The sequence below is a fragment of the Amia ocellicauda genome, chromosome 12 (assembly GCF_036373705.1).
Source record: "Amia ocellicauda isolate fAmiCal2 chromosome 12, fAmiCal2.hap1, whole genome shotgun sequence".
Taxonomy (NCBI): Eukaryota; Metazoa; Chordata; class Actinopteri; order Amiiformes; family Amiidae; genus Amia; species Amia ocellicauda.
Genome location: NC_089861.1, coordinates 22,559,018 through 22,631,106, shown reverse-complemented (window position 1 = coordinate 22,631,106; position 72,089 = coordinate 22,559,018). Strand labels below are relative to the sequence as shown.

At 43.1% G+C, this 72,089-nt stretch overlaps 2 protein-coding genes and 1 non-coding gene across 3 annotated transcripts in view; 2 read left to right on the top strand and 1 right to left on the bottom strand.

The window, feature by feature from the left end:
• LOC136764570 (glycogen phosphorylase, muscle form) overlaps positions 1-10,081 on the top strand; it is a 23,311-nt gene extending 13,230 nt beyond the window's left edge. Inside the window, exons 11-20 of the mRNA XM_066718738.1 lie at positions 1-89; positions 282-396; positions 498-599; positions 745-892; positions 2,172-2,230; positions 2,485-2,626; positions 4,805-5,012; positions 6,257-6,391; positions 7,536-7,602; positions 7,856-10,081. The exon at positions 1-89 is cut by the window's left edge and continues 75 nt beyond it. Of these exons, the coding sequence (XP_066574835.1) occupies positions 1-89; positions 282-396; positions 498-599; positions 745-892; positions 2,172-2,230; positions 2,485-2,626; positions 4,805-5,012; positions 6,257-6,391; positions 7,536-7,602; positions 7,856-8,005 (1,215 nt within the window). The 3' untranslated portion in view covers positions 8,006-10,081. The remainder of the gene's footprint in view (positions 90-281; positions 397-497; positions 600-744; positions 893-2,171; positions 2,231-2,484; positions 2,627-4,804; positions 5,013-6,256; positions 6,392-7,535; positions 7,603-7,855) is intronic.
• Positions 10,082-19,475: 9,394 nt separating this feature from the next.
• On the top strand, positions 19,476-62,969 carry LOC136764569 (RAS guanyl-releasing protein 2). The gene is made up of 17 exons (XM_066718737.1): positions 19,476-19,998; positions 36,469-36,607; positions 38,327-38,429; positions 39,144-39,200; positions 40,878-41,009; positions 41,814-41,964; positions 42,099-42,272; positions 45,385-45,501; positions 46,004-46,285; positions 47,579-47,659; positions 48,113-48,232; positions 48,700-48,815; positions 49,023-49,164; positions 54,917-54,953; positions 55,822-55,980; positions 57,042-57,104; positions 57,640-62,969. Exons 2-16 carry the CDS (start codon positions 36,538-36,540, stop codon positions 57,098-57,100), a joined length of 1,800 nt encoding a protein of 599 aa, XP_066574834.1. The 5' UTR covers positions 19,476-19,998; positions 36,469-36,537; the 3' UTR covers positions 57,101-57,104; positions 57,640-62,969.
• Positions 29,605-29,677, bottom strand: trnak-uuu (transfer RNA lysine (anticodon UUU)). Its single transcript has one exon. It is a non-coding gene; the product is annotated as a tRNA-Lys (tRNA).
• Positions 62,970-72,089: the final 9,120 nt, after the last annotated feature.

Sequence of the window (72,089 nt, the reverse complement as noted above, 5' to 3'; positions counted from 1 at the left end):
AGGATCAACATGGCGCATCTGTGCATCGTGGGTGCCCACGCAGTCAATGGGGTGGCGCGCATCCACTCCGACATCCTCAAAGCCTCTGTGTACGTGTGCCAACAGCCAGCCTCCCCCCCCACCAACAAGCAGCCAACACCTGCACCACCAACACCTGCTCCACCAACACCTTCCACTACCACCCACCCATCACTCCACCCACCATTTATCATTCATGATAGCTTACAGAGTCTTGCTGCGACTGTTGTATATAATTGTGTGTTATGTTTTGTCGTAAACAGCTTTAAGGACTTCTATGAAATGGACCCCGGCAAGTTCCAGAACAAGACGAATGGCATCACCCCCCGGCGCTGGCTAGTGCTGTGCAACCCTGGTCTGGCCGAGGTCATCGCAGAGGTCAGTCGCTGCCTAACACTGCCCCCTGCCACCTCCCTCCCACGGGTTATCACCCATGGTGTCGTTTGCTCTTTGTAATCAACTCGGCCGTGCTGTTTCAGAGAATCGGAGAGGAGTATATCCGGGACCTGTCCCAGCTGAAGAAGCTGCTGAAGTTTGTGGACGACGAGGGGTTCATCAGAGACGTGGCCAAAGTCAAACAGGTGACGCCTCCCGGACGCCCTCGCTCCCTCGCAAACGCCAGCACAGTCGCACGTTCGCAGTCAACCACATGCACACATGCACACACACACACACACACACACACACACAAACTCACATGCTCTCTCTCTCTCTCTCTCTCTGCAGGAGAACAAGCTGAAGTTCTCAGTGTACCTGGAGAAGGAGTACAAGGTGAAGATCAACCCCAACTCCATGTTTGACCTCCAGGTCAAGAGGATCCACGAATACAAGAGACAGCTGCTCAACTGCTTGCACATCATTACACTGTACAACCGTGAGTGTGTATTTTATGTCGAGCTGAAATTAAACACAAACTCAGTTATACTGCATTATTATTCATTAATTCACATAGTTATTATGTATTGATCATTTTTTATAAACTGAAGAGACCTTATAGAGCCCCCAGCTGTTTGCCATGCCTTGTTTGGATACTTTTTGCATTTGCCTGATTGGCTGTGTACTTGTAGGAAGTAGAACCGAACCAATTTTTATTTCTAACCCCTTGTATTTTGCAATAGTGCACAATTATATTGTAGGTTTTGCCGACAGATTACTGAATGAACATTCCCGCTTCAATCTTCTCACCGAATGAGAAAATACACAAAAGTATATAAGAGTTCCCTGTTGCGCTGTGCACGCAAGTATGATTTTATTTTTTTCCCCCGTCAACCCCGGTTTAATATCCATGCCAAACTCGGGCTTGTGGGGTTGAGAAATCGTCCGGGTTGCCCGGGTTTTCGGTGGAAACACTAGTTATATGGCCCGGCCCAGGAGCCTTGCTCTGTTTCTGTTGATGTAGATTTGTTTGATTTTTGCGCTGGGCATATTTTGGCTATTCCTTATGTAGTTTTATCACTTAAATTGTATAACGTCATTTTAGTCCGGAGTCTATAAGTTTGCGTTGGCACCACTTCATATGGTTGAGTACTGTATTGCAATGCCACAGCATTATTTGGTTAGCTGGGACAGCACTTGATCTTTTGACTGTGAAAAACAATCAATCTCTCTTAATGTGACCCAGTGGCTTCAGAGTTACAGAAAACTGGGTCTGTGCCCAAACCATGATAGTAAAAATAATTAAACAGTAAGACATGTCAGAATAAGCCCTTGCTGCAGCAGTGGTATTGTAAGGCAGAACTCACTCACACAAAAACAAAAATCATAATTAAAAATGTAGGTCTGGATCAAAACAAAACTTTGGCCTACACACGAAACGCGAATTACAACCTTGGACTCTAATGCGGTGTAATTTATAGTCTGAAGACACTGTCTGCTACTACTAAATAGAAATGCGGTAGAGTACCGGTATGTATTTGGTCACAGCCTTAGGTCTCTACACACTTTTTATTTTAATTTTGCCTGTCTTCATGACCAGTACAGAAAGAGATTGATCATCACCTCATTAATTACACCAGTCGTTTGCTTTGAGGTATTTGTAGGCGGGTTGATACCATCCAGTGACCGAATTTCGATATGAAAACACAACCAATGACTTAGATTTAAGAAGACAAAAATCAGAGGGTTGTTTAAGGTCCTTTGCTCCTGTTTTTCAGGCATCAAGAAGGAGCCCAACAAACAGTTTACTCCCAGAACCATCATGATCGGAGGAAAGGTAAATGTTTTTCACATTTTTTTGTGTATGTTGTTAGTCGTCAGCGTCTGTGTCACAACTGCACTGACTATAGTCGGTTTAAGTCAGTGTGTTTGTGTTTGTGAGTAAGTGTGTGTGTCTCTGCACTAGTGTGTGTCTCGTCATGACTGTAGTAAGTATGCACCAATGTGTTTGTGTGGGAGTATGTATCAGTGTGTGTGTGTGACTTTGCATCAGTGTGTATCTCTGAAACTGATGCCCCCCCCCCCCCCCAGGCTGCCCCAGGCTATCACATGGCCAAGATGATCATCAAGCTGATCACCGCCATTGGAGACGTGGTCAACAACGACCCTGTGGTGGGAGACCGTCTCAAGGTCATCTTCCTGGAGAACTACAAGGTGTCCCTGGCTGAGAAAGGTACCGTGCCCCCTAACTGTGCTTTAAGGCACTACACGGTCTATATAAACTACTGTATTTATCTGGGTCCATATGCATAAAACATCCTGAGTTACTCCTAGGAATCACGCTAAAAGTTATTTTAGGAGTAAGATTACAAGCAGAAGTGAAAAAACAACTATATGAATATGCTAAGCTAACTGAGCCTTTCATTTGTTTATAATTTGACACAAAATAATAAGTTTCCCTGTTATTCTTTAATTACCAGGACGTTAAGATGCTACATAGAATTAAAATGCTAGAATAATTTCACATTCATAATCACAATCATAAAATATTCATAACGCATCTTAAAATGTACCCTTCCATTGTACATAGGAAATTGTTCACAGGTGGAAACACTGGGGTACATTCATGAAGGGGTTTACACCAATTCGCTATTTCAGACACTTTAAAAATACAATTTTTTTTAGACAAATTAAAGTTAACATCACATGCGTCACCGCACATACGGTTTATTGTGAATATGCTTTGTGCAGCTTTTTTTTTTTTGCTTTTGCTTTTTTTTAACTTTTATTCGTGTTAAAAATTGTCGGAGATAGAATCGGTGTAATGTAAAACCCTTGATGAATATAGTAACAGTACAAACAGTATTCAATTTCTGTCCAATCTATGTGGTTGCAATAACTCTTCATCATCATAGCGTTGTAATGCGTCTTTCCTTTCATGGAAGCTGCGCTCAGTTGTCTTCTTATTGAGAAGGAATACTTTTAATTCTAATGAGTCTTTATGAATGTTTTACTCCTAAGAGTAGGAGTAAATTGTATGATCAAATTGACATCATATTTCAGGCACTTAGGATTGATCACTCTCAGACGCTTTATGAATACGGGCCCTGATCTTTTATCTGTGGAGCCCTTCTGTTATCCTGCCCCAAACTCTGCATCTCCATTGCTCAAGAAATCAGGGATTCTGCTTCCTGTGAGCTCCTAAACCACTCTTAACCCTGTCTTGCGTGCCTGGGAAACACGCTGGGATGCCATGTTCTCTTCCATTTGTTTATTTAAGCAGGTATTTAAACACATTTTTTCCCACAAATGTATTTTGGGATCTCAGTTCTAGATAAGTGTCTTGGAAGTAACATGGTGCAGTTGGACCGATTATAAACAATATATATTTTTAGTTTTTTTTTGCGATTGATTGTATCACCAGTTTTTCCTTGTTGTACACATGCTGTGTATGTCTTATCACTTGTGTTTTCTTGTTCTTGTAATGTGCTTTGAGACGTCTACTTTCAAAGGCACTATATCAGATAAAATAGTTCATTATTATTATTATTATTATTATTATTATTATTATTATTATTATTACAACAACAACCCCTTTCCCCTCAGTGCATTTGTGCAACAGCCTTAAACTCAAGGTTGCGAGGCCTGTGTTAACATGCTGGTAAAAAAGTAATTGTAGTAGAGTCGTGACTTTTTAATGACCATTTCAGTGTGTTTTGGTTAATACTGAATGCGCATAGCATGTCCTGCTTTGGACCATTCCTTTTTGTCGTGTAGATCTTGTGCTGAATTTTGATTCCAACCTGTTTTAAAACTACATTAAACTTGGGAACCAGCTAAGTTAGTGTTTGGGCAGTGAGGTCATCTTTGGGTTGAGATCTGCCCCTTATGATGGGAGGCACATGTTGTGGAAACCTATTACCCTGACCACACGGTATCGTTAACGTTCTCTGGCTGTTTCTTTGTTTTGTTTTTACCTTTAACTGAAATCAGTTTTTCATACTCTGGATTTTGCAGTTGCTCAGTATATGATCTATAGAATGTAGATGTAACTTTCTGATGCTTATCTTACAATGTTCCCACAATATCCCCTGGAGTCTGCACTTCAGTACCGCTGTCACGCAAGATTAGTCGATCTGAAAAATTGGCCTATCTGGCTGCTGGAATTAAGGGGAGGTTCCTACGCTGTACAGCACAGGACTTGCCTAAACTCGACTTTAAAAGCTTTTGAGCCTTTAATTTACCTAAAGGCAAACACTGCAAATTTACCACTAATCTTTTGGCCAGTAAAACGATACCTTACAATACCAACGGTGAAACTTTTCCAACATAGTGTCACAACATTTTACAACACCCGTGTCTCAAATCCTTTGGCTATAGTGTTGCCACAACATCGCGTCTGTCTCCGCAGTGATTCCTGCCGCAGACCTGTCTGAGCAGATCTCCACCGCTGGCACGGAGGCCTCTGGCACCGGGAACATGAAATTCATGGTGAACGGCGCCCTCACCATCGGCACCATGGACGGCGCTAACGTGGAGATGGCAGAGGAGGCGGGTGAGGACAACCTGTTCATCTTCGGCATGAGGGTGGAAGACGTGGAGGCTATGGACCGCACAGGGTGAGATGGGCATCTGAGGTCTCTTCGGAAATGTATCTATTCATTCATTTTAAAGGGGTATTTGTTTATTCTGGGAAGCTGCACTTGAAGACAGTACAGGAGAGGGAGCTGGCACTTTTAAACAGGGTGGTAGTCTTCTCTAATTCAGACAGTATTCCCCTTCTTCATGGGCTCAGCCTTGTGCAAGTCGACCCTGGTAAATTCACCGTAGGATCTGTGCACTTTTTATTGGTATTGTTACAGTGCTTTCCTGTGGTTGGACTACGCTTGGATCATGGGCATACCAAGGTATACTAGGATCAGTATTTCCTAGCTGGTCTTACTATGGATCACCATGGTTTATATCCGGTAAATGGCATTGGAAAGCACTGCAAAGCTAGAGGACAGCCATAGGAAAAGCACATTAAAAGTGCCAAACATAGCAGGGTAAACTTGCGTAAGGGTGATGGGATTTAATGCAACTTAAATTTTTTCCCTCCAAGGTGACTGGAAAAATAGTGGGGGAACCAATGGTTTTGGAAGTTCAGAAGGAAAAGGAAAATAAAAATGCCATGCTAAATATTGTGCATCTCCTAGGCTGTGTTCACAGGCAAGGGTCAGTCATGCCAAATGTTTTGCTTTGGGGGACGCAGTTACATGGGTAGGACTGAATTACAGCAGTGGGGTCACATGGGCAAGTCCTTGGCATTTTGTCCCAGCTTGACGCATCCACATTTTAGGGACCCTGTTTGTTACCAAAGCTCTGCTGACATCACATAGGTTGCTTTTGGCTCTTCAGGGGATTCCAAATGTCTTTACAGAATCACATAACAAAGCAGCGCTGAACACGTGTGAACGGACACCCGAGGAACACGATTCTCACCGGATATGGCAGCACTGTGGAGTAGTGGTTAGGGCTCTGGACTTATAACCAGAAGGTTGTGGGTTTAAATCCCAGGTGGGACACTGCTGTTGTACTCTTGAGCAAGGTACTTCACCTAGATTGCTCCAGTAAAATGTCCAGCTGTCTAAATGGGTTCAAATGTAAGTCACCCCCTGACAAATAATGTAATGTATATTGCTACGGTTTCAGTGCGTGTTCTCAAGTAGAAGAAATGCAGAAGTCAGCGCTGTTCAAAACAGGTGTCACCCCAGTTTGGGCCTGAGTATGGCCAGCCTGTCTGTGACACCTCACCTTGTCATTTAAAGCACACACTTATGGAGGGAAGTGCTCTGTGATCCCTGACTTTCTCCCCCACCAACAGGTATAACGCCAAGGAATACTATGACCGCCTGCCCGAGCTGAAACAGGTGATCGATCAGGTGAACAGCGGCTTCTTCAGCCCCAACCAACCAGATCTCTTCAAGGACATTGTCAACATGATCATGCACAACGACAGGTGGGAGCCGGACGCACACGCAAACAGAAACACAAATGACACCAGACCGCCCAGCAAACCACATATATAGTTAAAGTGTGTTGAGTTCTGCTGTGTCTACCTGCTTTTAAAGCGATTATTTTTAATTAAATCACAATCTTGATCCCATGATTACTCATGCCTTGCCATTCAAAGGGATTATCTTCAAACTGAAATCAGGAGATACAGAGCAATGCATCAGTTAGTCATTAACTGGTCAGTTGGTCATTTAGTGAGTGTGTCAGTGTATCCAGTATTTGAGCAGTTTTGTTAAAAAAATTATATCCCAGGAAACCAACTGACATTGTGGCAGCGCTGTAATAAAATAACCACAGAGCAGTGTAACTATGTGGCAACACACATTTGTCTGCTCCAGGGGAAGTAGTCATTGTAAAGTAGCGTTTTAAACCCACTTTGACAGAACCGCAGTCCACGGATACAATTTGCTCCAAAACTAAAATGCATCGAAGGAAAAGTCCATGAAAAAACATGTAAGCAAAACAGTGTGTATATACACTGGACACAAATAGAATTGCGCTTTAACCATCCAGAGAGGGATCGCAGACAAGGGCAGACATGTTTTCTCATGTCTTATTGGTCAAAACCATAATTCAAACAAACCACGACCTCACACAGAACGTGTGGTGACTGGGTTATTGTTTTTATAATTAATAAGCGGACATCTTTACATCATCATCTTGACATCAGGGAGAATTCCACTTGTCACAAAAGAGACACATTTCACAACAGCCGTGTGTGTGTGGGAGTCTGGTCTATGTGCGCTGTGGGACGGCCGTCTGTCCTGCAGCAGTAACAATTTGGATTGAAAAGCTTGGCTCACCAGGCTGCAGTTTGATGAGTGTCCATAAGAGGGAGCCAGTACGCCATTGTTTGACCTTGAATGGAAGAATGGAAAATCTTGCTGTTTTGCGCAGCGATCATGTGCGTCTTGAGTGTGATGGTCTATCTGTTTGTGTAGTTTACTTTGTGTCTGTGCATTTGACAGTCTCCGTACTGGTGTGTGTGTGTCACTGTCTGTCTTACTGTGTGTCTGTCCGTCTCTGTGCTTATGTGCGTGCGTGCGCATGTGTGCGTGTCTGACTCTCTCTCTCTCTTGTTGCTACAGATTCAAGGTGTTTGCTGATTACGAGTCCTACATCAAGTGCCAGGATGCAGTCAGCGCCCTCTACAAGGTCAGTGCGACAGAGGTCATGCCGAGGTCAGGGGTCAAGGGGCGCAGTTCCCATGAAACCGGGTTAGGTGTTGCTCTTACATATCACATATTAGTCAAGATGATGTACCCACAAATCATCTTGTCTGGAGAGAAGCGTTAAACAGAAGTGGCCTCGGATAAAGACATGTAGTGAATTACTTTGTTATAAAATAATAGCAATACTTATTATCATAATGATGATGCAAATCTTTTCATTTTCTTCATTCCTGCAGAACACCAAAGAATGGACCAAGAAGGTGATCCGGAACATCGCCACCTCTGGCAAATTCTCCAGCGACCGCACAATCTCCGAGTACGCCAGGGAGATCTGGGGGGTGGAGCCCAGTCTGGCCAAGCTGGCTGCCCCTGACGATCCCCGCTAATCTGCCAGGGCCCACCTTCCCCTCTGTGCCTGCCCCCCCCGAACCTCCCTCACCCACCCCTTAACCCAAGAGGGGGCAAGGAAACCACTAATAGCAAAAAACAAAGCTTAGAGTACAATATTTTGATTTCCTTTTTCCTCTTTCACTTGTGTCGAGTGTGTTCCTCAATCTGCGTGAGGCTTCCTTAGTCATGGTTGTAAAACAGTAAAAATAAAACAAATGACAAAACCAACCACTAATTATAAAAAGGATTATGCAGTTCGTTTGCCCCTGGCTGGCTCGGTGACTCAGGCAGTATATATTAAAATAAATATGCACTTCACAGATATTCAGTTTAGGCTGGTTAAAAGTAATACTGAAAACAAAATAGCTTCTACTCTCGTCTCTCATCTCTCCTCCGGGATGTGACTGTTTAAAGATTATGGGCACCAGCTGTGTTTCATTAGCACATCTAAGGCTGTTTGTATCCACCCCCCCCCCCCTTAACCTAACAAAGGGATTTTTTTTTCCACCGCTCTTCATATTGCAGACACGGCATCACTGCAAATCAGTGCTCTACAGGCCTGTACACACACACGTTTAATATCTAGCAAAAACAAGACGGCTCTAATCTCTGATTTTGCGTTATTCATCAACCATTGTGACATCACCACCAGGCGTACTGTAGTGTCACCAGATGGAGACGTTTGATTGGTGGATGAAAGTTCTGGTGACCCCACTTCTGTCTTCTCATTGGACGTAAAAAGCATCTCTCGTGGCAGAGGCCACCCCCAAATATTTTCAAACTTCAGTTCAGACAGCTGCAGTGGGCTACAGGGGGTACTCAGGCAAAGCAACTAGGAAATGCTTTAATGAGGTTAATAAATGACTAAATATACAGCAATACAGAAGCCAGTTGCTGTTCACTGTGTTTGTATATTGATTGTTGCCCTTGATGCTGAATTCTTAAAACATTTTATATATATATATATATATATATATATATATATATATAGTACAAATAAATACAAAGTCAGTCACTTGGAATATTCTGGATTTTAATCTATACATTGACAACAGCAGTCTCGTTTATCAACACATCCCTGAGTTAAGGATCATTTCTGTCTTCCAGCCAGCAGGGGGCAGTGTGAACAAATACTACCCTTGACATGTAATGTTTTTTTTGTTATTGCTTTTTTAATCCTACAGTGTATGCACAGTAACAGTGTTTCTTGCTTGTGTGTGAATCCCTGTGTGTTTAGTTATCATTATTACGATTATGCCGGTTATCTAGAAGAGATTTGATTTGAGTCGTGCTTTGCTTTTGGTAACTGTCTCGTCTCAGTACTGTATATTTATGTCCTACCTCCGGACCCCTCCCCTTGCCCCCCCCACCCTTTATATATTAAGTAACATTTAAGAAAACTTAATAGTTTGCCTTAACAATTTCACTGAATCCAGTTATTTATTTTTGTAGCTCAGTGGCACCCCCTTGTGTTGGTATTTTTATTTTGCACACACACAGACAAATGTTTAACTTTTGATGGATATTTTGATCAGGTAATCACTATTTGATTTCATTTATCAAGGCTCCAAATTGATCAGTCACGTGTTTTGGATTTTCTCACTCCTCATCCTACAAACACGTGTTGTTTACCATCCACACTCGCCCAGTTGCCTCCTAGCTCCTCAAAGTCAAGTTAAGTGCTCATCCTTATCTTTCCCTGTCTGTCTTCATGTATTGTGATACTGTGACCCTGTGTAGTTGCAAACAAAATCAGGGTGATCGTGTGTGCGTATGTGCGTCTAAACTTACGTGAGAGTTAGACCGCTAGTCCTGTATTTGTCCTACTGAAGCATGTGTGTTTAAAAAATAAATATATATATATATAAATGTATACAGTATATTTTAAACCAGATGACATATGAACAATCTGTCTAATGGTCCTAGCTTCCAAAGAATGTAAAGTGTGGTTCCTTTAGAGGCAGCCTCACAGTCCAAAACAAAATGTGTGAGTTCTGATCTGAAAACAGTTCTGCGGAATAAAATACAAATTTAAAAACTCAGACAGGTTTAGACTGTCCACCCCCTCAATATATTTGTGTCCTGTCTTTTGTTTTAGATTGGATATAGACATGTTTTATTCACAGCTGGGCTAACATGGAAATCCTGACGTTCTGTGCCTGTGATACACAGGTAAAAAGTCTGACTTTGCCCTGACATGGCTGCTAGTCGATACAAAGCCAGGGGAATGCAACGTCTTTTCATCTGCCCTTGTGTTGCATTGCTGTGTTATTGACCTGCGAGACAATAAGAGGTCTGAATGGAGGCAACTCCCTGTGCAATTCAAGTCAGACCCACTTTGTCTCTAAAGTTATTAAAAGAAGCAGAAAAGGGTGGATCTCTGTATGCAAATGTACCCCGGTAAATCCACAGTTTGTTTTCCTGTGGTTTTCTACACTCCACCAAGAATAAACCATGGTCTGCCACCATAAACACGCCTTGGAAATGTTCATCACAGTATATCTTGGCCCCCCTTGTGGTCCAGCGTAGCAAAGCACAGTGAAGACATGCTCAATCCAATGGGAAACGACTGCGAAACTATGGTAAAACCACAGTATAAACATGTTAACAGGACACAACCCCATGTCCTATTTCACAGGGTAAACTTCCACCCCCGCATCCACATTGTTCATCCGCCACCTTGGAACGATCAGACAGACAGATCCGCACAGCCAGTGAGGGCCCGTCCAAAAGCCAGCTGACCTCGACGGCAACTAATCAGATGGGGGGGGAATATAAAACAAACACAGAAAACTGCTGGCTGATAGCGGTCAGATTCACTGGACGACGGGCCAGGAATTTCAATGGAATGTGATCTTGGTCTACGAGAAAGAAGCCAGTTGATAGTCTGACACATCTCCCCTTCCTCCCCCACTCTTCTGCAGCTAGAGAACTGACATCTGTTCTGTTTGCTGTCTCAAATCTGCACCCTATAGTCCACACAGCGCTGGCTCCGATTTGGACTGTCATGGCTGCCTGTGACTTGGTTTTGCTCGCCAGGGTAGCGTGTAATGGCCTGAGCTCTGCTGGGGGTTGGTTTTTTTTGTCTTTCTCACTCCTCGGCACCTCCTGGGTCGTACCAGGCACTGCGTTGTCACTGAGAGCTACAACAGCGAGGCATTACGCCATTAAATATGGGATCAAACCTGTGTGGTGATGGTTACTCTCAAAGGGGAACTAGTGCCTTTCCTAATTATTCAGGCTTTATGAGTATTTCGCTGTTGCTAGAGTTAAGTCCCTTAACTGATGTACAGCACTTCTCCAGTTCGATTCTATCATATAGGCATCTTCGAACATTATTAAGTGGATAACTAACCAAAAAAATGTAAAAACCGGGCATCTCTGCTCTTTCAGTGGGTCACTGAGCGTTAGAAAAAACGAAAATTACGACAGCACCGCAGCAGCACGAGTCCTTATTTCACGGTCCCCTTGCTAGTAATTATAGTTTCCATATCCATTTGATAGTATAGTGCACATGCAATTTTTTCAGACTCCAACTGGCACCCAGCAGAGCCGCTCTCATGCTGCCGAGATGCACAGATGTTTCGTTACAGTGGTTACTACAATGATACTGGCTTTCAGAGAGTTAGTTAATAAATAAGTAATTGCATGACATAAGTGAGCAATATTATTACAAGTTATTGTTTTTATCAAAATGTGCAGTCAACGCCCCCCCGCCTGCTGCGCAAAGCGTGATCATCGATGCACTTCCTGTCCCGCGCCTCGCACAAATTGACTGATGGGAGGGTGAAACCTCTCAGCCCAAAATAAAAATTCAATAAATGATTCCATAAGGAAATAAACAAAGACATAAATAAAAGTCAAAAATAAATAAATAAATACCGACAAGGATTTATTCTTCAATTTTATTCATTTCCACGGTTATTTATTTATGACCCCCAGTTCAGGGTGTCAGCAAATAAAACCATGGGCAGGGGGAATCGTGAATCAGATATATATGGGCAGCTCATATATTAAATGGGCACTGAAATTCATGCCATCATGGATAAATGAATCCTGGCCACTACAGTGCAAAAACTGGCAGCATTCACTTGAGGACACCTTAGTAATATTAGTAATATTAGTATTATTATGGAAGATGTTAACGTTAAAGCACCAGTGGATGCCAAAATGCACAGGGCAAGGCAAAGCCTGTGCTTTAGATGTTTTAAGTTTGACGTCTTCTGTGATTTGTTGAGTATTCAATTTTAAAATAAATGCTTTTTTATATGATAGAATTGAACTGGAAAAGTGCTATACATCTTACTTATACACTATAACAACACATAAACCACAATTTTAGAAATTGCGCCAGTTCCTCTTTAAGACATGTCAATGACAGGTGGAAAACAAGGCCTGAATGATGTTATCAGATTGTGAAGTGTTTATTAAAATTAAAATGTTTTTTTTTTTTTTCACTTTTCGGCTGCGTGTGTTGGTCAATTATATGTGTATCATCAGTTTCCTGGATTTAGGCTCAACCTAAGTGAGCTACAACTTTGTATTTATTTGTATTATATACAGTGAGGGAAAAAAGTATTTGATCCCCTGCTGATTTTGTATGTTTGCCCACTGACAAAGAAATGATCAGTCGATAATTTTAATGGTAGGTGTATTTTAACAGTGAGAGACAGAATAACAACAAAAAAATCCAGAAAAACGCATTTCAAAAAAGTTATAAATTGATTTGCATGTTAATGAGGGAAATAAGTATTTGACCCCTTCGACTTAGTACTTGGTGGCAAAACCCTTGTTGGCAATCACAGAGGTCAGACGTTTCTTGTAGTTGGCCACCAGGTTTGCACACATCTCAGGAGGGATTTTGTCCCACTCCTCTTTGCAGATCCTCTCCAAGTCATTAAGGCTTCGAGGCTGACGTTTGGCAACTCGAACCTTCAGCTCCCTCCACAGATTTTCTATGGGATTAAGGTCTGGAGACTGGCTAGGCCACTCCAGGACCTTAATGTGCTTCTTCTTGAGCCACTCCTTTGTTGCCTTGGCTGTGTGTTTTGGGTCATTGTCATGCTGGGATACCCATCCACGACCCATTTTCAATGCCCTGGCTGAGGGAAGGAGGTTCTCACCCAAGATTTGATGGTCCATCGTCCCTTTGATGCGGTGCAGTTGTCCTGTCCCCTTAGCAGAAAAACAACCCCAAAGCATAATGTTTCCACCTCCATGTTTGACGGTGGGGATGGTGTTCTTGGGGTCATTCCTCCTCCTCCAAACACGGCGAGTTGAGTTGATGCCAAAGAGCTCGATTTTGGTCTCATCTGACCACAACACTTTCACCCAGTTCTCCTCTGAATCATTCAGATGTTCATTGGCAAACTTCAGACAGGCCTGTACATGTGCTTTCTTGAGCAGGGGGACCTTGCGGGCGCTGCAGGATTTCAGTCCTTCACTGCGTAGTGTGTTACCAATTGTTTTCTTGGTGACTATGGTCCCAGCTGCCTTGAGATCATTAACAAGATCCTCCCGTGTAGTTCTGGGCTGATTCCTCACCGTTCTCATGATCATTGAAACTCCACGAGGTGAGATCTTGCATGGAGCCCCAGACTGAGGGAGACTGACAGTTATTTTGTGTTTCTTCCATTTGCGAATAATCGCACCAACTGTTGTCACCTTCTCACCAAGCTGCTTGGCGATGGTCTTGTAGCCCATTCCAGCCTTGTGTAGGTCTACAATCTTGTCCCTGACATCCTTGGACAGCTCTTTGGTCTTGGCCATGGTGGAGAGTTTGGAATCTGATTGATTGATTGCTTCTGTGGACAGGTGTCTTTTATACAGGTAACGAGCTGAGATTAGGAGCACTCCCTTTAAGAGAGTGCTCCTAATCTCAGCTCGTTACCTGTATAAAAGACACCTGGGAGCCAGAAATCTTGCTGATTGATAGGGGATCAAATACTTATTTCCCTCATTAACATGCAAATCAATTTATAACTTTTTTTAAATGCGTTTTCCTGGATTTTTTTGTTGTTATTCTGTCTCTCACTGTTAAAATACACTTACCATTAAAATTATAGACTGATCATTTCTTTGTCAGTGGGCAAACGTACAAAATCAGCAGGGGATCAAATACTTTTTTCCCTCACTGTATATATATATTGGTAATGCCGTGGAGTCTCATAAGATTGAAATCGTGTAGGGTCAAGTGTATCATAATCCAGCCCTGGTTTTCATATATAGATTTCAGGAAGCTTTGACTTTCGCTCATAACACTTTGTAACCTTAAAGTGAAGGATGATCTAGGATAGGACTCTGTACAATACTCTGATTATATAATGTACAGCACTGCTACTGGTGAGCCCCAATTCAGCCAGTTTTACAGTAGCAACCCCTCTACATTTCTAAGGATTGGGAACTCAGTTATTGATTAATTGAGACATTCATTCAATTATAGGGAATCTGGTCCACTAGCGCTAAAGGGTGTTCGCCCAGTTCTTTCTTCCATGTGATCTTTGAACTTCCCGGAAGCACCCAATCAGAAAGATGGTCTTTACTGAGTGTGTGACCTAGAATCACCTGCTGGATTGGTTGATCTCCTTTGCCAGGTTTGTACTTCCCATTGATCGACACTATCTTAGTATATACACAGTATTGACACCCTTATGCAAAGCTTGCCCTGATAAACTGATCATACGTTTTGAAACACTTTTTGACATGCTTTACTGAGCTTGTGCCATAGTTTTCCAGTAGTTCAATATGGTTTTAATATGCCAATGCATTCTGCAATGAAAAAGCCATGGTCCAGCAGAGTAAACATCCCATAGAAATATTGATCTGTACCTGTAATACAAGCAACCTGATCTCCTGGGCTGCTCAGCACTCTGGCTCTTAAGCACTTTCTTATTAAACTGCTCCATCACACTCCCGATTACTTATGTGCTGTTCGAACCTCTAACAATTTAATAATACTTCTCCTATGCCTACCCCACCTCTTAGCAACTACCTGGGACTTAACTGTATTGTGTCTGCACTCGTTAGCACATCTGGACTGGGATGTGAGCTAATTGTACTTTGTATTGATTGTATTTACTGCGCTGTGTAATGCTTTGAAAATGATTCCTGTGAAAACAAAGTTACCTAGGGTGCTAAGAAGTAAATAATAATACTTGTGAGTTGGAAGGTCATACATTTTCTCCTGATTTGTTCCAAAGGTCAGGGCCAGCTAATGAAGAAGCTCAGCCCTGTCAGTCATTGATGGGGCAAAGAACTGGATGAATCAATAGACGGGGGATTATTCCTGCTGAAGTTAATGAGAAACAGCCGCCATATAAAGGCCCCTCGATCCTTCACTACGCAGCCAGGGCTCAGGGCTGAGGCTGATTGTGATTGTAATTGATTTAGTCAAGATCCCTCAGAGACATGAACCAAAGGGTGCGAATGGGTTTCAGCAGCAAGGTGACCTGACTCAGTCATGTGCCGGGTGGGTAGGCTTTGGGTGACTAGTCAGGTGTTAGTTGCTGGCGGTGTAATGAAAACAGTGTCCCCATGTTCATAGGCACAACATGAGCATGTGTTCAGTAGCTCTGTATTAACCTGCTGGGCTGCACTGTGTTTGGAAGCTCTGTGGTATAGTGTTGGGCTGCAGTGTGTTCAGTAGCTCAGTGTTATAGTGTTGGGCTGCAGTGTGTTCAGTAGCTCGGTGTTATAGTGTTGGGCTGCAGTGTGTTCAGTAGCTCAGTGTTATAGTGTTGGGCTGCAGTGTGTTCAGCAGCTCGGTGTTATAGTGTTGGGCTGCAGTGTGTTCAGTAGCTCAGTGTTATAGTGTTGGGCTGCAGTGTGTTCAGTAGCTCGGTGTTATAGTGTTGGGCTGCAGTGTGTTCAGTAGCTCGTTGTTATAGTGTTGGGCTGCAGTGTGTTCAGTAGCTCGGTGTTATAGTGTTGGGCTGCAGTGTGTTCAGTAGCTCGTTGTTATAGTGTTGGGCTGCAGTGTGTTCAGTAATTCTCTGTGACAGTGCGGTGCTGTGTTGTTAAATACCACAGCTAACAGACTATTTGTCCTGAAGACCTGTGGCAACAGGAATGACTGTTTTAAACCGCTCTCGATCAATTAGGAGCTGCTTCAGAATATTTATAAGCAGATCATTACACATATACACACACATACCCACACACAGCCTACAGTACAGTGGAAGAAACTGTCCCTGCATTGATACGTCATCATCATCATTTCAAACTGTATTAACTTGACGCACGGAAATGCTATTTTTTAAAGAATGCATGAACTGAACATGTGTTAAGGCAGTACGCAGTGTGCAGAGTAGATATCTCCAGCCGCCGTGTGGAAAACAACACGCCCGGTCAGCCTGCGCCGCTTGGGGCAGGAGTGGATGCAGATGAATGCATTGAGGAGGAAAACCGCAGCGACAGACAGGCTGCCCCAATGCAGAGGAGAGCCGGGGAGGAGGAGGGCAGTGGCGGCTGAAGATACCCCGGAGCCGGAGGAGAGATGCGCCTGTGTGTGTATCCAGTCACTGCGCACTCAGAGCAGGGACAGGACCTGCAGATCACTCGCACCCTGGAGAGCCCCTGCGCAGACACCTGTGCGCCAGTCTGGGGGCTGGAGAGCCTCTGATTGTTTTTAGGGTTATTTCGGTAGTGTTGCGAATACTTGCTTCTTACAGCATGCACACACACATACGCGCACACGCATACACACGCACATACACACACATACACGCACACACACATACGCGCACACGCATACACACGCACATACACACACATACACGCATACACACGCACATACACACACGAACACACATACACACACACACATACATACAACACACACGCACACACATACACACACACACACACATACATACAACACACACGCGCAAATCGCATGGGAAATGGCAAGGGTAAACTGTGCAGATCATATTATCATTAGAAATAATACAAATAATAATGTATGCATATCATATAACGCTATTTTAAAAGTAATTCCAACTACATGCTATATATTAAAATCAGGAAAGGGCAGTAGAAATGTAGCGGATATTAAAAAATAACGACGTGTTAAATTGCTATGTTTTAAGGATAATTGAATTAAAGCATGTCATCAAAGAGTGGGGTGTATTTCATTTATTTTTAACTGGAACTGTTCGCCATTATTTTCACCAAACCGTGATTTGAATCCCCTCACCGGTTGATATAAAAAATTGCCTGGTCTTATTAGTGTTGAAGATTTCTCACTGAAAGAGGAAGAAGGCGTTTCTTTAAAAACCCAATTTGTGCAATGTAAAGGATTGTGATTTTGTCTTGTAATGATGAAGAATAAAGGAATAAAGGAATGAAAATGAGAGTCAGTGGAGTCATGAGGGAGAGGCTCATGTCAGGGAAGCGCAATGAATGCTGAGTGACAAGAGGACACGCGTAGTGCAGACCGGTATCTGTCCAGCGCAACCTTTTGAAGGACCGTCTGAACACGCTCCCGATCCTGCCTGAAACTGAAGGATGTGGCTTGAACTGAATTCATGTGATTTTAAATCAACATACACCAGACACGACATTGTGTGTGTGTGTGTGTGTGTGTGTGTGTGTGTGTACATAATTGCATGGAAGTCTATTCTTGTCCAGAATATCCTGATGCTAACTGTGCTGTATTACTGATGATGACACTCCAAAATCAAATCCATTATATCTGTTACATCTGAACTCTCTACTGGATCTTTAGACGCTTTTATCCTACCGTTTTAAACCCTAAATCCGGACAGATTTAATAAGGTTCTGCCAATCTTGTATTTGTATACTCTGGCAAAGAAAATAACAAGGCCATATTGACAGCAGCAGAGGGGGAAAAAATATGTTAAATTATACATTCCTGTGGTATATTTGGTTCTCATCCCTGGTTCTGGAGATTCACTGTCTTGCAGACATTTTATTTTTTATTTTGATTCCAGACAGTCTCTTAATTATTTAATTGCAATCTTAATTACACTGACAAGTTGCTTGATTGGGCTTTGTAAACTGTTTAGCTTTGAAAAACCTAGAAAATGTAGGTGTTGAGTATAATTGTATAATTAACTTGAAATGTCCAACTGTTTTAGATCATGTAAAAGCGCTGATTAGCATGAGGAGTCAAATCACCTTTATTTCCTTGTTTTAATCAGTCGCTCATTGAATGGAAAGATACTTTTAAAACCTACAGGAATCCTTTTATATTTTTTTATTTTACACGTGTAAATACCAGATGAGCCCATATTTGGTCCAGGTCTTTAGCTGTGAATGTCCAATTCCCAGTGAGGACAGAGTGGACAACAGTACCCAGTCAGACTGCTGACGGTGCAGCTCGGATGACTAACAGTGAGAGGCAAAGAAAAACAGCTTAATTGATTTTGTGGAAGGTGAATATCTATATTTCTCTATAAGAATACAATCTAAACATTATTTTAATCACAGCTGACAACAATTTAGGAAGGAATTGGTTTTTGGTTCTTACTTCAAGCAGGGTCTACAGATTTGTGTTTTATCCAGATCATGAACTGCTTAATTGAACCAATTATGGGTCTTAATTAGGCAACATGTCCCCGTGTTCAAGGTATCCAATGACTGGTGATTTAGAGAGACCTGGAAATCCTGCAGGGTTACAGCTCTCCGGGAACAAGGCTGGCCACCCCTGCTTCAGTGCAACACATGGATGGACAACGCCAGTCCTCCAAGAGCCGTGGTGTCCTCTGGTATTTGTTCCACCCCAGATCATAATTACTTAATTGAACTAATTGTCATCTCCAGGAGTCAATCAGTGGCTAATAGAAAGTAATATTGAAAACCTACAGAAATCCGGTGACGCCAACCTTAACAAAAGCAGCAAAACAACATTGAGGTGTTAGTAATTCAAATTAATCAACACAGTAGCCAGTGCATTTCCTAACAGAACATTGACCAATCCAAGACTAATCTGGGGTGGTGCAACCAGCCAACAATGATTTTTGATAGAGTTTACCGACCACGTAACTAATAAGATCGAAAACAGACATTGGTATGTTTTCAGCACACGTTTAAATACATATTCATACATATTCGGATGAGGACGTGTCCTGTCCTCATATCTTAGTTCACAGAGATGAACTTTGCACAGTTCTGACTGTCAGTGCACCAGCAAACCACAATACAGTAGGCAATATTTGCATTTTATACTAGCGAAGGGAAAAATGGTTTATAAATAGGCTAGCCATACAGTGAGCAATTTAGATCATGTTATTAATATATGGTCACATGTTGCTGCTTTACATTTCTTTTGGCGGAGATAATTATTCATGTATTGTTTGTGATGATTATAATTACAGATTATTATTGCTATATTGCATTGTTTGGAAGGCTATCGAGCCTTTGAGCAGTGTTGAGGCTGCACCAATAGGCGGGACTGTCAGTTTGGAGAGAGAGAGAGACACACACACACACACACACACACACACACACACACACATATGCTGGAATGATAGAGGAATTGAAACTGCATAGCATTGCTCAACAGAGTGACAAACCCCAGTGAGCAACAGGCATCACATGAAAACAGCACTGCTGGGGTAAATCCTGAACTTTCCCACGCAAATAGATGTCCTTTACACCAAACAACCGCGATGCACATCCAAGACAGAGGAGTCCGCCTGGTCCGCAGTGAGAAAAGGACATTTTAAAAGGGGCAATTGCGCGAAATCCCACCGGAGCGGAATATACCTGTCTTTTCACCTTCCCTTCTTCTTTTTTGAAGTTCACATTTCCAGACATCATCGGGGTGCCGTGATAACGAAGATAAGCCCGTGTCGGCCACGTCGAGACAACTTTGATTGGGTTGACCCCTCCTCATTAGCGCGCACCTTAATTGAAGTGATCAATTGATATAACTTGATTGGGCTGCTGTCTGTGGGTGCACCGCGGAGCCAGGCTGACTGATCCGGCTTTCTCCCCGTTTTCAAATGGGCTCTCGCAAACTTTGAAGGTAAGACGCTGTTGTCTCTCTGCGGCAATCCCCCTGCGCCTCAGTCTGCAGATGCATGCAGCTGCTGATGGTTTTCTGCGGCTCTTTTTGTATCTGTCTATTGTGCACGCAATCCAGAAGCCAATGCTTTCTATGCAGCGGTGCTCAGGGTTCAATACAACACACACAGCCGAGGCATGGAGGCATTTCTTGCTGTATCGGCACAACATCCGCATATAAGCACCGGCCGGGCGCACCGCAATGTAGGGATCCCACATCTTCATAGCCGGGGATGTTGCAAGAGCGCTTGTGCAATATTGTGATGCAGTGAACGCAATAGAGGCTGGGTGCTACGAGATGAACCCCACACCCATTGTTTCTGTACTGTAGGGGAAAGAAAAGATCAAAATCACCCTTCTGAAATAAAGCCCTCACGCTTTTTTTGGATCTCACACGTCGTGCCCGGCTACCGTGCAGCACTAACTGCCCCGGGATATTCACTCCAGCAGTGTTTTAACCTAAAGGCGTTTCAAATGAACAATAATCTTAAATGTGAGTATTATTAATGTTAACTGCAGACCAGAATAGAGAGAGTCGGGAGATCAGTCCAGTCCCCGGTATCTCTCCTCTGCACGATAACTGTGCTTCTGTATTTTTTTTATCCAGCAGCTGCAGACAGATGTTTCCCAGATGCTGTTTTTTTCTTGTAATCTTTTCACCTCTCCGTATGCTTTTATAGATTTCTACATTCAGAAAGAAATACTGCAATTGAGTGCATATTAAAATGTACCCTCGCAGGCACAGACGAATGAAGTGTTGTTTTTGTAAGAGGCTGAATGACACCTCTGTTAACTATCTATCAACGGTTTGCCTGAGGCCCTTTGCATTCTGGTTTGTGGTTTGCCTGAGCTCTGCATTGACTTTTAAATTGACCTAGTTGTACCGCTGTACTTTTATTTTATTTTTCCAGATAACTAATGATTTGGACATGCAACGAAAGTCACAGTTATATGTGGGGGGAAAAAGGCTAGGGATTTTTCAGTCCCCTGTGTATGGTACATTACTCTCTCTTGTGTTTTAATCATTTTACTTCTTGAGATGCTGTTCTTCTAAATTCTCCTCCACAGGGCATTGGCGTTTCCTGTAAATGCCTCGGTTTTATGTTTATATTTTGTAGTCCCACGAGAATTAAGTTCTTGTGTGTTTGTTTGCCTGATATCCAGTTTGCTGAAGACATTCTGAAAATATCCACTTCCCTGTGTTTACATGACTGAATTCAGATGGGCTGCATTTTCACGGGTGTTTCATCTGGGCCATATGGCAAATAGAAGTGGGATAGGCTGAGCAGCTGTGGTATCGCATAGACTAGTCCTTAATGTTGTTGTCGAAAGGGGCTTACTTTCAGGTCGCTTCCTGTGGACATCATTGCCACCCAAGCTTTGCCGTAGTCCTTTCTAGGCCTTCTAGTCCCAGCGACACCCTCTCCAATCCGAGCACCCGCGATCAGACAGAACAGGCTCAGATCGGGGCCCGGTAGTTCAGACTGCGCTGGTCCCAATCTGGACCCTGTAGTTCAGTTAACTGTGTCTCCAGTATGTGCCCTATGGGAGCCAGTGTTTCCTTGGCTTGTGACTCAACAGCACCCCCTGTGTCTTACCAGACACCTGTGAGCTCTGCAGTGTTAGCGAGATATATGCCAGTTTTCCCCACATTGCTCTGGCTGCACTGTTTGTGCTGTGGGTCTGGCAGTATGGAGAGAACAGGAGGGCTTGAAAGCACACGGAAAAAGTGTGTGTACTTGTGTCAGCCGCCTACACGCCTCCTACATTGAGCACACGAGTTCAGCAAGAACAAAAACAACCAAGAAAATGAAAAAAATATAAATCAGAAGATGGACAGTAACAGCTGTTTGACTGTGGCAATGACTATTGGCCCAGATGAAAACCACATCACCCTGCATTACATACATTCTGAGAAGACTTAATAGGCTGCGGTTAGCGACGCGAGTTTGGTATGTCGAACCAAGGAGCTGTCGCCCCAAACTGAAGCGTGCGTCTCATTTTCTCAAGGGAAAGGACACCCACATATTTAGCATAACGGCCAATGCCACAGTTCTTGCTTAATCGCACTGTGATGCTAGAAGTGAATTTTGTATTTATTAGTATTGCTGCACTTTTGTAATTCTTGTGTAAACTGCAAGTTGCCCTGGATAAATAATGGCGTCTACCAAGAAATAAAATATAATACAAGACAATCCCTTGCTCTCCTAGCACTATGTAGAACTCCAGAGTTGCAATTTAAGTTTTTGGCCTGCTAACGTTAACAGGGAAATGAAACTTAGACCTTAGTAATGCAGTTGCGTTGTGAAATTAACTAAATAAGTAAGCCCAGAGACCCATGAGGCTTGCATAAGTGTAGGGGAAGGATCGGAAGTGAAACTGTGAGGCTGATCGAGGTAATGCCAAGCCCCTACAAACTGTTTAACTGAAAAGGAAGTGAGAGAGGTGCAGAGTTCAGATCTGAGCGCTGATGTCAAAAAAGAACAAACAAACACTTCCTTTCTTAGTTGTGCAACACATATACACACTCCCAAGCATTCACCGGCATAAACACATGTGCTCTGTTTAGCGGACCCAAAATGGGCCCAAAAAATAAATGGAGTGAGAGAGAGAAACACACACACTCTGTTTAGAAGACACATCAACATTCTGCATCTTGGCTCACAAAGGAAGGGGAGAGTGTGAAAGAGTGATAAAGAGACCCATATATACACACATACAAACACACATGCTGTTTAGTGGACACTGTCAACAATCTGCAACTGGTTGAGAGAGAGAGAGAGAGAGAGAGAGAGAGAGATGCAGATAAACATGCACACAATCTGGAATAATCCCATACTTTGTACTCTGGGACAAATTGGTAGCTCTGATTTCTCTAGCCGGGCAATTTGCTTTTGCATTCTAGAACTGAACCTGGCATGTATTTATGAGATTCTTTTGGTAGTTATAAATTAATAAATACATTCATAGATAAAATATAAAAATGACAGTGCAGTGGACACCTTCATTTTAAAGCAACTGATGTATTCCCTCACTGGGTGACAGAATCTATTATTCAAAGCTTGACATTGTCATTTTCTGCACTTGACAGGTTCTTGCATAACGTTTTCATTTTTCATAAACATTTACTCACGTTTCCTGAAATGATTCTCCTTTACTCAAAACCATAAATGCAAAACAAAAAACCCACACTGTACAGAAGTTTCAGGCAAAATGAGGTGCTCTATTCAAAAACATGTTATCTTCCATCTAAATGAAACTGCCTTCAACTGGCGCACAACAGGCGCCAAATAAATACACCCTACCGAATACCCATTACACACAGGTGAGATCAATCAAAAACACGATTATAAAATATGCTTTTTCAGAATTACCAGCATAAATCTTGCACTTTGCAACAACATATTACTATCATGTGTAAATTGTATGCTTGAGCATACTCTCTAACACAGACAATACACTAATGCCAGAATTTCAACTGAATTTGCTAGCAGTCAAGAAAAGTTGGGGAGGGAAACCAAAGGAGCCCAAGCAGCCCAACCTGACTGCTGCACAAAGAGTGATGCTGCAAAACACAAGTGAGCTCACCTGTGATTCTTTAATTCATGCCAAATTGCTTGTTGAGAACAATTAAGCTTAGTAGTGTTTGAGGACAGTGTGTTGAGTGTGTTCAGTGTTTTGGAGTTTGATATATTGAATGGCAGGGCTTTCTATGTGAACACATGAGATGTCACTGGTGAAGGTTTAGCAGTTTAATGAATCTGAAATTTGTGTGAAAACAGGTAATGCTTCTAGTTTTGTTGAAATAGTCTTTCCTTTGCTAGCTAATAGAACCAGTTTTAGAGTGTAAATGATTGTGAAAAACTGTAAACGGTTTAAAGCTGTAGTAATTGTGGGGGAACGGGCATTGTGGCGAGCTGGGGAAGATGGAGATGACTCTCCAAGCTTGCGTTTACATGGTCATGCAGAGTTCCATGCTTTAAGTGGCATATGTCAATGGGAATGGCTGAATTAAAACAATGGTGTTTTATGTAACGTCTGACATATTTTGAAAAGCACCTGCTGCCACAATCATTCTGTTTTAAAATGTGGAATAAAACCGAGATCGCTGTGAATATATGACAATAATTTCCTTTTCCTTCCATATGCAAGTATTGACCCGTGGTGCTGGAAACGCTTTCTGAAAGCAACCCACATGGCGACGGGAGAGCCTGCATGTCAGCGCCTATCTGTTCAAATCAGTGAGGTGGCGCACCTTCATGTCATTTAACATGTTTTATAAATAACGCCGAAGTTAAAAAAACAGGATATATATATATATATATAATCTGTAGTTGTCATGTACTGCGAAATGTCCCATTTCTAAGTTACACTCTACCAAGAAAAGATGAACATCTGAATGTGAAGGGTGCAGGTGTACTTTTGAAACTCTGTGTTCACCATAGTCTTTACTACTGTTTTCATTGGATGTGTTTGTAAGTTTAAAGGTTAATTGCAATTGCCTTTCAAGATGTTTGCTTCCATGCAAAGCAGTGGTAGATCATGGGGAAAAAAAATAAATGTTTTTGCATGTTTGCTTTCCATTTCTGGGGATATTATCGTGGACAAACTGAACAATCGCTTTGCTACATTCTCAACTTTAATAATGTGTTTCTGCGCAGTGGCTGCCTATACAATTTGAATGAGGTCACTGTATTTACGGAGACAGTGGGCAATGAGGGTGTTTGAAACACTTCCATTATAAGCATTGGGCACCCTGCTTGTATCCTACTGCCATGCCGGCTAAGGTTGGGAAATAGAAAAAAGGGAGACTCTTAAAGTGGAGGGAGGAGGGAGGTACATACACTCACCTAAAGGATTATTAGGAACACCATACTAATACTGCGTTTGACCCCCTTTCGCCTTCAGAACTGCCTTAATTCTACGTGGCATTGATTCAACAAGGTGCTAAAAGCATTCTTTAGAAATGTTGGCCCATATTGATAGGATAGCATCTTGCAGTTGATGGAGATTTGTGGGATGCACATCCAGGGCACGAAGCTCCCGTTCCACCACATCCCAAAGATGCTCTATTGGGTTGAGATCTGGTGACTGTGGGGGCCAGTTTAGTACAGTGAACTCATTGTCATGTTCAAGAAACCAATTTGAAATGATTCGACCTTTGTGACATGGTGCATTATCCTGCTGGAAGTAGCCATCAGAGGATGGGTACATGGTGGTCATAAAGGGATGGACATGGTCAGAAACAATGCTCAGGTAGGCCGTGGCATTTAAACGATGCCCAATTGGCACTAAGGGGCCTAAAGTGTGCCAAGAAAACATCCCCCACACCATTACACCACCACCACCAGCCTGCACAGTGGTAACAAGGCATGATGGATCCATGTTCTCATTCTGTTTACGCCAAATTCTGACTCTACCATCTGAATGTCTCAACAGAAATCGAGACTCATCAGACCAGGCAACATTTTTCCAGTCTTCAACTGTCCAATTTTGGTGAGCTTGTGCAAATTGTAGCCTCTTTTTCCTATTTGTAGTGGAGATGAGTGGTACCCGGTGGGGTCTTCTGCTGTTGTAGCCCATCCGCCTCAAGGTTGTACGTGTTGTGGCTTCACAAATGCTTTGCTGCATACCTCGGTTGTAACGAGTGGTTATTTCAGTCAAAGTTGCTCTTCTATCAGCTTGAATCAGTCGGCCCATTCTCCTCTGACCTCTAGCATCAAAAAGGCATTTTCGCCCACAGGACTGCCGCATACTGGATGTTTTTCCCTTTTCACACCATTCTTTGTAAACCCTAGAAATGGTTGTGTGTGAAAATCCCAGTAACTGAGCAGATTGTGAAATACTCAGACCGGCCCGTCTGGCACCAACAACCATGCCACGCTCAAAATTGCTTAAATCACCTTTCTTTCCCATTCAGACATTCAGTTTGGAGTTCAGGAGATTGTCTTGACCAGGACCACACCCCTAAATGCATTGAAGCAACTGCCATGTGATTGGTTGGTTAGATAATTGGATTAATGAGAAATTGAACAGGTGTTCCTAATAATCCTTTAGGTGAGTGTAGACAGGCCCTTATCATTTTAGTCCAGATGGGCTTGTTGTATTTTTCATGAACTGCGGTGCTATCCAAACTCTAATATCATATGGGTTGCTTCTAGAACATGCTTCAAGAGCTGCATTTATAATGTCAATACAAAACCATGTCAATCAAAGCAGTGCTACACACATGAACCTGGTATGAAAAGAAAAAAACAAAAACATAGTGATACTGATATAGAATAAGATTAAGTCTACGTTTTCATATTGAATTATCGTGGAAGTAGGCGCTCTTCAAAGCACATCGGGTTTACGATTCCCCTCCGAGCCTGAGCCAGACTTGGAGTAGTATGGCAAGCAGATCTGGACAAAAACAGTTGGGATTTGTCTATAGAACACCGCTCTTGTCAATCAGCCTCACTCACTTAAATGTGTTACTTAAAGCGTGGCATTAGGAGTCAATCTGGCATATGATTGTCTCTGATTGTTTCTGCAAAACCTCAACATTGGAATCGCTTTCTTTCTCCTCATAGGCTCCAGTCCATCCTATGTCAGTGTGTTTTTCTGTTTTTCTGTAATAATTTTCCAGATCCACAAAGGAATTCCGGTTCCCCTGGTGAACTTACGAGCTCCGCAAATAAACTGGGCCCAGAAAAGCGTGGATCGGAAGACGGGATAAAGTTCGATTGGCTGGGTTTGCACAAATAAATGATGTTTGTTTTCCTTCACACTCGGTTCCTAGTAGGTTGTGAATTTGAATTGTGCAGTGATGTATCTTTTCAATATGGCTTTACAGTTATCCAAATGAATCTTGCTCCAAATGCCTAGAGGCTAGAGTGAAAGAGAGAGCTGTTATTTGCATACATCACCTTTTGGGTATAGATGGTCTATGGGGGCCTTTGTGTCTGTGACATCACAGTTGTGCTTCAGGTCATGCATCATCAGGCTTGCGTTCTGTGCAGCTCTCTTTCTCTGTGTTCACTGGAGGAAATAATCAAGCCAAAAAAAGCCCACGGAAAATCTCTTCATCCAAATGGAAATCTGCTTCGTTCTAAGAGCAACACTTCAGGTAATGGTGTATCCCACCTTATGCCTGTTCCCATCTTCTTATGAACTGTAAGAGTCAGTTTGGTCAAAATATAGGGGACACTTGACACCAAGAAATAAAGGTAATTTAGAGACATTCCTGTGATCTTTTAAATAAACAAACAATACAAAAAAAAAGTCAATAATCAACTTGGCAACCAAATGAGGTAAAAGGGCTGGAGGCTCATTTGGCAACCTTTTATTTTCCCTTTCTTCGAGAATTGTGCGTTTGTATTTCTGTGCCTGATGTGAAAGACCCTCTTTTGAAGAATGTTCCTCCTAGGGTTTCTCAACAGCACAGGCCAGAGGTCTAACTAAACTTCCTCTGACCTGCAACCCAGTGAATGCACACTGGATCACACAGGCGCACACGTCTGGTTTTCTTTTTTTTCCCCTCTTTCTGAAGTTCAGCTTGTACATCTGGCAACTGTTTCTGAGAAGAGAAGTTAAACAGGAAACATCTGTTTAGAGCAATTTCCACTCCCAATAGATAATTAGAATGTAATATCCCAGAGTGACGGGACTTTTGTGTCAAGTGGCGTGTGGTTAGGCCTTTATTTCATGTTTGCGATGCAGTGCAGGCACACTACACCTGTTACCACCAACGTTTAGCAATCTGCTTAGTTTCTATGTGATATAATTTACATATCGGGCAACTTGTGGTCCATCGCTCCGCAGTCTCCTATTTTCTGGGAACTATTCAGTAGCCAACATAAAACGTAACACGCTTTATTCACAGCGTCCTTTGGAGACTGTGGCAGCACGAGTAAGCGTGAGTAGCTGAGGAAAGGCAAGGAGAGTGTTGCCTGTCTTGTTATTCGGATACTGTTGTCATGTTCTTGCTGTAAGATATAGGATGTGATGCATTTTAAGGCTAATTGACCTTTTAACATATTTGTTAGAGGCTGGGGGGGGGGCGGGGGATGTTGCCTATGATTAAACCAGATGCAGATATAGTCGCAAATCCAAGGACCAAGGGACTAGGAGGGCTTTCCCAGCACCTTAAACTCAGTAGGTAGGGAAGTACAGTGAGGGGAAAAAAGTATTTGATCCCCTGCTGAGTTTTGTACGTTTGCCCACTGACAAAGAAATGATCAGTCTATCATTTTAATGGTTGGTGTATTTTAACAGCGAGAGACAGAATAACAACAAAAAAATCCAGAAAAACGCATTTCAAAAAAGTTATAAATTGATTTGCATGTTAATGAGGGAAATAAGTATTTGATCCCCTATCAATCAGCAAGATTTCTGGCTCCCAGGTGTCTTTTATACAGGTAAGGAGCTGAGATTAGGAGCTCTCTCTTAAAGGGAGAAAACGTGGGCAAACGTACAAAACGTACAAAATCAGCAGGGGATCAAATACTTTTTTCCCTCACTGTATTTATTATGACTCATTCACTGAACTTTGCATAGGAACATATATTCTCTTACAACAAGTTGGGTTTTTGTTTTTGCTCTCTTATCTTGCAGGAAACTCATTGAACACTCAAAAACGCGTGTCTCGGAAGAGTCTGGAGTCATTGTTATCCAGCGCTGTGACTTTCCGCCCACTCAGGCCCTCTGGGATAACCTGATGGGCTGCAGTGCTGTGGAACTTCTGATCCGTGGTTCTAGGCTTTGAAGGGGTCTAGAACGCAGTCGGAATGCAAGACCCCCCACTCTTACCCTGTGGCACGGCATATTTAAACATGAAAACCTCTTCCTGTGATATGAAATCCTTTTGGTTCCTTGCCAGGTTCCCTTAAAATCATTACATACGACACAACTGTGTGTTCTGCAGGGCTAATTGTGAACGGATTATAGAAGTCAACCTCTGGCTTTCGACGCTCGCTCTTCCTGAAAGTACAGAAAAGCCTCGGAGGAAGTGACCTTGTGACCTCCAGCGGAGAGGCAGCCATTGTTATTGTACAGCCCTTTAGGAAAACATACATTCTCTGTTATGATAATGATGATGTATTATTATAGTTATTATTACTAATCCATACAATGCCTTTCATATTATTTGGGATTATGAAGCGATAGAAAGTACAGGCAGTGAGGGTTTGTTTTTTTCCCCCATTCAGATAGTTTTTTCGGTAACATTGGTTTCACTTCCCATTCTCATCAATTACACAAGGGACAGAAGGGAATTTTCACAATTTTGCACACAACTATGTATTGATGGTAACTGTATCAACTTTTGTTAAAATTAAACAAACACACATTACAGGGAAGATAATAGTTACCTCCAACCGGTACAATAATGTGGTAAAGTTTACATCGGGAAATCGGAGACTCCCCTCATGCAGTGTCCTTTTATGCTAACTCTGCCTATTTACTACTGTGTGAGCGAGTGGCATTAAAGGGCACCTTGCCTAGACGCAACTGCGTATCTCATTGTCACCAGGAAGGCCGTCTAGGCTTTTCACCATCATGGCCCTCGGTCAACAAGGTCTCAACAAAGCGCCCGAACAGGGACTTGAACCCTGGACCCTCAGATTAAAAGTGTGATGCTCTACCGGCTGAGCTACCCGGGCGAGTGGCGTTAAAGGGGACGTAACTCCACAGTCTGGGGGCACCAACTGCCTGCTATACCTCCTATGCTCCTCTTTATATCCCCATCTTTCTCATGACTACATGCAGGTCCTGCCCCACTGCCGTCACCCACCTATCCCTGCAGTGTTCACCCTGTGTGATGTAACATAAGCCCAACCACACAGAAACGGGCAAGTGAGGGACCCTCCCACAAAGCCGGCACACACGTTCGCGTATCAAGTATCCCTACCCCAATATGTGAGCCGAATTAGTCCCTCACAAGACTAATCACGCACGACTCGCCCTGAAACACTGTACATAACTCCAGGTGGAGCAGAAGGGAGCATTTAGGGTAGCTTAGTCCAACAGTCCTGCCAAAGAACATGGTGGTGACATCTGGTATTTTCCCACATGTTCATATGTTTGGCGGAGTGGGCATGACACGGAGTAAAAACTGCCAGCGAATTAACAGGGGCTGGAGAATCTTTGGCGTCTCGGAAAAGAAATGTGTTTCATGAGGGGAAAAACGAATTGGGGCAAACCAGTAAGCGAGTTTAAAAATAAATTTAGCAAAATAAATCGGCCTTATTTTTTTGCGAACCCTGCCAAACATTCTTAGTCATACTCCACGCATAAGACCTCATCTGGGCAATTATGTAGTCAATTCGTAGGCATGTGTATGCATAATGATATGGTTACTTTACATTCATCCTTTCTTCCCCTGTGGGTTGTATCTCTTGTCTGTGCAAGGAACCGGATGGATAGCTTCTCTGTTCCCAAGTGCTGGGGGACACAAGCGGCAGAAGTTTTTTTTTTAGCTTCATGATTTATTTATTTATCTATTTTTGTGTTTTGGAAAGAGATTGATTGTACCACAGCCTTGTGAAAACAAAATACCCCTAGAAGTAATTTTACAAAACTGACCGATGCAGATGCAGAGGGCATGACAAAAAACAGTGAATACAGTACCAGATTCAATGGCATGTAGAGAATCATACTACGGTATATATTGTGGCACCATGTGAGGTTGGACACAAAGCCTGGGCTCCATATATAGGTGGGGAATGGTAAGCAGGAACACCCGGGCAAAAAAACGGTGAAAGGAGGCCTAACTGACATCTTCCAGTCCCTCATTATTAACACAAAACACACGGCAAACCGTCCAAATCAAAATCCATAATCGAGTCCCAGTCCAGGGAAACCGTGAATTACCATAGTCTTTGTTCTTCTCACACCTGCTCACCTCCAGCTTCCATACCCCTAACAGACAAGCTGTGCTGGCATTCTGCCTTTATACAGGAGCCAGGCAAATCGGGAGAGTCCTGCAGCTTCAGGGGTTTCTGGGGGATGCAGTGCCCTTCAGCCGGCCGTTTTGTGCCCTATACCTGACACTGCACCATAATGGCAAATCTAAGTTAATTGTGTCTGATCAACAAATCCACTCAACCTCCCTTGAAAGAGAACTCCGTTTTGAATTAAAACAATGCCTTTGATTGCTCTCTGTATTTGTTTGTTCTTTTTAGGAAGGAAAAAGTGTAGTTTTCTTGGTTGACTGCAGCTTTAAGGATGGTAAATGAACACAGAACAGTACAGTGTGTATTCTGCTGTGTCGGGGGGTGTGGTACATGGAGGTGGTGGGGGGGGGGGTTGGCAGGGGCAGGGGGTGTGGGGATGAGGTCAGTCACTTTCCAGATCAATGGACCTCTATCAGGGACCAGCTGAGATCAGACTGGTATTATCGTTGGTGACCTTCGGGCCAGGAACCGCTCTGCAGTCAGGCAGATTACCAGCAGGAAACATTACATTCTGACATCATTAGGGGGGTTTGTTTGCATGTATTTGGGTTCTGAGAAAAAAATTGAGGAAAGAAATGTTGTAGAAACGTTTGAGCCGTGAAAAACACTGTGTCGTTAATATTCTCCATGTAAAGTTATCTGCTCGTGCCACGGGCCCAACAGGCCAATTACACATTCAATTCTATCATATTGCAAGCAGATAGATGATATATTTGTAACTTGCACATAGTGTATATTGTTTCTATTTAACTCGCACTGAACTTTTTCATTCTCTGTATTTTGTTATTTGGGAGATTAGTTGCTCTGGAATTTTGTTTTATAAATGTAATTTTTCAATATTACTGTAATTTTTTTCTACGTTTACTTGATCACAATATTGCCACAACACTGTGTGGTTTTCTGTGTAGGGACTGACTGAGGTCCCCATTTCCAGTGGTGGACTGACCTAAGCAAGAACCCTGACGCATAATGGGAGTCACGACTGACGATGCTTACAACCTCAAATACTTTTATTTGTCAAGTAATGGAGCCGGGATACAGCAGAGACAAAGTGCTTCAGAGATAGCGTTTCAAAGATAACAGAGCTTATCTACATTATAAACACCTCCTTTCTGTTTCCCGCATCCCCCAGCATGAGAAAAACAACAACCCTCCAAAAAAAGGCAAACTGTTGTGGTTTCTATTCGATCAGCAGTTTCTGCCCTCAATTATGTCAAGCATCTCATCTCATCTCTTCATTTTGTTCAGCAATACACGCCTTTCTGAGGTTTTCCTCCTACAGTTCAACTGAAGAAGAAGAAGGATTTTAGAAGAAGGTATTAAACTAGAACATTGCGTCCCCGTACCCAGCAGTGCCTCGCAACCCAAAAATAAATAAAGCGAGCTGGCAGGAGCGGTGCTGTAATCTCCCAGGCTTCTGACGGGCTGTAATTGACTGTGTCCGCCCACCGCTCGGCACAGAGCAGCAGGGAAGGCGTCCTGTGCGACGGTGCTCCAGGTCTGAGCGTTGCCTCCTCTCCCTCTCTCCTCTTCTGTTCTGAATTCACACTTTGCCTTTGGCACTTTTCTTCTCTCTGCTGTAGAGTTCTTATTGTTATTTTCATCTTTACAGTAGTAATGAATTGACTTCAATCCAAGCAGCCCTGGGTCCAATTTATAATCCAGGTAGTGCTGGTTCCAAAATAGGGACCCTATAGTCCACACAGCGCCGGCTCCAGTCTGGGCCCTATAGTCCACACAGTGCCGGCTCCAGTCTGGAACATGTCATAGCCAACTGTGGTGATTGGGATTCCCCTCAATGCGCCTGCACAGCTGGAGGACACTGCTGCTGTACCCTTGAGAGAGGTACTTTACCTGGAATGTGCCAGTGAAAACCCAGCTGTATAAATAGGTAATTGTGTGTAACAATAATGTGATATACTGTAATGATTGTAAGTCACCCTGGATAAGTGCATCTGCTAAGAAATATTTGAATATGAAATAATTAGAAGAATTTGGTAACATTATAGGTCTGATTTTACAAAGAGCTTCTTCATCAAAATGAGTTGAAGAGCCTGTAATTAACATTCACTTGAAAAACTACACAGTGTGTTCAACTGACCTCAAACTGCAGGTGTCACCCAGGAGGGAATGATTGACCAACTTTGGCAAAATGAAGGCCCTGTATCGAATTCGGCTTTGTTTACTATGCCAGTTCCTTGTTTTTCGCTCTTAACCAAGCTGTGGATGTGGGACATTGCAGCAACACTTTTTATTTGCTTCTAAATGAGGAAGAGTTTGAAAGGAACAGTCCCACCACGTGGCCACAGTTTCAGTAGCATACTTTTCAATAATTTGATCTGCCTTATTGCCTTTGGGTTGACTTCAATTCAATAACCGTGATAGCAATCATAATCAGGGGAAATTGTGTGTGTGTGTGTGTATGTATCCCCATCAGCCTGTGTCGATCCACAGCTGGATGAAGGCCTCCCCAAGATGTCTCCACTTACTTCGATCTACAGCTTGTCTTTTGTGACACCTGCAAAGTGTATGAGTTCTTTTTCCTTCTTTTGTGGTCGTCTTCTAGGTATTATTTCATCTCTTGGTAATCCATTCATTGGCTTCCTCTGTCCATCTTTGATCTTTTCTTCTTGCCATGTGTCCGGCCATGTGAACTTTGTCACTCTTTCAGTGATGTCCCGTATTTTGTTGTGTTCCCAGATCCATTCGTTTATTTCTTTTGATTCTTGTTTTTCCAAGCAGACCTCTTTCCGTGCTTCTTTGAATCACAGGCAAAAACTCTCTAGCATAATGACAAAACTGCAGCAGAAGAGATGTAGCATTGCGGTACAATGTACTTGAACTATTCACTGCAAAACAAATACTCCAGCAAAACCGTAGTAGTTATTACTGTTCTGTGGGCAGGTGGTGTCAAGCAGTGTGTAAACTGCATGTAACTTTGATCCTATTGTAGCGTTTTCATATTTTCTTAATAATGTTATAGCTGTTTTGTAGAAAATTGTCAACGTGTTAGTTTCTCCAACAACATAGTACTTTTTTTTTTTTGTTAGATATGCAAAGAAAAAGAGTATTTAATAACCTATGTAAAATCACATTATTTTTTTAATCGGCAAGCAAAGCAAGGTGCATGTGTTTCAAAAAGTTGTTTTTAGTATAATTTCATTCCCTCAGGGACTGGGTGTGGTAAATATTTCACAACAAATTTGTGTGGTCGCACTTTCAGCAGCCCATATTTCGACCCGCCATTGTGTCATGTGTGTGTATGTATACAATTAGGGTTCTGCTAGCATGTGACTTGCCACACTAATGCACAGTTGATTCACTGAGAACCTGAAACTTGTGGTTTTCCGGCTGCAATGCAGTCATGCATTCCTGTTTGGCACACACCTTTGGCTTGTTTTTCTTCATTTTTTGGTTATTGTCTTGTTTGTGTTTTGTTTTGGGCTGTGTGATGTGAAATCAAACCCAACTATGTAAAAATACAAACACAAAAAAATGTAGCTTCGGGTACAAACCCCTCAGACTCAGACAAACCCCTTCTCAGAATCTGTAAAGGCGTTTTAACACCAAATCATCCTTTCCGTGGTTTATTTCACTGCGTGTCGGTGACGGAGGAAGAGATCTGGGAGGTGCTGTGTGTATGCAAATGACAAGCAAGAGAAAAATACACTTTTTGTTGCAAAACCGTTAACTGACTAAGTTGTTCCAGTCTGTTACATATTCACTCAGACAGCATGTTCATCAGACTTGTTTATGAATTGATTTCAACACTATACACACACAGAGTAAACGCACAGAATACATGAGACGAGTCAGGCAGCTAAAACAATACAAAATGACAGAACACCAACTTAAACACTTTGACCTCCACCTGGCTTCCAAAGATGGCCAATCAGTCACTGGACACTCCCAGACGCACCTCTTAATACCTGGAGCAAACCAATCTAACCAATTCACAGTTTAATTAGAAGTAGAGATGCTGTACTATCTTAGACTCTAACACAAGAGCTTGAACACCTTATAGCTTTCTCCAGTTCTTCAGGCAAACAAAGGTGAGGTGAGCATTCCTCAACGATGCCCAACTATCATCTCTGGCCAGAGTCGGTTGCAAGAAACCCATGGTTTTGTTAAACTAAATTTGTTGAAGTGTATTTTCAGGGATTTGATTAGCCAAGAAGGATCTCTCTTTGAGGTGCTCACCTATAAGGACCACTAGTTTCATTAGTGTACAGATTTTGAGTTTAGTAAATGAGAGGGGAATGGAGCCTCAAATCAACCTAAATATAGTCTCTCCCCTCATGGAACGTCACTGCTTTTTGCATCCATTGTTTGTTCACATGCATTTTGCTTGCGTTTCAATGGCACCTGCTACTGCACAGTGTCCCTAATCCCAACCCATGCTTCACTGGCTGCTTTAGACACATAGCCCTTTGTGTGGTCTTTGTTGTGACACAGCAGTAATCCTCCCCACTGCATAAACAAAACTGGCACATACATACCCCCATTGTGTGGCCGGCACAAACACACTTCTGTCATTCCACCGACCAGCGTATCTGGGCAGCAGTATTGGCAGGGTTGCAACATCCATTCTGAGTCAGACACTTGATTATTATAATTTATTCTGATTGATTTGTATTGATGGATTTTAAAAGCACTCCACTTTCTGCAGTGGTAAATGCAGTCTTCAGTGGAAATGCACTAAGTACAGAGATGCAAACCCAAAGCCCATGACCCACGTGCCATTATAGCCATCCTCCATGCTTAATTTGTAAACGATGAGGTGCCAGAGCTAAAAGTGAATGTGAAAGAGTGGATGTACAGGGTGTAGTGTAGGAACCAGAGTGGTAAGTGTTGTAAGAGCGACTGGGTGGGGTGGGGGATGATGGCATGCTTCTGATTTCAGGTTCTTTCATCTTCACCGTTACCATCTTCACAATTCCTTTTACATTTTAAGTGCACATTACATTTTTACTGGGGAGGTGCCGGGTTGCTGACCGTCTTAAATTCTGAGGTGCCAGAACTCAGTCCCTCAAATAACATGACCGTAGGATTTGTATGCAAGTGGAACAGCCTGCATCCCCATCTTACTGGTGCCTCAGAGGACACCGGGGGTGGATGGTTGTGTGTGGAGAACCACGTTTGCGGTTGCATCCATTCTCTCCCTCGGACAATAGTGCTCTGTGCCCTGCGAACTCCTGTCTCAAGCCGGTGATCCTAATGGCTTGGGATTTGTGACCCACTTCTGTTCTGTTTGCCCCATTGCTCCACCTTTCTGGATCATCTTGTTTTCCACTGTAGCTCTAGGCCAGAGAAGTGCAGTAGGTGGATATGCAATGTCCCTCCACAATCTTATCCCACTCAGTGTAGGAGCACACCCCCACTACCACACACACACAGATGGACATTATTAAGTCCTTCATTTAGTGAGTACTAGTGCTAGAAAGTAGAACCATCAGAAATAAGCAAGGTCTCTTCTTTCTTCGCTCTGTCTTCTCCAGTGTGGCTTGTTTGTGTGGAGTGCCTGAGCATCAACAGCGAGAGACGGGCGAAGGGAGAGGAAGAGGGAGATGGAGTCCCCGTCCTCAGAGCAGCCGGCGACCGTGGACGAGCTGGTGGAGTCTTCCATTAATGCTTTCGGTGAGTTTCTGGGTTCAAAGGCACAAAAACAATGCTAGGGTTAAAGAGGTCTGGTGAAACACTTTGCCTTTACAGCACATTTCTATCAAGAAGGATATTATGGTTTACGGTGTCAAATGCAGCACTCAGATCCAGCATAATTAAAATCGCAAGTCTGCTGCCATAAAAAGATCATGAGTAACTTTAGCGAGTGTGGTTTCACTGCTGTGCAGTTGTCGAAAACCAGTTAGAAATGGTTCATTAAGTTTATGAGCAGTGAAGTGGCAGTTTAAATATGGAGAGACCACTCGTTCGAGTACCTTCACAGGAAAGGGCAGATTTGAAATGGGCTGAGAAATTATTTAAATGATCCGAAGCCACAGTTGGTTGATTTTTGGGCAAAGGTGTGAGTGCTGCCGTTTTAAGAGCTGCCAGTACCACACCAGGGCACTTGGAATCTTTAAAAAATATTTAACACAAGAGGGCAAAGAGCTGAGGACCGAAAAAAGGAAGTGGTTGTCCTTCCAAGAGCAAGATAAGAGCGATTCAGTAGTGAGAAGTGAGACGAAGAAAAGCCAGCAATACCAGGTAGACTAAAAGACTGCACAAACACGAAGTTCAGATGAATGGCAGATGTTTTCAATCTTAAACATGAAATGGTCTCAGAAACTATTGCACAGTTGATGTGAAGGTGGCAGTTTAGCTTTAACGTACGATCCGTGGTGGAAAACCGATTGTGTGGGCTTATCGTGATGTTTCTCAATAATATTTGAAAACGGCGAGTTCGGGGCAGTTGCCAAAGTAGTCCTCTACTCGGCCGATGACTCCTTCCATGAGTAAGTAGATGTACAGTATAGCCAGCACCCAGCACACCCAACGTAGGCCACAGACTTAGACTGGACTGGAGCGAGCGTGTCAAGGGTACGTACTGCAGGGCTGTTGACAATCTGACCAGCTTCCTCCTGCGTGCTAGAAGCACAGCAATCTGAGAGAGAAGGATCTAGCATTGTCAACAGCACACCAGTTACAAATATTTACTGTATGTTAAGAACTGCAGTGAGAAACAGAAGTTTCCAAATCAAATAGACAGGAAGTCTGATATACCCAAATCCAAATTAGAGAAGCAAGAGTGTAGTTATTTGTTACCTAATCCAAAGTACAACCCTCATTGTGTGTTGGAGTATGGAGAGACGGTGTCAGACCAAAACAGTCCAAAATACATGAAAGGGTTCACCTGCAATACTTGCAAGAAACTGATTAAATGGGAATATTGATGTCACCTCAGAATTCAAAGCTTATTAGACTTCAAACACGGCAGAGTTCAAAGCCAACAATTCAAATGCCGGTGTTACGATTGCAGCATGGGGACTATCCACTAGATCCAAGAGCCGGTGGCCAAAATGCAGATGACAATGGCTTGCCCTTTGGATTCTCCTTAAAGTGTTACTTGTTTTTGCAAGAACTTAAGCACTTTGATGCCAATGCGCTAGTCGAGGGAAATGTTTTATGCAACTTCCTTCCCTCCTTGCTGTGCTCTCATGGGCTGAGTAGACAGATTATTAGAATACATTTTATAAACAGAAACGGATGCTAACTTCGTTATGATGCCTGTATGATGGGGTAAATGGAAGCCCCCCCTGCAGCCCGGCTACCAGCCCATTTAAAAATAAATAAATAAATAAAAGCCTTAATCTGCTCCACCATTTTGGATGGTAATTTATTCTTTTGTTTTCTCTTCAGATGATGAAGGGAATCTGAAAGATGTCTCCTTGGTTCGCATGTTCCTGATGATGCACCCCTGGTACATCCCCTCCACTGAACTCGCCAAGAAACTCCTTTCTAAGTATCCTTGTTGAGCTGAACATTTGGACTGTAAAAAATTTTTTGGCATCCACCAATCAGTGGCAGGAATTTGTCACTAGAGGGGGGATGCTACAGGGCCCTAAGATAACTTTAATTTAAACATGTAAAAAAGTAATATCAAATGCATGTTTCTCATAGCAAATCACAGACTTTAAATAGCATCACTGAGTGGAAGGGGGCCTCAGCGGAGTACAGTTCAGAGAGGGTAGGGTGTGTGTATGTGCCCGTATACATATGTCCCAGTATCTGTGTATGCAAGTGCATGTGGATTGGGACACCGTGTGCGGTGAACACTGTGCCTGGGGCATCGCTGGTTGGAGTTTTATGAATCACTGAGCCTGGGGACTATGTGGATACAAGTGATTTATTATAAACTGCTCTAAACCAAAACAGACATACAATAAACAAACAAAACCCTAGCTCCTCTTTGAGCATAAACTAAACACATAAACAGGTCCCTAACTAAACACAGAATTGATATATCGACAAACCCTAGCAACCAGTCCAGTCCGTAATCCGTTCTAAAAAGCCAAGTGCAGTTTCCAAGTTAAGTACCGTGAATAGTTTTCTTCTCTCGCCCTCCACACCTTCTGTCTCCCTGGCTCTCCTCCCTGCCTCTCTGTTTGCAAAAGCTGGTCTGGATAGGAAACAAAACCTTCAAAGTCAGGCAATTTATTCCTTGACAGTGCCTCAGGTACCAGGAGGAAGACTGCTCTGCTGAAACACGGAACCGTATCTGTCACCTGGTCAGGTGAGGCCCATGGCATTCCTCCCCGAATTTGTGCATTTTCTTCAAATGTGATTGAAGATGTTCTTGTGCATTATGGTAGGAGTGTAACAATGCAGTGTCTGTGAATTGTTGAAATCCAACCTAGGAGAAACTTTTAATAACCAGAAGAAAAACTTTGACTTCATCGGAACAATGTTAGGAACCTGAAGGAGGGCTGTTTGGGGGGTTGTGTCTTTTGATCAGTTCCTGGATAGCAAAACCAACAGGGAAGGATACTGCAAGAGCACAGGAACCGGGAGGGATTGCACAGAAGAGTGCAAGCCCTGCTCTCAAAGGATGGTCTCATAGTTACCAGTTAAATCCATCTATTTAGCCTTGAATGGAAGAGAGTACAGAGAGGCAGTGAATTGATTCAGTGATGGATGGACAACCCCCTAGGATGACTTCACAGCTGAATAATGACATAATGAAACAAGAACCAGAGCTCTCCGGTGCAAATGAAGATTAGGAGAGAAAAAAAAAAGTGGAAGAAAAAGGAGAGTGGTGGGGGCTGGCTATTTGGCCACATAGCTCAAGATGATTCTTAGAAAGGGAGACGCATCTCAATTCTGGGTACCAGACTCTGCTACGAAACAAACTAGCACGATTATCTGAGTTGTCATTTAACCTTTCTTATGTGTTTAAGTTATGTCTGCTGTTGTCCCCTTCTAGCCGGTCGTGGCTCGCAGACAGATTTCTCGCTGCTTGTCTGAACTACTCAAGGTTAATGCGTGTTTCCTCGTTTTCCAAAGCACATCTTCTCCAACCTCCGCTGTTCTGCCACTGCCGAGTGCAATCGTTGATGCCAATGCGATGTGACTAGATGCAGGGGTAGAGGTGGGGGGCGGGGGGGCTGTAGCAAAAGAAGTTTTCCATCGTCAGCTTGAAATCATAATCCCATCTGTTTCATGATGCTTCTGTCATTTCCTCTCCCTGTTCTCCCTCCTTTCATTACAACTCTCCCTCTCCCTTTCATTGCCCCACGTCTCAGTGCTGGATTAGCCCTTTATCTCCCTCCCTATATCTTTCTCTCTCAGTACAGTGCTGTCTCGGTCACATCTTTTTCTCCCTCACTCTCCACATCCTCTTTCAAATTGTCCTGTTCCTTAACTCTCCCTCCCAAATCCTCAATTCCCTCTATGTCTCCTTCAATTTCCTGGTGTTTCCCAGTTCCTGTGCTGTCAGCATATGACCAGCAGAATTCCTCATAGTGGTATTTTGAGTAAGATGTGTGGATTATTATTATTCTACTAGATTATTAGGACATGTAAATACCTTTTTCAGAATCTACCTATATTGGCACATACTTGTGACTTTCTCCTGGGCCGACACTGAGTGTGGGAGGAAATCTGTCTTGGCATTATACGCAACACTGTGTAGTGCAATCTCCACATCTTGGGCACTGCAACCATACCTGACTCCTGCTCACACTACTGCGAGTGATTTCAGATCATGTCTCTTGAGCGTGCTCGAGGACCGCAGTCTTTATGAATGCAGCGGTCGTAATTTAACCTGGGAGCAACCCAGGGGTATAAAATTGAACTTGCATGTAAACAGTTTATTTGGAATACTCCTTTCGTATTGGGAGGACTCAAGTATTCGGAGCACATCTTGCGTGTAAACATAGTGACTGACTCTCCCTCTCTCTCCCTCTCCCAGATACTGGATCTCGGAGTTTCCCGCCGAATTTGATCTGAACCCCGAGCTGTCTGAGCAGATCAAGGGGCTGAAGGTCCTGCTGTCCAAGGAAGGCAACGACAGACAGAGTTGCCTCATAGACATCGAGAGCGTGTTAGTAAGCTGCCCTGGCAGTGGATCTTGGCCTGGTCCTGGGGAGCCCCTCTCCTGCTGCTTTCCATTTGACCTTAGCATTTAATGACTTAACGGCAAACCCTAATTGCACTAATTTGCCTCATTTTACTTTTTGAAGTTGTTCTGCTTCTCAAAAGACAGGCAATTCAAAGGCCTTGGAAAACGATAGATTGCCCTTGATATACCCAACGGTTTCAAATAACTAAAAAGCTGTTAATAGTTCAAATTAAGGGTTCATTAAGCCTTATTAAAACATGTCTGTGATCTTAAACTTTAGTCTTCTGATCAGATTAAATCTACCCTCTAAAAAAAACACAAATGGACGAATTCAACAGAAAAAAAAAGAAATAGCATTTCAATATGCAACCACAAACCAAGACTTTTGAATAAGTTTCACTAATGCAGCATTTCTGTGTTGGCTTTTATTTCAGCCTCGCTCCAAGTAACTCAACTGGGTTAATTCGCAGACTATCTGGATTAATGAACCTATAATTGTGTGCTAGATGTGGCCCCGTGAACAATCAAAAGAGCCATAAACAATTCAAGAACTTCTCTGAGAAGACACCAAGATGAAAAAATGAAATAAATAGAAATAGATTTCAGAAAGAAAGAGAAATTAAGCAGGAAAGGCATTACTTTCAACCCCCAGAAAACTTAACCACGAGCTTTTGGCGGTGGTGTATCTGCGCAGGCGTTTCTAGGTGTTGTTGGGGTAGTGTTCAGGGCGTTTTCTAGTGATGTTAAGGGTGTGGTGCTCAGTGTGTGCCGGTATTGTGCTTCCAGGCCCTCGTATGAGTGGAAGAGGCAGGTCACCCAGCGAGTGCCCTCCTTGGGCAAGAAGAGGAAGATGTCTCTGCTGTTTGACCACCTGGACGCCTCCGAGCTGGCCGAGCACCTCACCTACCTGGAGTACAAGTCCTTCTGCAAGATCCTGGTTGGTCTCTGTGTGTGTATAGGTGTCCGTGCGAGTGTGTGTGGTGTTTATGCGTAACCGTCTGTCCCTCTACCTGTGTGCCTCTACTGTACCATACTGTACGAAAGCTATTCTTATTCTTGTGTGGCCTTCAGTTCCAGGACTATCACAGCTTTGTGATGCACGGCTGCACGGTGGACAATCCCGTCCTGGAGCGCTTCATCACCCTGTTCAACAGCGTCTCCCAGTGGATACAGATGATGGTCCTGAGCAAACCCACTGCCTCCCAACGGGCCTCAGTTTTCACCCAGTTCATCCTAGTGGCACAGGTCAGCACTCTTCCCGTTACGAATGATTTACTGCGTGTGGAGGGGTCAGCACAGGCATAGTGACCAACTGTACAGGAGTGGGGGCAGTGAGATGTCTTGGGGACCAAGAGTGCAGAGAGAGCAAGTTTTTAAGGTGGAGAAGCTGAGATCCCACCCATCGATGCAACACTGGATTTGTGAGAGAATTTGCCACTCAGAGATGTAGGTGGATTTTGTTTTCTGTGTGGGTGTTTTCTTCTGCTGTTGCCAGACAACTCGAATCAGGGACTCTGATAAGCTGGCAACGTCTGCAATATTGGCAGAGAAATCAGTGTCCTTATCAATTAACGCAGCACCCCCTTCACATTGTGAGTAGCTTATAAAAAATAGAAAACGGAAGAAAAACACTCGCTGGCGTTTTTTCAAAGTGACATTCACATGAGAACCGATTCAATTGTAACCGTACATTTGTATCAGACTTCAAACACATTTACTTACCTGAATCGATTGAATGGAGCCGAAAACCTGTGTTTGGCCCACCTTGGCAAGCAACCACCCCTTAGCGACCATGTCTGCCGAATATACACTAGTTTATTAATCACCAGCTGAGCTGCAGCTGTCTGGGAATCGAAGGATTTCTTCAGGGATGCACATCGCCTTAGAGATATATTGGTCACAAATGAGTGAGCACCTATTTTTGCCAGGTATGAGACTTATTGTCATAATTCGGAGGTGTATTAATTTTCACTCTGCTGAGAATGAAGTCGCCAAACCCTTGATTTCAGCCTAAATTTGCTTTTGCAGTAATATAGGCCTACAGTCAATATCAGGAATGGATATCTGTGGGTTGCCAACAGCTTTGGAGCATCAGTTTTGTGGTCTTCAACAGTACGGTGTCTCTATATTCTAAATTAATTACTTCTTAGGTCTGTAAGTGAAATTAGTACACAGAACTACAGAAAAGAATATGTCGGCCCAACACCAGGTAGAGAACATAGAACCGGAACTTGATCTCTTTGTCCAGTAGAGTGAGACCAGGCACTGCGATCTCTCTGTTGCTCTCTCCTTGTGTTAGTTATGTTATAATTAATATTTGCATGATTCGCAAGGCTCGTTTGATTTGAGATATTCATCAGAGATTTCAATAAGATATCGTGAAGAGAGAGAGCACTGCAGTGGTTGAAGGCTGTGTACAAAAACACGCAAAGGCCCAGATAAATTGCAAGTGACAACGTAAGCACATTAAACCTGGTCAAAATGTGAAATTAGCATTTTAAATTAGCGGGGTGCTTCAGGCTGCTACCTGTGTTTTGGAGCGGTGTTTGTGTGTATAAATATTTGTGTTATTTATTACAAAGCTGCTTGATTATTTATACAATATACTTGTGAGCATATTTTTAATTTGTGGTCTTCAAAGTCAACCGACTTGAATTAGAATTGTGGTTGATGCTGTATGGGTGGGTATACGTTTGTGTGTGTGTTTGTCGAAATGTCTGTCTTTGCACTTTGGTCGATTTTCTGTGCTTCTGTTTTCTTGCTTCTTAGAAAATTGAAGACGCTGTGAGAGGTTAACCACGCTCCTTATCTCTTCTTGAGTTGCGTGTATCCTCACTCAGCACAAAGTTTCACTAGCAGTCACGGTATTTCCTCAATTGTTTGAGGCCTCCACACAGAGTGCAGGTTGAGTCTCCAGACTCCAGACAGCCTGGTCTCCAGTCTGGGCCCTATAGTCCACACAGCGCCGGCTCCAGTCTGGACCCTATAGTCCACACAGCGCCGGCTCCAGTCTGGGCCCTATAGTCCACACAGCGCCGGCTCCAGTCTGGGCCCTATAGTCCACACAGCGCCGGCTCCAGTCTGGGTCCTATAGTCCACACAGCGCCGGCTCCAGTCTGGGTCCTATAGTCCACACAGTGAAATAGCTTTTGAATATTATAGACGTCTTATTCTCCCAGGTTTCTGATGAGGAGAAAACTGAATAAAAGCAGTTCGATTTAACATACGTATTCACTTATGTTTTGCGGTGTCGTTTCTGGTAAATTATGGGGGTTCAGCCGGGGGAGATGAAGGCAAATGTCACAGCGTGTTCTGAGACCCGGTGTGGGGGGATGCTGCCTCCCCAGCATCCAGCAAAGTTAAAATATCTCCCTCCATCATAATCGATGTAGTCTATTCACACACGGCGCTTTGTTTTTCTCGCAATCGACCGCAACGTGAATCCCGCAGGATTTTTAAACTGCGGTCCCGGAGAGTTTCGGTTCATCTGAGAAGACCCCCCCCAACCCACCCCCCCCTTTGCCTGTGGTGTCTGCTGGGGTGTGTGCTGTCACTGTGTCACTGTGACCCCCCCCACCCGTCACCGTGCTCTCACTGTGTGCCCCAGCGCTATTGTGACTTCAGTAAATGTCAACGTCTGCCCCCCTATCAGGTACTGCTTCCTGCACAGGTGTCAGCCCCCCCACCGCTCCCACTGAGTACACAGCCACTCACACGGCAGCCCTCCGTCCCTCCTTCCCTCTGTACTCCAGCTCACGATCCCCCTCTCTCCTCTGATCTCTCCCTCTCTCTTGGTTTCTTGCTCTCTTTGTTATCCTTTTCCATATTTGTATTATTCAATGCTTCCAGATTTTTTTTTTGTCAACCTCAATCTTATATAATTTCCAACTGCGAGGACATCCACTGTAAAATAATGTACTAAGACAAATCCCCCCACTGCTTCAATAATAACTCAAAAGGGGCTGTTTGTTCAAAGTCTTAAAGAGCTTCAGGGAAAATTCTTTGAATGCTTCTTTCAGTTATTTTGTTAGGCAGAAAATAAATTTAGCTAAGGTAACCGGTAAGCTGGTTAAATGAGTCATTGGTCTAAAGACATTGACTCTAGGAGTGGAGTGTTGGCATTGCTGAAATCTCTCTCGCTTGACAATAAGGGGAGCACAACACCCGGCACAAAAAGCATCTGGCTCCAGCTCCCTAGAATCTGAAGGCTTGGTTGTCCTGCATCACAATCATGCTGTGCAGGGACTTGTCTATAGCAGCAGGGCTGTTGAGATTCAAGCCTTTCCCAAATCACTTTGCGACACTGAAACATGGAAGCATGCCTTATATCTTTTCATTTGTCCTTCTCTCTGTGCAGAAATTGTTGGAGCTGCAGAATTTCAACACTCTGATGGCGGTGGTGGGAGGCCTCAGCAACAGCTCCATCTCCAGGCTGAAGGACACGCAGAGCTTAATCAGTACTGAAATCAACAAGGTACACTGTCCCGCCCTCCTTGCACCCCTATCCACCACTGCAGTGTTTATAGAGTCCCACTGCAGGATCTACTGTGTCTTGTGTTACACAGCGGAGAATGGGATTGTGCCGTTCACTTTCTTAGCGTCGTCATACAAAACGCATAGATGGATCAATAGAAGATGGAGAGTTAGGCAGAGCATGACCTACTGGCAAAGATGGGGTGACATGGAGATGCCGGAGGGACAGTTAGGTAAATGACAACAGACAGGTATAGATAGCTGAGACAGATGGGCAGACCGAGACGGGACAGAAAGAAGGCAATGGGACAGACGAATTCCACTGAATGACAACTTGACCGTTGCAGTTGAATGTGCTGTATATCTTGGAAGCACTCTTATTTTTAGAAATGGCTTTTATAAGTTATCCATCCACCCATCAATTGATCAATGAATCAAACTGTGGTTGTTTGGGGTTCCCTCTGCTTCACCCCACTGTTCTTCTCTCTCCTCCCCTCCCCTAGGTCTTTAACAGTCTGACCGAGGTGGTGACATCCTGTGGGAATTACAGCCAGTACAGGAAGCGCTTTGTGGAGTGCGAGGGCTTCCGCTTCCCCATTTTGGGGGTGCACCTGAAGGACCTGATCGCACTGCACGTGGCCCTGCCCGACTGGGCCGACCGGGAGAAGACGCGCATCAACCTGGTCAAGACCCGGCAGCTGTACGCCATGCTGAACGAGCTGGCACAGATCCAGGCCACGCCGCCCGGCATGGAGGCCAACACTGACCTGCTCAACCTGCTCACAGTCAGTACCCCCGCCCTGCCAGCCCGCTCTCTCTCTCTCGCCCCTGCACGCTTGCACTCACTCCCACTTTGGCCTTATATATGCATGTGTCTCACAGCCATGGTTAAGACTGTACATTATGAACTGCTTTCAGCACTGCTAACCCCTCTGTACTGCTGTGCCAGGCTGAAGACCCGCCAATACCAGTATGGTCTGCCGTGTCTCGCCTCACTCCGGAAAGCTCAAAGCCATCACTGTGCCCTGTGAGACTCACGTGATCAATTGCTATTGCTTTTTTCTAATTAAATATTGTAAACTCTGCGTACCCTTCCACGTGTAATTTTCTTCACGATCTCAATCGTAAGCCACCGCTGGAAAGGATCCTGATCTTTGTGTTGCCACGAGAAAAACAACAACAACAAAACGCTTGCATGCTACTCCTATGTGATCCTGTCTCCTGCACTCGCCCAGTACACCTACGTGCGTGTTCTTCTTTTGCCTTGAGACCATTTCTGCGATGGCAAGCTTCTGCCTGGGAGAAATCCAACTGAAAATCAATCAGTCAAGCCATCAATAAAACAAACATAACCGCGGACATAATTCCTAAAAGACAAGCAAGGATCTACCCAGGTGATTTTTTTCCCCCTAGAGAGCAGTAAGAAAAATATTGAACACTGTACAGTTCAATAGAATGTAATACATCATGATATGTTTCTGATACTTGGCACCCTGCTTTATCAACAACAATATCTGATTTAAAGCTCTATAATATTGGCAATTCCAGGAACCAGTTGGTCAACACTTGCAAATGCCAAATAATACCCTGAAATAACTGCACAAAAGTTCAAGTAGGAGACAAATGCTAAGCACGATCAGATCAGCAAACGTCTCCGCATATGTCCCTGTCTAAGTCCCCTTTTGCCTATGGCACACCAACAGTGAATTTTAATTGTCACAATAGCATTGATTTTAATCATAAAGACCATTTTCCACACTCTAGAAAGTCTGGCACTGTACTAAACTAATTTGAGGTCTTAAAAATGGCTCCATGTAACCGTGATAGGTACATACCGGTGCTCAATGGTAATGAGCTCTGAAGGTCTTACTATGTGCTAATTGGCCAGCCATTTTCACAGCAACTAATCATGTTCCATCTCAGCACAGATATCGCCAAATTACTTGTCTGACGGGACTCTCTTCAGACGTACTGAGTTGGTACATCGCCGTGCACAGTGCCCTTAATGAATGGAAATCGAGCAGTGCTGCTGGACTGTGGAGCAGGGATAAGGTGTCACCGAGTGTCTCTCCTCGCAGGTGTCTCTGGACCAGTACCACACAGAGGAGGAGATCTACCAGCTGTCCCTGCAGAGGGAACCGCGCAGCCCCAAGCCTGCAGTGAGTACGCATACAGTGGGGGCCGGCAGGGGACAAAGGCGGCTCCTTCGGATGGAGTTCTGGGCCCTGTGTTCAGCCCAGCTCCAGCCTAAGATGGACCTGGCATTTTGAAGTCACTGCTAAATCGGTGCTGAGACCAAGTCCATTGTGTAACGTTTATGCAGGTTTACTGTAGTATTTGTGCATTTTTTAACATGCTTTTACTGGGGTCTAGTATAGTGCTGTAGTTCTTGCTGGCATTGTGGTTTACCACACTGGGCCATGGGAATACCAAGCTATACTATGATTTATTATTACTAAGGCATGTAGACAGTGGTTGACCATCCAATCAATTTCCACCTGATAATAATTAACTAAAAAGGTCCCACTAGGCTATTATAGTTTAGTTTCCATGATGATGACATCACACTGGGAATGCTGTGTGCTGACAGGACGTCTCTTTCCCTCTCCCAGATGTCCACTTCCACCCCCAGCCCCGCCCCTCAAACCTCCATGATGGATGAGTGGGCATCATCAGTGAAGCCCAAAGCTGACCCAGCTATCATCACCAAACACATCGAGAAGATGGTGGAGGTCAGTGAAGGAGATGTCTCAGAATCTAACCAGAATTTGGTGGTTACTCACAGCCTGCTATGACATGAGCTGTCTTGGCCTGCAGGGCTCAACCTGCACCAGGCGTTTGGGTATATTTGAAAGGTGTAACAGGGGCAGGTGTAATAGGGCTTGAGAAGGACACGGTGAGATCATACCTCTAGACCTGTTAGAGCATGGAAACCATCAGTGTCAGGGGACTGATCTCTAATTGGCATAGTGAGTTTTTTGCTGTCGGGTGGGGGGAAGGGCTGTACGGATCTGGTACTTGGAGATGTGCCCGAGACAGAGGTCCAATACTGCCCACACTCCAGAAGTATTATTTAAATGCTGGGAAAGAGTCCTCTTCTGTATCCCACTTTCTTCGATTATTTTAGGGTGGGAAACTGATTTTGAAAACACAGATTTTAAGTTCTGAAATTGGTCTGAGCGAAGCTGTTCTCTTCCAGTCCGTCTTTAAGAATTTTGACACGAATGGCGACGGACACATCTCCCAGGAAGAGTTCGAGATCATCCGGAACAACTTTCCGTATCTCAGCAAATTTGGGGAGCTGGACCAGAATCAGTGAGTAGACCATAGAAAGTCATTGGTCATTTATTTTCCAATATGTCAATTATTGGTAAATGTCACTATCTTAGTATGGGCACAATTCGGTTTGGGGGTCAGGGGTGGTGGTGCTTGTTGACCTATATACTGATAGCAATCTCTTGGTGACTGGTCTATAAACGGGGCGATATCTGGGTGTGTACCAATTGTCTGCATCTCCCTCAGAGATGGGCAAATCAGCCGCGAGGAGATGGTAGATTATTTCATGAAGGCCAGCTCGCTACTCAACTGCAAGATGGGCTTCATCCATACCTTCACGGAGACCACCTATATGAAGCCAACCTTCTGTGAACACTGCGCGGGCTTTGTGAGTACTAAGGCATATAGCAAGTAAATACAATGTACAAATGTAGTCCTACCTGGTTATTACATTGCCACGGTCTTCTTCTTTCTTAAATGATGACTTCTCTGGTTGGTATGAATTACATTTCTGGTTTAATTATAATGCATTAGTGACTGATATTACTTTCTGGTTATTTCTGGTAAGTCAGTAACCTCACTGTTACTCATCTGGCTATGACACGGTCCAGTTTGCAACCAGTACAGGGTCCAGATTGAAGATAAAGCTGTATGGACTACAGGGCCCGGGTTGGGGCCAGCACTGTCTGGACTACTGGGCTCACTCTGCACTCTGAGCTGATGCACATTTTACCATTTTAAAATGTGCAGCAGATCAGCGGTTTATCTCAAGGACCCAGATGAGGTGAAAGACCAAGATAATAGAGAAAGCTGGTTTCCTCTATGCATCTGTTCTTGTGGCCAGGAAACAAAAGAGAGGGAAGTGATCTTTGATGCAGGGGAGGGGGGAGGTGTGTAAAATCAACAAGCCCTAGTATGTTTTTTTTTGTTTTGTGGTTCTGGTCCCAGAACAGTAGGCGATTTCCTAGCTGGGGGTCTACAAAAAGATGCCTAATAATGGCCAGAAAAAAAACACGACGTAGAAAGGTATAACATCTGAGCATATCATTGTGGGGGCAGTTTCCTCTGCTTATTGCATGGTAACGTTACTTTCAAACTTCATTGGCCCATCTCTGGAACTTCAGCACATATCAATTGCAATTGTAATACTAGTTTACATACACTATACAGTTTAATTTTTATTCCTTGTATGTTTGTTACTTCTGGTTATACATCTCATTTTGTGGCATTTAAAAAAGTTTCGGCACTAAAGTGGTATTGCGCTCCACGTTCACTTTCCTGCAACGTTATTTGGTTAGCGGGGCTCCATCGGACTTACGAGGAAGAGGCTCCACCGTAGGGCTGTCCAGCTACATCAGCATGGCCCAATTGGGAGCTGTGGGCATCTCTGTGAGAGAGGAACCAGATAAGCAAACCGAGAGGACGGCTGCTCTGGGTGACAAGGAATGTGTGTGTCTTTTCTAAGGCTTTCGGGACAAACCACAAAAAGGCATTGGGGCCAAAATAGACCTGATCCCTGGCGTCAGAGTGCACTTCTGTTTCCTGTTTCCTGTTTCCTGGGAAAAGGAGCCTAGCTTTTATCATTCCTTCACCCCTTAACCACCCGTTCTTCTTCAGCCACATCTGACCTTGAAATGAACCTGCAACTGGCCATCTTGTAATACAGTTGTCAGAGGTGGGGGGGGGGGTTCAGAGAAAATGTCCTGAGAAGGGAACCTCGCACAGACCATGTACGTTCACCCTGGTCAATTTCCCACAGTATTTGTGCACTTTTAACATGGTTGTACTGTGGCTTAACTCTAGTGTTAAAATGGCTTCAACACGCCTTCACTGTGCTTTAGCATGGGCCATGGGAAAACTGTGACACGCCCTGATACATGGCCTGCCCTTGTAAACATGTCAAACATGGTTTATTCATAGTGGGGTGTAGTAAAGACCAAAAAACAAGGAAGGTGGGTAGGGAAGAGCATGTATCGATAATTGCTTTTTGTAACCATTTCTGGGAGAACAGGCAATATGATAATTAAGGCTTATTATGATTCAAATGATCGATTTGAGAAACGATGACCAGGGAAGGATACAATCGTTCCTAGCAAACCAAAGTTCCCTTGTATGCATGTGGTGAACATGGCGGAGAGAAAGGAATAACTGACGCACTCTCATCTGCTCTCACTGATATTGTGGTACGTACTTGTACTGTGCTGGTTTTTATATTGGAAAATGATTTGGGTGAAAAGTGTGGTATTGTGAGTGTTCTAGAATGTTCTTTAGTGCCTCCTCTCTGTGGGTTTGCATCGGTTTTAATTTTATAATTTATTTTGATAATAGAAGCTTATGCAAGTGGGTTAGGTTCAGCTCCACTGTCTTGCATAGGGAAAAAGCTAGAATTGTCCTTTATATGGACTTCTGGGTGGGATTCGCTTCTCAAGCTCACAAAGCTATGGAAGAAGCGGTTCAGCACTGTGTTCAGAGTTGTTGAAGAGCTGTTGCAGCATCTGCCGGTTTCTTCGTTACATTTTACCAAAGAGCCCTCTGCCAATCTCTCCCACCGGACTCAATCCACTCTCTTGAAGTGTGCACTGGGGTGGAAGAGGATGTGAGGGAGAGACATAGAGTGAGAATATATATATAAGATCCATAACGGCAACAGAAACCTAGAACATACATCTGAGTCTTTCAGTTTGAGGCGTTTATTTATGTGGAATTTTGCTCCAAAAAACACAAGTCCTGTATTATTTTCATGGCTTTTAAAGCCCCAGTGCACACATCGAGAGTCTGTGAGTAAGACGGTGAGCATGTGTTTGCTAGAAATAGTCTATTTACACACACTGGCGATATCATCTTCAAAGACTGTAATTGGCTTTATCATCAAAGAGTATCGGACTAATTATGTGACATTTCACATAAGCCACATTTTCACAAGGGGCTCAAGTTCACACCCCTCAACGCGTGCCCAAGTTCACCCCGGTCTAGATCAGAGGATCCCCGCCCTCGTTTGGCACAGTGAGCATGTGGCACCACCCTTTTGCCTGTTTACCCTGCTAATCCACAGTAAAACACAGTGAAAGGATGTTAAAAATTTCAGACACAACCTCACTTGTGACAAAGCCTATGGCATCCTAAAGCCACTAATCAAAAAACATGTTTTTGAGCCTTATGTTTGTACAGGGCTTCCTTCTCCCCTCCGTTTCCTCTTCTGTCTGTTTCCATGGTAGTATTTTTACCTCTCCGTCTCTCGCAGTTAAACCTACCCCCCCCCCCATGCAGTTTCCATTGTGCTTTCCTCTATCTCTGCCTCTCAGTCTTCTCTCAGATCTTCCGCTCCCTCTCCAGGCATTTTCCTTCACTGCCACACTTCGCCTGCCTTCCTGTCTGCCGTCTCGGTTGACTCGTCACGTTGCAGATTGTTCTCTGCTCCTACAACCAGGCAGCTAATGACCGCGTTGCCCTCCCTCCCACCTCCCGTCTCTTGTTCGGACCCTACCCAAATTGTGGCTGTACTCTTTTCATCTCGCAAAGCCCTAATGTGAAATTTGTATTTCATTGCCCTCCACGGTCACAGTTGCTCTGTTTTTTTAGTTGTTTTATTATTCTGTATTCTTGATTTCTGCAGATTTACCACCCCTGCAGCCTCTTCTCAGTCTTAATATTCCACCCGGGTAATTCACCGTACTTTTTCATTATTATTATTTTTTTTTACAAAGGTTGGAAACAAAAGGACACCATTTGGCTCCTTCTGCTTGGATGTTTAGATTAAGTAGCTAGTCTAGTACAACCTGCAATTTCATCTGGACGTTTTCTGAAGGAACCCAGATTGTCAGAGTCAGCTAAATGGGGTGGGTACCTTGCTTTTGCCCCCTGACACTCTTTGTGTAAAGCCATGCCCCCTTTTTGAGGCCTAAAGGAACCTAAACTAAGTCTCCTAAAGCTAAACTCACAAAAGTAAAGAGCTGTATTTTGCTGCTTGTGATTCCACTGTGCTAGCTGTGACTAAGAGAAAATGAAGCTGTAAAGATTTCAAGTAAAAATATAGCTATTGCCGTTTATCCTTGTTCAGATAGTTGCCAGCCAACAAAACCCCAGATCCTGTTAGCAGAATCTGTCTATTCAGTAAAGGGTATCAACTTGCTTTTCTGTATCAACAACAGTCGCAATCCATCGGCCCATATGAGCAGAAGAAATCAATTCAGAGGTAGAAAAACCAGCTGGGAGCCAATAACAAAGGACTGACCTTTCAAACTGCCCCCGATGCAAATTCTTTTATGTGTCTGTGCTGGGAAAGGAAACGGACTCGATGAAACGATGATTCAAGGGATCCCAAGTTGGACAACTGGGTTAAAGGCTTCTGCTCGGAGAACCGGTTGAACCCTATAGTCCACACAGCGCCGGCTCCTGTCTGGGCCCTATAGTCCACACAGCGAGGCTCTAGTCAGGGCCCTATAGTCCAATCTGGGTCTCCTCACAGGTGGCCACGTGTTATTGTCTGAGCCCTGTTATTACAGTTATATGTACAGTATATGTGATCCTCAATTTATTATTATTATTCAGACATTGAGTAGATGTCTTTATCGAGGTTGACTCGCATGTTTTTACAAACACAACCCTCTGTGCTCTATATATATCCAACATTACAGGACATTACAACATGCATTTAAAAAATAAAACAAAATAACTAACACATACTGTGCATGCCTTTTTGAAACACACACACACACACACACATTACAATATATTTTGTGACACCCAATTTTCCTGACACTAAAATCATGATTCTCCATTTCCTTGTTTTCTTGTTTGTTTTTCCACCCACCCCTCTCGGTAGCTCTTCTCGTCTTCCATGAGTCTGTCTCTCCATCTGTCTCTCTCCTGGGCTGTTTCCTTCCTGAGATTGCTGCCCCCCCCTCCGGTTTATTGACCTATTCTCTCTTCCCCCCCAACGAGCTCAACTTATTGCTGCTTGTGATTAAAAACTGTGGCACAGAGGGTGAAAATATTGATTATTTTTTTAATCGGGGGATTAGACACAGCTTCATAACACAAAGTAGTCCACCCCTCAACCTCTGTTTAGCATCCATTTATTTATTTATCTACCTATTTATTTATGTATGTTCCCTGCTTTGGTTCCCAGAGCCAACCCAGTTAACGGGTTTCGTCCTGGCAGCGTTGTGTGAGGTTGCCGTTCGTTTGTATTTTGGTCCTGATCAAAATAACGCTAGAGAAATGTTGCAGAAACTTATCACGTCATTAATGCCCTTCGATTGTCCCCTGCTTTGTCTGCACAATTCCTTCATCCATCTCAGGAACTTCAGTACATCATCAAGCAGAATTGTATTGTCTTGAATTTTCACACACACAAAGCGGTCAAAAATATATTTCCCCTTTTTCTTGACACTGTCAAATCATACAGCGTATCTGATAAACATTTTTAATTTTACTTAAACTTTTCTGTGTATTTATTTAATTTGTTCATATATATTTTCTCCTGGAAGGTAGCTACACAATGGTTTTGCAATATCCTCTAGAGTCTACAGATTTGTGTTGCCACAGTGTTATACTGCTCTGTGTTCGCTGTTGTATTATAATATTGCCACAACATTATTTGCTTGGCTGGGTAGCCATACGTACCATAGAATATTCTTGCTAGTGCTCCTGATGCTCTTTGAAGGGTTCGACTTGAAATCTTCCTAAAATCCAGCTAATAAATGCACAATCAATATTGGCTATTGATTAGGAGTTGGTTAATTAGGTTTCTCAAAACAAAGCCTATTTTATCGGAATTGTCCAGTGAGGTTAAGGTCTGGTGAATGGGGACATCAATTTTACACTTAAAGGTTGATACCATCACCGTTAGTCACACGATAAGATTATAACCATAGACAGTAAATCTAAATTACACGAAATCAAAAATGAACATTCTGTAGAGGAAATCATCTTCAAAATATTCGGAGTGCCGATCCAGGCCTTGCATATTCCCTCTCTTAAAGTGTATATATAGCCCAATGGACAGACTGATGTTTTGTATGGGAGGAGTATGTACACTAGGTCTGGTCACAATTGTTAGAGTAGACGAACGTCTTCAGAGTTCTGACCAAAAGACACAGTGCTGTTTTTATTTATTATTCATTTTTTGTCCCTTACAGATTTGGGGTATCTACAAACAGGGCTATAAGTGCAAAGGTAAGGAATTTTTCAGTCATCAAAATATGCACATTATAACCTGTATGTTACATACATTTTAAACTGAAGTTTTGGAAGAAGACCAACCCAATCTCCCCAATTTTGTGAATTCTCTCCCAATAGAAGACTTCCACCTTACCAGGCATAAGGACACAAGTGCGGTTTTGTGTTTCAGAGGGGGATATAATATTGTATGTTATGTATGCAGAGTATTTGCAAGATTGGTCTATGCCTTTGTGTGGCTTGTATTACTCTGGTCTCTTCTCCAGTGTTATGTCCTGATTGGGTGAGCCACGCTCTGTGCCATAGAGTACGAACCTATTTGTGAGTTAATTAAGTTTGACTGTTGGAGTCAAGCTGCTTATTTCTAGTACTGCCGCTTCCTGCTACGCCGGTGGCTGCACTCAAAACTAATTAAGTGGTTAATTGCCGTCCATTGCACCTCCAGTCATGGAGGTGTTGTAGCCTTGCGATAGAGGAAACGCTAAAGGATGTGAAAATATGATCCATATGCAGTCTTATGGCTATTTGAGGCGTTTTCAGCTGTAACCCCGATTCAGAAAAAGGATTCAGGCTGACACCTTGATCTCGATCCAAGTTTTTCTTTGTAGTCTGAACCACAGAGCTCCCAGGCGCAACACTGCTCTGACTTGTGTTCACTTCTTGAAATGCTTCGAGGAATAGTTCTGCACGATCAAATGACGAGATCAACGGGGAATCTCGTCTGGGAGTATGGGACCTCCTGAATTTGATTCTTCTCGATCGTGTGGGTGGGAATACTTGTCAGTTTATGGGCACGGAAAGAGAGGCTGTGTCTGTCTCCTGCCTCTCAGCCTGGTCTCTCTGTTTCCCCCCCCATCCCCCCCAGCTTGCGGTGTGAACTGTCACAAGGCGTGCCGCAGCCGGCTGGCCGTGGAGTGTCGCAAACGGACCAAGAGCATCAGCCTGGAGAGCCCCCCCATGCTGCACTCCCGCTCCTACAGCTTCCCGCCCCCTTCCACCTCGCCCCCCAGCCTGCAGCAGACAGGTACGACCCCCCCCTTCTCTGTACATTGCCTGAAGACTGCAAACTCACTCCAAGCCAGTCAGCGTCCTTCTCTATGTCATGTGACTCCGTCGGGTCTAGTGACTAAATGGTTAAAATGGATGCGACCAAAACCGCAGTCAGTGGGGGGGACTTTGGACAGGAAAGTAGGGCTGATGGACTGTTATGAAGCTGTAGTGTGGATGTTCTTCTAAATCAATAGGTTAGTTATCACACGTACGCATTATGATTTTGCTTTCCTTTTCTTTTCACACTACTCATAGCTTAGCACCTGGCGAATCACATGACATATTCCTCAAATACAGGTGACTGACTTGTTGACGGTTTGCTGTGGTTTTTTATGACGATGGCAGTCCCCCGGTATCTTCCCCCCAACTCCAAATTGAGACCACCATGTGACATACTTTTACACACGCATAAGTTACAACAACTCCATATAAGGAACATGCAGACGCAGCGAATTATAATACATACATACATCTGCTATTGATCACCCCGAGTTTATTGTTGGGTCAAGAACTCATTCTGTGTCCAGGACAGACGTCAGCCTTACAGATAATGCTGCGGTGTTATAGATTTAAGATTAGCCGAGCAGCCTGTCTGCTGAGACAAGGGACAGGTATCTGTTTTGGAGTAAATGAGTGATGCATTTTGATTGTATTTAGAGATTGTACTGCCTGTAAAGCGCACCGTGACCCGGCCACAGGGGTCTGGGTAAAATCCCACTCACAGCAGACCCTGTCAGTCCTTACTATGGACAGGTTTAGTGTAAAGCACATTCCACTTATTTCTGATTTATAGGCTTTCTGATTTTCATTCTACAACAGCAAAATCAAACTGCATAATTAACTTAAGAACTGACTTATTGAAATATTACACAGCGAAGTTTGTCTCTGAAATAGATGACCCTTAACCCCTGTGAAGGTATGCGGTATATTCAGAGAAAACGGCAGTTAAATGCAACTGCTCACTGGTCTTTAGTGTGATTTCTATTATTTTCTTTCCTGTGTGAATAAGCTGACCGTGTTTTCTGCTTTTCCCAGTGATTACCGAAGAGGAGATTGAGTCGGTTGAAGATGGCGTGTTCGATATTCACCTCTAGCTGGGTAACTGTCAGACAAAAGAAATGCATTTGCTTATTGTTTATGCTGTGTTGTCTACGCTAGGTTTTTTATTGCCTGCAATAACACCTGCCAACTCCCCTGACCCCTACAAAACCAGTCATCTTGGTCGTAGAGACAAAGCGAAATCAATTGGACAGTTTGCGTTTTAATGCGGCTCTGGACGATCGTCGCCCTGTGATTGATGTCAGGGCATCTTTCTGAGCAGTGGCGGCTCCCCCTACTGCTACTGCTGCTGCTGCTGCAGAGGCTTCTGGGAATCGAAATGTTCAGTAAATATCGTGGGGGGGAAAGAAAAAACATTTAATCAAGACAAATAAATCAAATTTTCCTGCAGTGCAACAGATGTAAATGAATGCATTACAGCCCTTCCTGACTATACAGATGTTCTGTATTTAAATATTTATAGAAAGGGTTTAGACAGGGACAGAGTTTGAGGAGGGTGAGGGGGTGGGGGGGGACCAGGGAGAGGGATATATTCTGAAATTACTTCCATTTGTTTTTTTCTATCTTTGCACAGAACAGACAAACCAGAGGATGACTCACCTTGATGACCTGCCAATAATTATTCAAATTCAGCTACAAGAAGAACAACAACAAAAAAATAACAAAGAACAACAATTCCAGGAGAAAGTCTGGACTATGACAATTAAAAAATAAAACATGCAAGGGCACTGCCACCGTGTGGAAAGAAGCTGCATTTCAGTGTCACCCATTCCACAGTTCCTGCCTCACAAATCGAAGCTCTCTGTCCACACTGCGAACGAAGACAACAACATGTACGCCTGCAGCGATATTGCGAATCTGAGTACAGGAATGAACTCGTTGAGGGTTAAGGCCTGCAGGTGTACAAATCTGCATTTGTAAAATCTGTTGTTCTGTCAGATTATGTTTTTAAGTCGGCGCTTCCCAGCCGTGGTCTTGGAGGTACCTCTGAGCTCTCGATTTAACCCCTTCATCTCAGCCAAAGTTGAGATAAGTCAGGTGAGTCGCTGAAGCTATGAGATGAGAAATAGCAGACACAGAGAGGCCTCCAGGACAATGGTGGGGAACCCCTGCTTCACAATGCTCTTTGGCTTCCTGTTGAAAAGCTGTAGATAAGCACTGGAAAAGAAAAGCGATCACGTTTTCAGGTTTTGTAGGGATCTTGAATCCTGGCCCTTCTGAATCTGGCTGTGTGACTATAATGTGTTGTTTCTGGTTTGTGTTTTTGTACTTTCGTTTTGACGTAGAAATGAAATTGTATAGACCCCTTCTTGGATTGCTGTCAAGTACAAAAGTCTGCTTTTATGTTTTTACTCCATAGACATCAACATGTCTGAAGTCAAGCAATGACGGAAAAGCATGAATTTGTTTGAGCTCTTACTGCAGATGTTTTTGTTTTTGTTTGTTTGTTGGATTTTCTTGTGGCTGTAGTGTATGTAGAATAGTCCTGTTCGATCAGTGAGGCTTGTGAATAGTTCTTTAGTAATCGGCTGTAATTTGTGCATCCTAAATGTGACAGATGTTAAGTTTTATTATTTAAAGCCTGCATAAAAAAAAAAAAAAAAAAACACACCAAAAAGTCGCACTTCTGGGACAGTGCCGCTTATTCATTCTGATGTTTTCGAGGGCGGGATTATCTTCAAAGCTCTTCTTGATCCCGGGTAAAAGTTTCTCTCCTCAAAACAAATCAATCGCGTAAGTAATCTAGCAAGAGATGACACTCGTGTAGAGAATGAAAATGGTCTAACTGACAGTTTGAACTGGAATTCATTCTGGGTGATAGAAAGAGCCCCCCACGTTCTACACTGCTTTTGAAAGTCGTCCTGGGGTAACTTCAAACTGCAAGTTTCAAATCAGCTAACATGCCATTCCCGAAGAGCTCGCAATCAATTAATCCATTAGCACACCTCTAAATTGTCTCCAAAGGGTCTTCCGGTGTTAATTCCAAATGATGAAGATAATTAAATGGACGTCTTTTCTATGGTTGACTTCAAGGTGTTGCTCTCTTGGACTGGCTTTGGAAAACAGAAAATTTGGGAAAAGACCTGATATATAAAACATGTTTTAGTGGAGAGCAAATAGTGGTAGTCTTGCCCAGGGAAGCTCTGATCCCTTCTGTACATGTGTCTACAGTGGTGTGGGCTGTAACTCTGTAGCTCCGTTGGCAGGATTGTGTGTTGTCTCTGGTTCAGGGTACCTTGGTGTTACTGGGAAAAGCCATGCTGAGATGTATCTGGATTGGAGGCAGAGGCCAAAGGAGATTGGGATGAGCTGGTACGGCACACTGGCATGAAAGTGGCTGAAGCGGTAGTAAAATCATGACTGTGAAATGCACTGCACTTCCCTCTTGTCTTTTTGTAGACTGTCTATGGTTTTCATGGGTGGGACCTCCTTATACTTGGTCGGATCCGATGTCATGTGTGAAAGTTATGGCTTGGAAAGGGCCCAGCTGTGGCACAATGCTCTCAAGTCACTGCACGCCGAGGACAAGGAGGGGCAGCGGGATGAGCCGGACGCGCCGACGTAGGAGTGTCTATAAGCTCAGTCCTGCGCCAATATTACGGGTGTTTTCTCAAGTCCTGGTAGTCTCTTTAACTATCAAAGTCATGCAAAAGGGAGTCATGAAATTTAATCTACATTGCCTGCATTCTGTGAGGCCGGAGCAAGTTTTTATTAAAGTCGGCCTGTGGTCTAATTAGCTGATTGACTGGAAGAAAGTAGTCCTTCTCTATTCTGCAGGCCTCAAGTGATGTCCTAGGTAGCTGCACGAAGAAACGGATGTCTCTCTCTGAGCTATTAAATGGGAAATGCGTGAAACAATGTTTAGGGTGGGTGGCATTGAAAACCTATAATGGTTGACTATGGGAACCAGCATTGGCTAAAACCTGACTGATGCACTTGCTTCACTAAAGCTGATATCTGAAGTCCTCTGGCTAGTCTATTAAGAGCCCAAAATCCTGCGCTCATTTTCTGCTTCACTTGACCGGGGAGGGACACCAAAATCCACACTGGTATACTCCCCTGTGTCCGCAGGGAAGAGTTGAGTTGCGCCCAATGGGGGGGAACAGCAGAGCCTGCCGGAGACGAGCCCTGATCAGGCCCGGGGTGGGAGCAGTGGGGACTGTGATAGATAACTTAAGTAGTGAAGTCTGACAGAGGAGTGGAAGTCAAATGCCGCCCATCAATTATGAAGGTCTGTCTGGGATTACTGCACTGGAACGATTTGGGAGCGGGGCATGAATAAATAGGGGTCGGGAGAGAAAATGAATTGAAACGAGTCCGAAAATAGCCTGTATTATTTACGTATGTATTATGATTATTGTTTAACGGTCATTGAACCGTGGCCTCTATTAACCCCAGCGAACCACGGCTGAAATCCCTCCACTTTAATTGCAGATGGTGTCAAAAAAAAACAAATAGTCTTGTGTAAAATTAAGCGGGTTAGACTTAAATTATGGGGACAAAAGTAAAGTATTGAACGTTTTTTTTTTTTTTTTGTTTTTTATGTAATACCTAAGGATTCTTAGTTTTTTTTTTACCTTCCAAATTTTATGCCCTAATTACATTTTTGTTTTCAATTTTACAGCTGATCGATCTGGGGTCTTTAAAATTGAAACCGATTGATTTGTTGTGCAGATTGTTTTCTCTCTCTCGCCTAAAGATTACAAATTTAATAACAGAGGGCTGGTGTTTATGCTGAACATCTGAGGTGATTGTTTAAAACCTGGGAGCAGCAGGGGTGGCATTTGTCTTCCCCACTCCCAATGGAAAGAAAAAGTATAGTTTGCACGGTGCTCATGGGCTTTCACCGGAATAATACTTTTATTGTCACCGTGCTGAAAAACATGTCACAAATTACACAATTTAGAGAATCTGCAAGCGCATTGTCAGAGACATAAAGGAAAGGCGCCATTCAAACCCCAGGGTGCATTATCACACGAGGCCTACAATTATCACGCTGTGTACCATTATGAGATCTGCCAAGCCACCCCCCCCCCCCCCCCACGTGGTTCATGTATCGGTAATGTGCAAAATACTACAAAACAAAAGATGAGTGAAAAAAATCGACAGCTTTCAAATCCTTTCTTCTATTTCTCTTTGCGCCAACAAATGCGTGTGTATATTGTATGTGGGAGGCTTGTACAAGCTGCTAAAAAACAAAATACATATAACTGAGTTAATATTTACAGATTGGTCTGAAGTGGATTTGGCGTGCTTTCCTGCCAAGATTATCTGGCATCGACTTGTGAAGGATTTGGGCCGCATTCCCAAGGAAATTGATCACGGAGAAACTTCAATTTCAGATTGGCATTTTCTTTCAAAGCGCAAACTCTCACCTTCACCAGAACAGCTAGGCTGGTTGTAAAGGTTGGTAAAAGATTTACTCAGGACTGAGCACATAAGTTTTAATACGATTTTTCATATGTTTTTGCAGTTGTTTTTTCCCCTGAATTAATAGACCGTATAGGGGCTGACTGTGTGAATATATCATATATTGTTACAGCAACTGCAATATGCATATTGGCCTTTATAGATAGTTTTGCCTATTTTAGACTTATTCTTGGCTGTCCCTCTCTACGTTTACAGCTGTAATTAGTGTTAATCCTGGTCTACTTCTCAGTTAAATGTGATGACAAATCACACGTTTTTCGTAATTGCTTTCCATTAAAATGACAATGCTTTCTAACTACCCCTATCTATTGGAGGTGTTTGAGTCAAACAGACAGAACCGCTTTGTCTGCTGTGTGGACGCTGTAGCCATAGGGACTCGCGTATTGGGCTTGAAATGGTCCAATGGTCCACCAATGAGTCCAAGCTATTTAGTGACCTATATTAAAAATGAATTGGAGGGAATTTGATGACCGATTATAAGAACATAAGAAAGTTTACAATTCGAGAGGAGGCCATTCGACCCATCATGCTTGTCTGGTGTCCATTAATAACCAAGTGATCCAAAGACCCTATCCAGTCTATTTTTAAATGTTCCCAAATTTTCAGCATCTACCACATCGCTGGGGAGTTTGTTCAGATTGTGACGCCTCTCTGTGTGAAGAAGTGTCTCCTGTTTTCCGTTTTGAATGCCTTGAAGCCCAAATTCCATCTGTGTCCCCGGGTGCGTGTGTCCCTGCTGATTTGGAAAAGCTCCTCTGGTTTGATGTGGTCGATGCCTTTCATGATTTTGAAGACTTGAATCAAGTCATACACTTCCTATTTCCTGAAATCTGCACGTGATGCTGATTTATGCCCCCCTGCTTGGGGAGGGGGTGGACAACAAATGCTAGTAGGCTACTTTAGGATCAAATTTTAGTCATCCAATTATTTACACAGACACAGTCTGACAGAGCAATGCAAGTCAATTGCCTCCTATTTATTCATGGTTTTAATCTGTTCTGGCCCAATGTGTTGGATTTGTTTCCTCATGCTTTTGGCAAACCCTTCATGGCTTTGCCATTCTGGATTTTGAGGCTGGTGTATTTGCTGTGAACACATACAGTAAATATGATCCCTGCCGTAGGCCTACAACCGAACATCTTGCAGCCACAGTGAAATCCAGGGCAAAACCAGGTGTGATTTTGATTGTGTATCAGTCGTGAAATCCAGGGTCAATACCTGTAGCGAATGTGTATAAAACACCTTAAGCACTGACAGATGCGCACTGGGATTTCTGTGTCTGTGGAGTCCTGGGGGGAAAGAATCTGTACACAACAGGGTGTTGATGTTTGAGAGCCAAACAATCACCAAAAAAATACCAGAGCCAGGGTGCTGTCAGTATTAGTTGTGTCTTCTAAGAGTTTGTGGAGCAGCAGACTGTGCTACCTGGCTGTTGTGTTGTCCTATGACTATTAAAAGTGACACCTGTGTGGAGCTGCTGAGTGATTGTCTTTCTGCTGTTGACAAGGTGAAAGTGTGCGTGTTTGCACGTTGGGAGTCAGACGCAGGTGGTTTAACAGTTTGGGCACGGCGACGTCTATCTAATCTCACCCACTTCAGATGGAGATGGGAATAAAAAAATCGGAAGTGATTTTCTTTCCTTCACGTCAAAGGTGTAAAACGGTTCCTCTGGGGCGCACACTCCTCTGTTCTTTCTGTTCTGATCATTTTTGGCTTCCAATTGTAGTCCTAAATTAGTTAATGGGTTAATTAACAGAGTGTTGAACTGATTGCTCAACAGTCGAATTGAGGTTCTTAAGTCACAGTGCAGCACTCTGCCATTATTTTTGGTGGTGGCGGGGATGGCTGTGGGGATACTGGTTTTTGAGTTGTTAATTAGTACTTTAATATCAAAGTCATTGGCCATTTATGTGGAAATGATATCAGAACGACTTTACAGTGAGTGAAGAGTGTCACAAAAACTACAATAAAAAAACACACACAAAAACAACAACAATCGAATATAAATATGAATATTCTTAATAATAATTACCAACATCCTTATAGGAGACGGAGCTTGTGCCCGCGCATGTCCGCTAGATGGCGCTGTCGGTTCGTCAGTAACTCGGGGAGCTGCGAGTCGGCGCAGGGCGAGGCTGGACTGAGGACGGCGGCTCTCAAAAATCAACCAGATCAGCTGCTTAAAACTGTAACGATTCCTGATCAGGTCCTGTACACAGAAACCACACCACAGGAAAACAGCCATGCATGCACCCTGCTTCAGCAAACTTAATGAATGCTTTTGTTATTCTGCAGTGATAATTATTAGCATTTTGTTAATGCCATTAGCCTATTGTTGTTCTTGTTCTTATTTAATTGCACAATGTCACAAATGCATCCTTAGAGAACTGATTCAGCTGTATTTATGTATTTGTTTATTTGCAGCAGTGGCAGTAGCATATGGCGTAGCAAGTCCCAGAGGTATCAATAATTAACAAATCTGTAGTAGTAATAAGAAAAGATTAGAATATATCTCATTGTTCTTAAAGCTAATATCGAGGCTAACCCAAATACCTTGAGTTACAGGAGAATGATCCCAGCTTTACGATTGACCAGCCTGTCCCTTTGACACTGGTGATTGATGGGGGGACGGGACGTAACCCATCTGCTACAAAACATGACGTAGCTACCCCAAAACCTTCCTAAAAAGTTTACTATACCACTGGTTTAACGCTCTGTGTGCGTTTAAGTCTGTGTCTATTTCCTAATCCCACTCACATTTTATTTGTGTGGAGGAAATAAAAGCCACTACACAACGGTTGCAAACTAGGTGACAATCCAGCGTTGTAAATTTAAAGTGAGCCCATGGCCTGTGTCGAATCAATTCCTGGAAAATGGTTGGAAAAATGCGAATTAACAGCCTTTATCGGTTTAATTTATTTTCAGAATTCATTTTCTACTTGTTGATACAAATGTGACATGTTGCTAGGCCTGTGACTTCTCTAACACAGCACCATTGACACAAACGAGGCCGTGTGTGTGTGTGTGTGTGTTTGGGGGGGGGGATTGTTTCTGTCATTAAAGTCATAACAATTTATTTTTGATTTTCAACACTTTATATATATATATATATATATATATATATATACACACACACACACACATCTGTATTTCAGAGGATTTAGCTGCCCACTTAGGAATATTTGTACTCTTAAAAAACCAGCCCCAGGCAGCCAATAGAGAGAATTCATGAATAGTTTCAAACACATCCCAGCACCCCCCACCCCTCTCTTCCATTGATCAGCACAAAGTTGTATGACCAATTTTATATAATACTGTTTTAGTTTAATGATGTCATACTTTCCCATGAAACAAGCCAGACAGTATTGTGTGCGTTTCCGTTTTTTATTTTTTCCACTTCAAAGAGATGGCTACATTCTTCAATTTCATATAATCGTTTAGTATAATTAGACCGAGGCATACTGCACATTCTGCGCCAGGCTTGTCATCAAATATTTTGTAATATTTTAAAATTATGTACCATGGTCATCCTTAGGTAAAATTATAATTAACTAGAGTGGGGCGAAAAAAAATACATATAAAAAATTAAAACCGTTTCAGTTGCAACTGCTGCAAATGAGTAAGTATCTTTTAAATTAAATTCATGGCTGTGGGGCAGCAGCTGTGGTAATGGAAGGCACAGATAGCTGGCACTGTCCCCGAGTCCCGTTTATAAAAGCCCCCACAGAAAACGGCCTTAGTGGAATTAAACTTCTGCTTGCTTTCCCGTTTTACTGTGTTACTGCGTCCCCTGCTTATGCAGACTGATTTTAGCAGCCATTATGGCACCCCCACCCCCCAAGACAAATGCTCTCTTGGGAGCCGTTGACTTGTTAACAGGGTCTGGATGCATTAAAAAAAAAAAAAAAAAAGACAGCCATTTAGCTAATGTGGAGGGCTACTGTGATATACAAGGGATGTCTTATTGTCGTGACCATTTAACTGGCCCCATACTGCCTAATTGCTCCTTTATGGACAGACACATTTGGACGTCGCATTCAGCATTAACCTGTACGGGGAATTGACTGCGGCTCTGAAAGGATTCCTGGTCGTCCCCACAGGTCTGCGGAGACTTTTAAAACGACCCATAAACACGGAGCTCAATTAGCAGTTCTTGGGGGCGTCGCTTTTATTGCACGCTGGGCAGCTAGTGACTTGTGAAAAGAGGGTCTGAAAACCCCCAGCCACGCTACAGATTTCTCAAGGCCTGCTGTCAGCCTACGTGGGATTCAGGTGCAGACTCCCACGGTGGTCGTGTGTTGTTGTTTTTCTAAAAGGACCAAGTGTTCAAGCAGTGCAGCACTATGATTGAACGCAAACACAAAACACAATGCAGAGCACAGTGCTCATGTAGCTAATGGGATTGAGGACTACAGTACGAAGGAACAGCAGAAGTGCAGATATGATCTGTCCAAAGTGCGTCCATGCTCTCTAGGACCTGTCTGGAGGTATATTGCTTGTCTTTGTGTCAGTGTCTGTTGGCTGCTCTGGTTAGCCGATCTGGGGGAAATTCCGAAAGGACTTTTTACAGCACTTAATCAGCCGTGACTGGGCATCTGTCAAATAGTTCATTGTCTGGGCTTCTCATTTTGATTAGGAAACATTCAATGTACCCTTACAGCTATCGGAGCCCCAATCCAGATATGGGGCCAGTGCTGTCTGAATATATAGTGCTAAGACTTTTAAAGAAGGTCAGTGATGAAAAGAAAAGTGTGTTTTCATTTGCAATTAAAGAAATAATGGCACTGAAACTACTATTCATACACTAATTCATTAGGAACTGAAAAAGTTTACCCAGGATCTCATGGTGAGCTCTGATGTTGATCGGGTGTATAACAGTCAAGATCATGGCTACAGTATTGCAGGTGAGGCTGGGCTGGGCTCTGATCCCTCCTGTGCTATTGGCTTGGCGTTTCACAGAGCTTGGCACGCCATTAGCTGAGCACCACCGAGGGCGGCAGGGTGGAGGTAGCTGTTAAAACCCAGGGTCTATGGTGGAGCGCCCCCTTGTGGCTTCTCAGGGGTCTGAGCTGGCTGTTCAATCCATATCAAAGCTTTAGTTAGTGTAGAAGGTGGGCAGGAGGCATTCTGGGCTCACAGTGCAAAAACAGGATGACTTTGATGGCATGTGGGTTGGAGGATGTGTGCATTTGTGGGTGCATGTGTCGTCTCATCCCCCCTGAGGAAGCACAGCGCTGCAGCTGTCAGCCCGTGAGTTCAGTGACCGGCAATTCCAATTTGAGAGCGAGGAAAGTGAGAAAATAATCATTAAAAAACACATTTTTATCAGGGTTACAGAAGAGGCTTGGGGTCAGGCCTTATTCATGCGGAGTTATTTGTTTTTCCCATTGGTAGTTATGCATGAGTTGAATAGGAATCGCTAGCCATTACTGTAAATGATTAGCAAGAAATTAGAATAATAAAAACACAAACTCACAGCACACACAATAGAATGCAAATTATATGCACAAAAAAGTCCTATGTGCACTGGCAATGAACCAAATAAATAAAACAATATTGAAAAGGATGGTCCTGCAGCCAAACGGTGAAACTCAATAGGCCCCAGCTGCTGTGATTGACAGCAAATCAATGGCTCCAGCTATCAGCAGGAATATTCTGCATATTTAATACTCCTTCAATACCAGCGGCCGGCACAGGAGGCCCAGCACAGAGATGGATGACTGACGGCATGGTAGATTACATCTCCTGAAACGGGAGTTACTGATACTGCTGTCGACTGTCCTATTTACAGGATCACCCCGACACAGGAGGGCAAGTGGCCAGGAAGGGGGCTGGGTGCAGTCATTTTGTTTTTTTTCCTAGAAAATCTGAATCCCTTGTTCTTCTCTCTGCCCTGCCCCCCGTCTGTGCCCGTCTGTTTACATGTGAGGTTTGTCAGTGCCATGGTGCGTTTCAGTTCAGCGCATCCGTGTCGTGCATCTGAAGGTTTGTGTGTGGCGGTGAAGGCTAGTGGTCTTCCAGTAGGTGGACTCCGATGATCTCCACCATGTTTCAGACACGAATTGGTTCAACTTTGACTGCCCCAGTGAGAGAACAGCTGTTTTTCCTAATGAGGGCCAACAAAAAACCCTGAACCGAGGATGTCATATCCATCCTATAAGCAAAAGTTCAAACCGTTGCTTTTCAAAGCCCTTGCCTCATTTTAATGTGCTGTTTTTATTTCACATTGGCAGTGAAATACCCAGCACAAAGTGGAAATATTAAAATAACTGTTTTGCCCTCAGGCCTCCGCAGTTTAAGTTATCAAAAGCAAACTATTATTAAATTATTATTGAGGACCATGGCATGTTGTGTGATGTTATACCAAAGGGATGGCAAACTTAGCATGAAGTGGGGCATGGGGTCTTTAAAGTGTAATGCAGTCACCATATTTCCTTTATGCAAAAAAGTATTATGAATAATAATTATGATTAATATTGTATTATTATAATTATTAATAATACATAATAATTCAAAGTAGATTCCCTTACCCAGGATGCCTAACAGTTGTCAGAACACATAGGCATCACCAGATTTATCACAGTAAGAACAAGAACACAATGTACAATTTATATAGTAGTAATTATGTTGCTTTGTTTCCCCTGTTGCGTGTGTTTTTAAAAGCTCCATTGTGTATTTGTTCTTCCTGCTTTTAAAATCTCACCCCCTTCCTCCATTAAAGAAACATCAGCCCAAGAACAGGAGAGAATGGAATTTAATATGTTAATTAATAAATACACATAAGATAATAATCGACACATTGCAGTGAATAAGATTAGAGGCGGATCTGCGGGGGTAATCTGAACAGACGTGCGCTGGGGATTGTCATCCTTTGCATTTTTGGAAAAGTATGAGATTCCACAACCCTTCGAGACACTTTGAAGTAGTTTTTTTACCCTAAATTGAAAGTAATGGCACCACCAATTGAATAGTACACCTTTCCAAAGTTGCTGTTACCTGAAAGCACCATGACACTCTATTAGACTAATATTAAATAATAAAATATAGATTTTCAGTATTCGTTTTATGTCCTTTGGGATATTTAGCAGGTGTCCACAGTAATTTGCCGTTTTCTTTCCTACACGTATTTATTACCCTAATTTGCCATGAATCTCCCTTATCAGTTAAGTAGCCTAATGGCACCAATCGCCTGTTCACCGAGTCCGATGTCTTGCTGTAATTAAACAACACTGTTAATTCAGTGAGAGTTTATTGCTCGATGTATTAATTTCCTCCAGTTTAGGGCTGTCTATATTATTTCTTTATTAGCGGACAACCACCTTACTCAGAGCGGCCTAACGACTTAACGGTTGTCGCAAAATATATCACAATAAATGCACAAATGGATATAGTCTACAATGTGTGTGCTAACTGAAGTGGAACTCAAATCAAGGACAATGTGGAAGATGCTCATAGTTATATGGTCACAGCAAACATATCATTACTAGAGAAGGACTTACAGGTTTAAGAGGGCAAGACTAATGGTAGAAAAAGTAAAATAAGCATTAGAGGGGATATCTACACAGGCAGGAGATGGGTTCACATTCACAAAGTGCTATATTATCCATCGGGGGAGTTGGGGGCTGAGATATTTCATATTTACTACACTAATTTGTCTTGAATTTACAGTTAAGTAGTCTTGTGCCTGTCCAATAGGCTTCACGTTTTCCCCTGTCCAAGACATGTTTACTGAATGATCAGGCTAGATTGAAAATGTATATTATTATTCATGAAAGGGTGGGCTTTCTAGCATCTATCTGAGGGTTTGTCTGTCAGGCTGTCTTTGTCATTGCGTAATTTCTGATAGGTTTTTACCAAGACACATATCTGATATCCGATCTGAATAAAACAAGCCAGTTCCCTTTTCATACCAGAGACAAGCTGTTCTGTTCTCTGAGTCTTAATAAGTGTCCCAAACTGAAATTATACGATTAATCCTAAAATGGCCGCCATTCATTGGAAATGCCTGCTTAGAATACAAGGCCTGGACATAAACAAAGTGCCCGTATGTCACATGTATAGCTCTAATGCCATCTTGTGGAAAATGATAGAAACTGAAGCACGCAAAACCCATTTCTTTCTTTCTTCGCAGCTGACTTCAAGCGGCCAGGACATGATATACGTTTTCAAAGCTTTGGCAACACCAGAGCACTCCTGTCATGCCAATAAAGCATGAATTTGAATTTGAATTTAAATTTGATGTACATGTTTAAAAATACAGTATAGCAGCCTAAAGGCTATTGAAATACGGTATATATATGGTGACAGAATCTAACGTGGGGCGTCCAGATCCAGACGACCAGCTCATTATGGGTCGACTGTGGTTATTATCGTTAGAAAGTTAGCATTTGTGTGTTTTCAGGAAGTGATCAGTTTATCCAGAAGAAAGCTGTTGACTACAACTGGTTGCTACTTATCGCACACAAATCTAGGCCTGTTGTGTGATTTTTGTCTAGAAACAATTATTACTAGGAACACGCCAGTCTATTTTTGTAATTCTTGTTTTATACTTTCATGAAATGGTTTTGCTCTCATCTGTGATATTTTAGCATATACGGCGCTCTGATGGGCTTTGTAATAATACATAATACAACATTATTTTTAATGAATTTGTCAGTTGAGAGCAACTCCTGAAGGTAGGCATTTGATTTCAGTAAACCGCATGAAGCTCCTAAAGTACATTAATTTCCGTCGTCTATTATTAACATTACCGAAGGGAAAATATCAAAACGTGGAACAAAAAATAAATTCTTTGTCGGACAACTACAATAACTCCCTATGTAATAACTCCCTATGATTTACACCTGCAGTCTCGGCGTGGGTGTCTGTGTTTTTATGTATTTGTGTAGCATGTCTGCCTGTATTCGTGAAAGCTCAGCTAGTGTGAAGTGCTATCGATTGCTGTCTGGAATCCCATTATAGTTGCTGGGTTTTCTTCACTCCAGTGCAGGGTGTTTGCCAGAAAAAACATCATAGTGCATAGCAATTACATTTACTTAGATGATGATGATGATGATGAATTTTATTATTATGAAACCCTCTTGTTCAGTGGAACATCTTTACTGATGCTGTATATTTGTTTTCCAGCACCAACCATTCACATTTTTACATCAGTAAATTGTTTCCAATAGAATTTGGCTTTGGAGAATTTCCCTTGACTTTACATGTTTTATTTGTGTAAGAGACCGTCTCACAGACCGTATAAATCAATAAATTTGCTTCCCTCTCCTTTGCCTATCTTTTATTCCTGTATTTCTTTGTGGTTTTTAATTTTTTATTGCATCTGAGTCGCATTGGACAAGAGGCATACGCCAAATAGTAATAATGATAATAAATAATTATACAATTACTACTTTTGAATAATACTCTTTCAGAATAGATGTTTGATTTGATCAGATCAAATGATTTTGATTTGATCTGTGGCTTGCTAATCTGATTCTGAAGCTTGATATGATTTCATAAAACCTACAACGTTTCTGTTGAAACTTGATTGGCGCGCCATTTTGTTTATTTAAGTGCTTTGAGGATGGGGCTCTACCACGAAAGGGCACCCAATTAAATCTTACTAGCTTCTTGTTCGTTCATTAATTCCACTGACTTTATAGCCTAGTCTTTTATTCGGCACTTGGATGATGACTTCCTAAGTGCTTTTATAAAGGAGCCGTATTGCTCATTGGTGGAATTTAATGAGGGACGAATTGGAATTGGAAGAAGGTTCACCACTCGCTAAACAATAAAGAAATGGGAACGATTCATCGCTTGAGTAATGGCCTGTTGTAGGAAGAAAGGAATGGGAGAATAACAAGGCACTAGGAATTGTCACTGTGATTAGATCGAATCAAACAGAAGAATAAAACAAATCACGTCCTCACAAATATAATATACTAAAAATGTGTGTTGTGGTTTTCAGGTTGTTTAAATCCACTGAGAGTTGTAAGGAAGTGCAGTTGGATACTAAACTAGCTGTATATTTAATGATTTAGATTTTTTGGAGGCATTTATTTAAGGTAGTGTTAATAAATCGGACAAAATCCAGCTGGAACATCTGTTATCTGTGTTTTTCAGCAATTGACTGATACCTGATGGTTCAGTATTTTTTACTTGTCTTTTTAACCAAAATATGTAAATTTTTAACGTGTGCTGCCAGTTGTATTAGACAAGGATGTCCGCTGATAAAACAAAACTGTAACACACTGGTCAGGGGTATTGTTAAGGTACAACGCTTCAGCTGAAGCAACCCTTCGGGTCCCAGTGAATCAGGCAGTCAGGCCAGTCAGCGTTTCAGCAACAGTGGAGACTTTTCAGCAGGAGACGAGTGCTCGGGAAGGAAAAGTCACAGACACCGAAGTCTGTTCGTTTATCTTCAGTTTATTGTAAACATAACACATCCTTTTATACAGTCTAACAAACAACAGTTTCAGGGCAGTCCCGATACATAGTCACACAACATCGTAGTCATTTCATTGGCTAATGCATCTGGGGAAAAAAGGGTTTTGCAGTGTTCCACCAAGCAGGTGCACACGTCATCCCTCGTGGGCATGTTATTGTCCAAGG

What these genes read in the sequence shown, in the direction of transcription:
- LOC136764569 (XM_066718737.1), top strand. Translation starts at nt 36,538, where the DNA reads ATGGAGTCCCCGTCCTCAGAGCAGCCGGCGACCGTGGACGAGCTGGTG. An exon ending in GTGAACACTGCGCGGGCTTT is followed by an intron (nt 49,165 to 54,916) that starts GTGAGTACTAAG and finishes TGTCCCTTACAG; the next exon opens with ATTTGGGGTATCTACAAACA. An exon ending in ACAGGGCTATAAGTGCAAAG is followed by an intron (nt 54,954 to 55,821) that starts GTAAGGAATTTT and finishes CATCCCCCCCAG; the next exon opens with CTTGCGGTGTGAACTGTCAC.